At 32.2% G+C, this 72,089-nt stretch overlaps 1 protein-coding gene and 2 long non-coding RNA genes across 3 annotated transcripts; 2 read left to right on the plus strand and 1 right to left on the minus strand.

Annotated features, from left to right (window-relative positions):
• The first annotated feature begins 12,810 nt into the window (after window positions 1–12,810).
• LOC143057761 (uncharacterized) lies at window positions 12,811–21,805 on the plus strand. Its single transcript, XR_012972815.1, has 3 exons — window positions 12,811–13,330; window positions 14,084–14,314; window positions 21,711–21,805. It is a non-coding gene; the product is annotated as an uncharacterized LOC143057761 (long non-coding RNA).
• An 846-nt stretch (window positions 21,806–22,651) lies between these two features.
• On the plus strand, window positions 22,652–37,274 carry LOC143057762 (uncharacterized). Its single transcript, XM_076231151.1, has 8 exons — window positions 22,652–22,762; window positions 23,752–23,859; window positions 24,850–24,934; window positions 29,663–29,710; window positions 30,412–30,546; window positions 31,519–31,668; window positions 32,760–32,826; window positions 34,396–37,274. Exons 3-8 carry the CDS (start codon window positions 24,887–24,889, stop codon window positions 34,917–34,919), a joined length of 972 nt encoding a protein of 323 aa, XP_076087266.1. The 5' UTR covers window positions 22,652–22,762; window positions 23,752–23,859; window positions 24,850–24,886; the 3' UTR covers window positions 34,920–37,274.
• A 12,003-nt stretch (window positions 37,275–49,277) lies between these two features.
• LOC143057812 (uncharacterized) lies at window positions 49,278–53,135 on the minus strand. Its single transcript, XR_012972823.1, has 3 exons — window positions 52,534–53,135; window positions 51,602–51,673; window positions 49,278–50,877 (listed from the first exon to the last, which is right to left on the minus strand). It is a non-coding gene; the product is annotated as an uncharacterized LOC143057812 (long non-coding RNA).
• Window positions 53,136–72,089: the final 18,954 nt, after the last annotated feature.

The following is a 72,089-nucleotide window of genomic DNA, read 5'->3' on the forward strand; positions in this document are numbered from 1 at the left end:
CATCACTCACAATAGTGACATTTTATGTACTTTTTTTTTTACCATTTCTGAGGTATTTGATTCATATACTGTTTGAAATAGATACTTTGAATTTGGCTTTAATTAAAATAGTTAAAGATGTTTGAATATGTTTTTCCTCAATTTTATGGTAAAAATTAATTACCTTAAAAATATAAAAATGTACAAATCTTATTGAAAACTTGTTAAAATACGGTATATGAAAATTTGTTTTATATTCCCATACAAATAAGGTCAGCTTAAAAACAAAGCCCATAAGAGTTATCTTACAATTTCATATGTTATTCCAAATTTATTTAATTAAAGGGCCATACTGTGTATTAAAATATTGATAAATAGATTATTAATATTTATTAAAACAGTATTATAGGGTTATTGCATGAATATTGTGCCGAGTATAATTTTATATTGCGATTGCAAAATATGTTCTACGAGGGACAATATTCTCCAATATTCATGCAATAACCCTTTTATTGTATAGCAATATAATATTTAAAAGTAAAAATTGGTTTAAACCAAGATTTTGTTGTTGATGACATCATGAATTTTGAAGATTTATTGCACTAGATTTTGGTTACTTTCTGTGGGAAATATTATATTGCTATGCAATAATAGCAGTTATTGGAGGAAATGTTAAAATATATATATATATATACACCGTTGTATTAATTAAAGTCATCAATTTAGCAACCAATCATTTGTTACCTACTTAAATATATGTCAGCTTTTGCTTTCATTTGCTGTACGAGGTTGTCTGTTATCATTCATGAATATGTTTTTTTTTAAATTAGCTGAAACTTATGAGCCATTTTTAACCAAACTTGGCTATACTCATTATTGGGTTATCAGATATGAATTTTAACTATTTTAACATGATTTTTAAAGCTTAAGTAATGATCTAGGTTAACTTTAACACAAAGTATGAATAAAATATTACTTATCTTGAATAAAAAATTTTGTTGGTTTATGGCTTTAATGTTAGTATTTATTAAAAAAATTTCTTTTATTCAGTAATTCAAATTATTTTACAACCCCATCAAAATGGGCCTTTCTCACAAACACAAAGTATTTTTTTTATTAGTCATTCAATTGAAATTGCAGTGGCAAATCCAGGGGGAGGGTTCCAGGGTTGGAAACCCCCCTTTTTTTAAGGATGATCAATGCACTTGAATGGGGGCATATAGTTGGACCCTGCCCCCTCTTTTGTCCTGGGTTGGGATTGCTGAATCCGCCCCCGAACTGCATATACAGCATTATTTTTTTAAAATATTCATATTTATTAACAAAAATAAAACTGTTTCTGTTTAAAAAAAATCAATTTTGTCATCACATAGGCTGATTCGGGGGGACCCGAGGGGTCTGAGTCTGGTTGGAACCTGCCCCCTCCCCACCCTTTAATTGTGGATCTGTCATAATAGAATGTATTTGTAGGATCCGTCATTGCAGAGGGGCATTAATTAAAGGTTTATCCTTGTCTGTCTGCACTTCTGTCTGTATATACATCCTAAAGTTCCAATTCCCTTCCTTACTTTGTTGGCCTCAACCAAATGCTATGCAACTTTTACACTATGTATATTACCACAATGTACAGAACAATTACTTGTTTCTGCTCTCTTACTTCAGTTGCCTCAACTGACTGTTAAATGAGACTTAGACAATTATTATTTCCACAAAACTCAGATCAAGTACAAACTGGATAGCTTCTATTTAACGTTCTTTAATTATGTCCCTTTATAACTTTATATTAAGTGCCATTGGGGGCATTATCTGTGTCCCAGGGACACATTCACCATTTATTATATACATCATGAATCTTTTTAAAGGCCCCACTGTATCAGAGGGGACATTAAGTTTATCCTTGTACTTTTGTACGTACATACATGTAGATAGTCCAATCAATATATAGCACAAATTTTACCCTAACCTTGTAGAAATTGCAACAGAAGATATTTCAGTTTCAATCTTTAGCATTATATCATATATATACAGAAAATATAAGTCCAACCTTATTGAACTTGAGGCAGACTAAAAAATCTTTATTTAAAAATTCCAATAGAGATTTGCATTGCAATGGGAGATAACTCAGAAAAATAGGCAGAAATATCAATAAAAATTGATACAAAATTATAACTCAACAGAATGTATTGATTCTTGATATTTTAACAAACAACTCTAAAAGTGTTTTCATATCTTTTATCATGCTACAATCTAGATTTCATAATTCATTTGTTTATTATGACTTTAAAGGTTCTAGAGGTATGAAAAATTGGAGAATGTCTTTTTTTCCTTTCTCTAACTTAAAGTTACCCATACCACATTGTATAATACTCATATGCAATGCTTATTTCCACAAAAAACAGTTCCAATTTGAAATTTTGTGTTGTTAAATTTCTAGTTTTGCCCCAATTTAAATGGAAAAATTGGTAAATTTTCATTTGCATTTTTTATCTTCAGTTTGCCTCCACCAAATGTTAAGAAACTTAAATACAATACTGTTTAACATAAATCACAGATCAAGTACAAATTTAAGTAGTGTCACTTTTATTGTTCTTAAATTATGTCCCTTCCAGAGTAATGGACTTTTAAAACTCATTGGGTGCTAATTATTACACAAATAATGGTATACCTAAACAGGGTATTTTGACATATCAAATATTAGCACCTGAAATCATGCAAAACAATACACGCTTTGATGGTTAAAACAAAATCAGAAAAAGATTTAAGTTTTTATACGACCGCAAAAATTGAAAAGGTTAATGACCATAAAAAGAAGGTTGTTTTGATTTTGGAAGTTTTGGTCTCAACAGTTTAGGAATAAAGGGCCCAAAGGGTCCAAAATTAAACTTTGTTTGATTTCATAAAAAAATAACCATTGGGATTCTTTGATATGGCAAATCTAACCGTGTATTTAGATAATTAATTTTTGGTCCGGTTTTCAAATTGGTCTACATTAAGGTCCAAAGGGTCCAAAATTAATTAAACTTCGTTTGATTTTAACAAAAATTGAATTCTTGGGGGTTCTTTGATATGCTGAATCTAAACATGTACTTAGATTTTTTATTATGGGTCCAGTTTTCAAGTTGGTCCAAATCGGGGTCCCAAATTAAACTTTGTTTGATTTCAACAAAAATTGAATATGTGGGGTTCTTCAATATGCTGAATCTAATCATGTATTTAGATTTTTAATATTTGGGCCTGATTATCAAATTAGTCCACATTGAGGTCTAAAGGGTCTAAATTTGAACATTATTTGATTTCATCAAAAATTTAATTTTGGGGTTCTATGATATGCTGAATCTAACCATGTATTTAGATTTTGGATGTTAGACCATAATAGGTAAATGTGTTATTTAAATTTTTTAAGTTTTTAAGCTTATGTTCTTAGACCACATTCATTCTGTGTCAGAAACCTATGTTGTGTCAACTATTTAATCACAATCCAAATTCAGAGCTGTATCAAGCTGATAAATGTTGTGTCCATACTTGCCCTAACTGTTCAGGGTTTTACCTTTGCAGTCGTATAAAGCTGTGCCCTGCAGAGCATCTGGTTATAATCTGCAGTAAATCAGACAGATCAAATAATCTAAATTTTATATTTATTACGGTCATATATTGGTATCACATTGCCATCAATGTCAGCGTTGTCCGAAGACACTTAGTTTCAGTACAATATAAACTTTACTTTAAGATGTGGATCTCTATAAAATTTTAATACAAGGTTTGAAACTAGGAAAAAAGTTTGATATTGGGGCTTAAGGCTCCAACAGTTGAAGAATTTAGGGCTTAATAATGGTCCAAATAAGCATTTTTCTAGTTTCCAGACAATAACTTGTGTGTAAGTGTATGGATCTGAAATTGTACCACAAGGTTCCATACCTAAAAAGGAAGGTTTTCGTTTGATTTTGGGGATTATGGCCCCAACAGTTGAGGAATAAGGGGCCAACTCAATACTTTTCTAAAACTTTGTATAAATTGCTTATTTCTTGACCAATTTCAATGGGGTTTTTTTTCTGGAACTTTTGCAGGTTCTTTCATATGCTGAATCTTAACATGTATTAAGATTTTTTATTATAGGCCAAGCTTTTAAGTTGGTCCATATAAGGGTCCAAATTAATTTAACTTTGTTTGATTTCAACAAAAATATATGGATTTCAATGATATGCTGAATCAAACCATGTGTGTAGATTTTTGATTTTTGTGATTCGTTATCACATTGGTCCACATTGAGGTCAAAAGTGCCCAAAATTAAACTTTACCCATTAAACTTTATTTGATTTCATCAACAATTGAATTCTTGCATGGGGTTCTTTGATATGCTGAATCTAACAATATGTCTTTGAACTTTAGATATTGGACCATAAAAAGGTTAATGTCCAATTAAAAAAATAGGTTCTTAAAACACATTCATTCTGTGTCAGAATTAATTCTATGCTGTGTCAAATTTTAATCACAAACTAAATTCAGAGCTGTTAGGAATATTAGGAAATTTAACTAAATACTGACTTTATTGAAAAAGGCAGTGTATATTGTATTCACATGTAAAGGTCTTTACTGAATTTAATATTTCAAAGGCTTACATGTTGACTTTTTATTTGGAAGAATATTAGTTGCGTTATTTCTTTAAATTTTAACTAAAAGAAAGAAACTTAACAGATTTTTAGTTCCAATATTAATCTCTGAGGTTGCACTTGGTAAGTTCAGCTGCTTTTGGAGGTATATGATATTCATAGATATGTTAATTTGTTAATGTACTGGTTCCCAGATATGATCCTTTTATTTCTTCTCATAGAGACATATCTTGAGAATGTTATCAGTACACCAAAACTTGGTAGCGCCTAAAGTTTTATTCTTATATAGGAGTTCCAAAAATTTAGGTAGGGGTACTATAGAATTTTAGAATAGGTTTAATGTCTTAGAATGTCTGACAGGGCAGATAAATGTTGAAAATATGTTGCACATCCCTATATTTTCACCTTTGAATAAAATAGTAGTGCATATTAACTTTGGGTTCTGGGATACATATATTTCCTCATAACTTCATGGTAAAAGTGTTACAGATTTTGCCACATATGGTGTTCCTTTGGAAAATTGCGCTGTCTATATTTACAGAATTGCAACCTATAGGTTTAATACGCGTGACAAAATAGTATATACCTCACAGAACATAGTAGGTGACACGTGTGGTTGAAAATATGTAAATGGGTTAAAAAAATATTCCTTTCAATATGAAATTAAATTAATCCTATATTTCATGGCAGTAAAAAAAATCATGAATATATATGTCTTGGGTGTTTCAAATCTCCATTCCTTTTTAGCTCACCTGGCCCGAAGGGCCAAGTGAGCTTTTCTCACCACTTGGCGTCCGTCGTCCGTCGTCCGTCGTCGTCGTCGTCCGTCGTCGTCGTTAACAATTTACATTTTGAACTTCTTATAGAGAACCACTGAATGGAATGGAACCAAACATGGCATGAATGTTCCTTATGAGGTGCTGACCAAGTGTTGTTACTTTGTAGCCGATCCATCATCCAAGATGGCCGCCAGCGGGGGACTTAGTTTAACATAGGACCCTATGGGAAATGCATACAAATGAATTCTTTTAGAGAACCACTGAATGGAATGAAACCAAACATGGCATGAATGTTCCTTATGAGGTACTGACCAAGTGTTGTTACTTTGTTGCCGATCCATCATCCAAGATGGCTGCTAGCCGGGGACTTAGTTTAACATAGGACCCTATGGGAAATGCATACAAATGACTTCTTTTAGAGAACCACTGAATGGAATAAAACCAAACATAGCATGAATGTTCCTTATGGGGTGCTGACCAAGTGTTGTTACTTTGTAGCCGATCCATCATCCAAGATGGCCGCCAGCAGGGGACTTAGTTTAACATAGGACCCTATGGGAAATGCATACAAATGACTTCTTTTAGAGAACCACTGAATTGAATGAAACCAAACATGGCATGAATGTTCCTTATGAGGTGCTGACCAAGTGTTGTTACTTTGTTGCCGATCCATCATCCAAGATGGCCGCCAGCGGGGGACTTAGTTTAACATAGGACCCTATGGGAAATGCATACAAATGACTTCCTCTAGAGAACCACTGAATGGAATGAAACCAAACATGGCATGAATGTTCCTTATGAGGTGCTGACCAAGTGTTGTTACTTTGTAGCCGATCCATCATCCAAGATGGCCGCCAGCCGGGGACTTAGTTTAACATAGGACCCTATGGGAAATGCATACAAATGACTTCTTCTAGAGAACCACTAAATGGAATAAAACCAAACATAGCATGAATGTTCCTTATGGAGTGCTGACCAAGTGTTGTTACTTTGTAGCCGATCCATCATCCAAGATGGCCGCCAGCGGGGGACTTAGTTTAACATAGGACCCTATGGGAAATGCATACAAATGACTTCTTCTAGAGAACCACTAATTGGAATGAAACCAAACATAGCATGAATGTTCCTTATGGAGTGCTGACCAAGTGTTGTTACTTTGTAGCCAATCCATCATCCAAGATGGCCGCCAGCGGGGGACTTAGTTTAACATAGGACCCTATGGGAAATGCATACAAATGACTTCTTTTAGAGAACCACTGAATGGAATGAAATCAAACATGGCATGAATGTTCCTATTATAATGTGGTGCTGACCAAGTGTTGTTACTTTGTAGCCGATCCATTATCCAAGATGGACGCCAGCGGGGGACTTAGTTTAACATAGGACCCTATGGAAAATGCATACAAATGACTTCTTTTAGAGAACCACTGAATGGAATGAAATCAAACATGGCATGAATGTTCCTAATGTGGTGCTGACCAAGTGTTGTTACTTTGTAGCCGATCCATTATCCAAGATGGACGCCAGCGGGGGACTTAGTTTAACATAGGACCCTATGGAAAATGCATACAAATGACTTCTTTTAGAGAACAACTGAATGGAATGAAACCAAACATTGCATGAATGTTCCTTATGCCGTGCTGACCATGTGTTGTTTCTTTGTAGCCCATCCATCATCCAAGATGGCCGCCAGCATGGGACTTAGTTTAACATAGGACCCTATGGGAAATGCATACAAATGACTTCTTTTAGAGAAACACTGAATGGAATGAAATCAAACATGGCATGAATGTTCCTAATGTGGTGCTGACCAAGTGTTGTTACTTTGTAGCCAATCCATCATCCAAGATGGCGGCCAGCAGGGACTTAGTTTAACATAGGACCCTATTGGAAATGCATACAAATGACTTCTTTTAGAGAACCACTGAATGGAATAAAACTAAACATTGCATGAATGTTCCTTATGAGGTGCTGACCAAGTGTTGTTACTTTGTTGCAGATCCATCATCCAAGATGGCCGCCAGCAGGGGACTTAGTTTAACATAGGACCCTATGGGAAATGCATACAAATGACTTCTTTTAGAGAACCACTGAATGGAATAAAACCAAACATGGCATGAATGTTCCTTATGAGGTGCTGACCAAGTGTTGTTACTTTGTAGCCGATCCGCCATCCAAGATGGCCGCCAGTGGGGGACTTTTGAATGAAATTAAACATGTTCCTTTCCTTATCAATGAGGTTGTGTTGTCACTTTTAGCCAAATTTTATATTTTTTCATATGATTTCAAAAACCCAAGTAGAATCAGGTGAGCGATACAGGCTCTTGAGAGCCTCTAGTTATTATCTCACTTATTGGCCCAACGTCTGTTGTCTTTAACTTGTACAATCTTCTCCTGAAACTAATGGCCCAAATTTAACCAAACTTGGCCATAATCATCATTGTGGTATCTAAAATTGAGAATGGAAATGGGGAATGTGTCAAAGAGACAACAACCCGACCATAGAAAAAACAACAGCAGAAGATCACCAACAGGTCTTCAATGTAGCGAGAAATTCCCACACCCACAGGCATCCTTCAGCTGGCCCCTAAACAAATATATACTAGTTCAGTGATAATGAACGCCATACAAATTTCCAAATTGTACACAAGAAACTTAAATTAAAATAATACAAGACTAACAAAGGCCAGAGGCTCCTGCCTTGGGACAGGCGCAAAAATGCGGCAGGGTTAAACATGTTTGTGAGATCTCAACCCTCCCCTATACCTCTAGCCAATGTAGAACAGTAATTAAACGCATAACAATACGCACATTAAAAAATCTAGTATAATAAAATATGTGTTCATTGCCCTGGCCAACCATCCAAGATGGCTGCAATAGCTAAAAATAGAACATAGTTGGTAAAATATATAGATTTTGGTTTTTATCTCTGAAACCAAATCATTTATGGCAAATCTAGTAAAAAAAAAGTAAATTTGTTTATCAGGTCAAGATCTATCTGCCCTGAACATCTCAAATGAAACGGACAACCGGTTGTTGGGTTGTTGCCCCTGATTTTTAATTTTGAGGAAATTTTGCAGTTTTTATACGACTGCAAAAATTTTAATTTTTCGTAGTATATTGCTATCACGTTGGCGTCGTCATCGTCGTCCGAATACTTTTAGTTTTCGCACTCTTACTTTAGTAAAAGTGAATAGAAATCGATGAAATTTTGACACAAGGTTTAGGACCACAAAAGGAAGGTTGGGATTGATTTTTGGAGTTTTGGTCCCAACATTTTAGGAATTAGGGGCCAAAAAGGGCCCAAATAAGCATTTTCTTGGTTTTCGCACTATAACTTTAGTTTAATTGAATAGAAATCTATGAAATTTTGACACAAGGTTTATGACCACAAAAGGAAGGTTGGGATTGATTTTTGGAGTTTTGTTTCCAACAGTTTAGGAATTAGGGGCCAAAAAAAAGGGCCCAAATAAGCATTATTCTTGGTTTTCGCACAATAACTTTAGTATAAGTAAATAGAAATCAGTGAAATTTAAACACAAGGTTTATGACTACAAAAGGAAGGTTGGGATTGATTTTGGGAGTTGAGGTCCCAATAGTTTAGGAATTAGGGGACAAAAAGGGCCCAAATAAGCATTATTCTTGGTTTTCGCACCATAACTTAAGTATTAGTAAATAGAAATCTATGAAATTTAAACACAAGGTTTATGACCATAAAAGGAAGGTTGGGTTTGATTTTGGGAGTTTTGGTCCCAACAGTTTAGGAAAAAGAGGCCCAAAAGAGTCCAAAATTGAAATTTGTTTGATTTCATCAAAAATTGAATAATTGGGGTTCTTTGATATGCTAAATCTAACTGTGTATGTATATTCTTAATTTTTGGTCCCGTTTTCAAATTGGTCTACATTAAGGTCCAAAGGGTCCAAAATTAAACTTACCGGTAGTTTGATTTTAACAAAAATTGAATCCATGGCGTTCTTTAATGTGTTGAATCTAAAAATGTACTTAGATTTTTTATTATTGGCCCAGTTTTCAAGTTGGTCCAAATCGGGGTCCAAAATTAAACTTTGTTTGATTTCATCAAAAATTAAATAATTGGGGTTCTTTGATATGCCAAATCTAACTGTGTATGTAGATTCTTAATTTTTGGTCCTGTTTTCAAATTGGTCTACATTAAAGTCCAAAGGGTCCAAAATTAAACTAAATTTGATTTTAACAAAAATTGAATTCTTGGGCTTTTTTGATATGTTGAATCTAAACATGTACTTAGATTTTTGTTTATGGGCCCAGTTTTCAAGTTGGTTCAAATCAGGATCCAAAATTATTATATTAAGTATTGTGCAATAGCAAGAAATTTTCAATTGCACAGTATTCAGCAATAGCAAGAAATCTTCAATTGCACAGTATTGTGCAATAGCAAGAAATTTTAAATTGCTCAGTATTGCGCAATAGCAAGAAATCTTCAATTGCACAGTATTGTGCAATAGCAAATATTTTCAATTGCACAGTATTGCGCAATAGCCAGAAATATCTAATTGCACAATATTGTGCAATAGCAAGAAATTTTCAATTGATTGGAGTTATCTTTCTTTGTCCAGAATAGTAGTTGAGTCAACTTAAATCATTGTTTTATACCATATACAATGTATATTCACTTTTACTACCAACTGATAAATGAAAACAATCTTTACCATTCAGTGATAACAAGCACCTTTTGTTACATTTTAATATTTTATGATGTATTTAAATGAGTAGTTATTGTTGCAAACTCCATTAGAAATTTGAATTGAGATCAGTTTTGGAAAAAGGGAAAAGGGGATGTGTAAAAAAAATGAGGGGGGGGGGGGGGTTAAATTTTTCTCATTTCAAATTACATAAAAAAAAAGAAAATTTCTTCAAACATTTTTTGAGAGGATTAATATTCAACAGCAAAGTGAATTGCTCAAAGGCAAAAAAAATATTTTAAGTTCATTAGACCACATTCATTCTGTGTCAGAAACCTATGCTGTGTCAACTATTTAATCACAATTCAAATTTAGAACTGTATCCAGCTTGAATGTTGTGTCCATACTTGCCCCAACCTTTCAGGGTTCAACCTTTCAGGGTTCAACCTCTGCGGTCGTATAAAGCTGCGCCCTGTGTAGCATCTGGTTGGTGATTATCTTGAATATTATTATAGATAGAGATAACCTGTAAACAGCAATAATGTTCAGAAAAGTAAGATCTACAAATAAATTAACATGACCAAAAGGAATGTTGCCCGGTAAGGGGGCTCGCGGGTATAAATAATTTTTTTTAATTTAATATAGGATTTCACTATATTTTTCTATAAATGAACTTTATCTTATACTTAATACAAAAATGAAATAAAAAAATGGGGTCACCGTTCATTTACGCTCACAATCTTTCTTCGACAGAAGCATACATTTTTGTAAATGTCCTTTTTTTCTGTTGAACTAATAGGAGAAATAGCGGTAATATATGGAAATAAAAAAGAACTGAATTAAAGAAATCGCTTAAAGGAGTAGGTCCGGTAAGGACCGATTTTGGCCTCAAATTTCAAGTTCATCTGACGAAAGATTTTGACCACTTTTTAAACACTTAAGTGTCTATTTCATTTGAATCAATTAGTTTTTGTGAAAGATTTTAACTGATTAAGTCATTGAAAACGATCCGATTCAAGCTCAAATATGAAATATCTACCAAATATGCCGAAAAATGTCACTTTTCAGATGGTTTTTGTCAAAAATGAAAGTGGCCGCATCCGTGTTCATCCTAAACCTTTACATATGTTATGTATTATCATAAAATACAACTTACATTTCAATATTAAGGATGAACACGAATGCGGCCACTTTCGTTTTACACGAAAACCGTCTAAAATTTAACAAAAATGATAGAATTGTGAAGATTTCAGTAATTAAGCATGACTTAATGGTGATAGTACCCTATATATGTGCATTGTATTGTCAAAAACAGCCTATATTTATATATCAGGACCATTTTACTGTCCAATAAATAACTAAAAGTTTACATTTTAACAATTTTGTAAAACTGCTATATTTTGGGGCCAAAAAGTGGTCTTACTGGACCTACTCCTTTTACAATTACTTGTTTTCAATAAGCTGTACACAGTTTATGTACAGCTTATTGAAAACAACCATAAAAAATCTAGGGCACCGATGAGTTATAAAAGATATTTCAATTTTAATGCCAAAAAAATGGCATTTTTGCACCAAAGGGAGATAATTTGGAGCTTTTTCAATGATATCTACATTTTAACAGTCACTTGGGGTCAACACGAATTGATTTTTTGGAATGATTTTTGTATCATATGATAAAGTACCAACTACTAAAGGTATAATTAATAAAATTTGTAATGAAATATTAAAGTTTAATTTTTTTCTGAAAATCTTATACCCGCGACAAAAATCTTCTACTCAGAAACTACTGAGATATAAATTTGACCAAACTTGTCTACAATCATCATAAGGATATATAGTTAAAAAAAGTGTCCAATAACCCAGCCCACAAACCAAGATGGTCGATATCCGACATGGATAAAAATAGTACCTAGGATTAAATCCATTTTTTGGCTGATATCTGAAACCAAAGCATTTTGAGCAAATCTGATAAGGATAAAATTGTTTATTATATTAGGTCAAGATCTGTCTGTCCTGACAATTCAGACAAATCAGGTGACCTGATGTTGGGTTGCTGCCCCTTAATTGGTAATTTTAAGAAAAATTTTGCAGCATTTGGTTATCTTGATAATTATTAAAGATGGAGATAAACTGTAAAAACAATGCAGAGGCGGATTTAGAGGGGGCCCAGGGGGCCCGGGCCCCCCCCCCCCCCTTTTTGAAAAAAAAAATTGGTTGCTTATATAGGAAATCACTGAAGCCTGACTGGAGCGGTCCCCCTCTTAGCGCAGTCAGTGGGCCCTCACTTATGAAAATTTCAAGATCCGCCAGTGCAATGTACAGCAAAGTAAGACCTACATCATCAAAATGGTCAATTAACCCCTCAATGAGTCCCTTTAGAGTCAATTTTTAAAAAAATCATAAATTTTCTAAATTTTGGTAAATACTTACAAAATATTTTCCACTGAAACTACTGGGCCAAGTTCATTATAAATAGAGATAATTGTAAGCAGCAAGATTGTTCAATTAAGTAAGATCTACAAACACACCACCAACACTTAAACACAATTTGCCATGAATCCATCTGTGTCCTTTGTTTAATATGCACATAGACCAAACTTAGCGACACATGCAGACTCTTTAAAGCCTCTAGTTTGTTTTAATCTCCAACTCGACATACTTTTCATTCAACATCTTTCTTTTTTGATTCAGGGAAGTGTCATCTTAATCATATATATATATATATATATATATATAACTCGTCTTAACATCAACCCAACAATGTTAGATCTGTTTTCGCAAATTTTTGGTTTTTCCCTCGCCGGGATTCGAACCCATGCTACTGTGATATCGTGACACCAAATCGCCTGCACTGCAGCCGTCCCACTAGACCACACATAGTTATTATATAGCATTTATACCATAGCACATGCAGGATTGTAACAAATATTTTAATTAGTTCTCAGGCGATATAGTCATTTTGTGCTGAGGCAGTATATCAACTGTATTCAATCTATACTAAGTACTTGTAATAGTAAATTAAATGATGTCTTTCTTTTTTTTAGTTCAATACTCAGATGATGACTTCCAAGATACAATACCACAAATAGTAATTCAAGACAGAATGCAGGCAGCTCTTGCTAGTGTGCACACACTTAGAGATTACACAAGACCACACAAAAGACAAAAGACAAAACAGAAACCAGGACCTAAAGCCAAGATTGTAAGGATGAAGTTCTACATGCTACCAGATGGTTGTGCATGACCTACCTAAACTCTCAAGAAAAGACCCAGTGATCGAAAGACACCAGAGTATTGGTTATGGTATGTATACTGACATTTGTTACCATTTGATAAGAAGAAAAAAAATATGTCAGAAATTGTTTCATACTGAATTACTTAAATCTGTAACAAAATAATATATTTTATAAATGAAGGAACTAAAAAAGCAAATTAGATTAAGAACTAAACTGCACATCATAACCAAAGATAATCTTCAATTTTCACCTTAATTGAAGATTTAATTTGATTATTTTACCCGATTCGGAAGGGAGTGGTAAAATACAAATATAAATGCCCATCAAGTATTAAATGAAAACAAATCTACAGCTGCCATGATGAATTATTTTGTTTCCAATAGGACAAATTCAGTAATTTTGTTATAGATCTGTGAAAGCCCAATACATACAATACTGTTTTGGCTGTTCCATTTTACCCAATTTTGATATTATAAGTAATATTATATAATTCAATGATTATTATTTTTTAATCCATTTTCACTCATGTATTTTCTTTAAATGTAATTTAATTTGTTCTGAAGCGCACAAGAAGCTTTAAAATGCCCCTTATTTACATTTGTTAATTATCTTGTATCTGAATCTTGGCCTACATAAACTGGGGGTTTTGATGTCGAAAATTGAGAATATCTGGCAGTATAAATAAGTTAGTTGTAACATGAACAACCATTTTTGTGCATTACTGCATTTTTGCTAAAGGTAGATATGTTGTGATTATACTGCTTGACAATAATAGCTTGTCATATTAGAATTGCTTGTAACTTAAGATTATGTTTTATAGGGTACCCCTTAACCCATTTATAGGGTTCAAAGGAAAGAGCATGCCAATTCAATTTAAGATTTAAGCCAAGGGGACTTCAAAGAGAAGATCTGCAGCCTGTACACAAGACTAGCCAACAAAGACTTTGAAATCTTCACAGTTAGTCAGCAAAGAGAGTTAGTACCAGCTCCCTTCAATCCACCATTTTATAAAGAACAGAAGTACCAAGGAACCGTCATTATTAAGATTTTGGTGGTTTTTTTTCAATATTAATTATTGTCCTCAATATCCATATTATAAAGGCAGGATTTTTCAGAAGAATGAGATAAATTAATCTGGTTTAAGTGCCCTTGATTGACATTTTTTTCTAGAATCTGTCTACTTTTGTTTAATATCTTCAAAATCATTCCTTTAATTTTTTTCTGTTAGTTGGATTTAACCTGACTTATAATTAGCATAAAAATGAACTTCTGTGGTTTTAATTCTAAATTCAAAATTCATAAATTATTTGCTATTTTAAAGGTATGGTGTAAATACATGATTTATAATACAGAAATATAATAACAATCAAACTTATAAAATTATAAACTTTTACACAGCTGTAATGAAAATTAGAATTCAACATCTTATTTCAACATTATTCAACCATTGTTAAATAATGTTGTCAATAAAATCAGTTTTACTGTATAAATTAAAAAAAAAATGCAGTAAATTTTTATATACCGGTGCTAATTTTTTAGCTATATAGGCTCAGGTTTCAACTTGAATAGGTTTTATTTTTTATCAATGGTGTAATAAGAAACTGAAAACAGTTGACCAGGCTTAAAGTCATTTAAAGAAACCTCAAATTAAAAAAAATAATGCACATGTTTTTTTATAACTCAATGGATAGTTTTCATTATAAAACTTATGTATATATACTTTTTTCTGAAGAAAATTCTTTAACTTGTTCATATATAGAAGAAGTTTACTTTATTTTAATTGCTTCCTTCCAGTGTGACCCATCTTGTAAAAATTTGGTGATCACAATTGCATGGATCTCCTTAAAATAAATTATTATCTCATTGCACATGTTTTACACATGTTCAATATCCTTGCTTTTTTGTTGATTGTTAAACTTTGGCTTCAAAACACGAACTTTATTTACATGCCATATTTTCACAACAACACTGACAGATTGAGAAAAAAAGTTGACAATTATACGATATTTATGCGAATTTAAAAAAAAAATCATGCACAGAAGACTAAAGTTATTATGTTTGTATGCACTGGTTCAAGAAATGGAATAACATTATTTTTCACTGGTCACTCGTTTAATATGACTTTAACTAAGGAGGGCACCACTATTTTGAATTGTTTGAATCAACAAATGTTCGATTTCTACGCTTCACAAGTAAAACTGCTTTTCTGACCGTCAAATGGTCCGAGAACACAATTATTTCGTAGTGCATTCCTTTTAGAACATAAATGAAAATAACAAAAATCCCACCTGCGCTTTAAAGAAATTTTTACAGTGTGTTGTACTACTTTTGGGACAAATTATATCAAAATTATAGAAAACTTCATCGGCTCTAACTCAAAATATGGACAATTCTATGTTTAGGGCGTCTTGAAATCTTTTGACAGCTTCCGAAGTGCTAATTTTTAACCTTTTTCAGCTGGACCAAATCAATACTTTCCTTTAAAATTCTGGACCCAAATTTTTTTACAGTGTAATTTCACCCCCCTACTTGCAATTTGAGGCATTAAACATGGAGAAATAAATTTGGAAGGGGTATAAAAATTAATGGCAAGTAACCCACTGTCAACACTAGGGACTATATTTGTGAACAACGAAAATCAAGGGACGACAATTGTGGTCTCGGACCTAATAGGATAGAAAGAGTTGAATAATCTTAATAAAACTTGGTATGACCAAAGTTTAATAAATTATAACACTGCTTACAAAGTTTCATAACAATAGGATATATATTATAGACAGTATGTTAAATTCTATACTCTACTTTGCGTGTTAAATTTTGACGTTAAAATTGAAAAATTTCAACTATCAACATTTGGGGCTTTAAAAATTAAAATGTTGAAAAAAAATCTTTTTAAATGCCTTAATATATCAATTATCATGTACTAAAAGCAACAGAGTACTCATTTGATTTATCAGACTTAGTATAATTATTCAAAAGTCAAATTTATATGAGCCTGTGCCTTAAAATTGAGATTTTTCAATGAAGGGGGGCCTTACATGAAGATGTGATATTTTCCAGCAATTTTAAATTTGTGAAGCTTTTTGGTTATAAATAATCCTTACATATGTATTAAATGTACTTTAAATGGAAAGAAAAGTTACAAATAACATATCATATTAGTTTAAAAGGGTCTTAGGCCAAGTAAGACTGGAAATAATTTAGGCCGTGCCACATATTTACATTAAAAAATGCATATTGAGGCTATTCCCTCATGGAAAATTGGTGGCTGAATATTGTCTGAATTATTTCTGAATTATATCTGAATAATCGTCTGAATAGGTCTGAATGTTGTATTTGTCTCTATTTCTGAATATTGACTGGATTTCGGACTATTCAGCCAGTATTCAGAAACAGAAATATTCAGAAACTAAGAAATATTCAGAAAATTTATGGTTTAAATGATGCTGTATTTAAGAAATATTCAGCCATTTTTTAAGACATATTCAGCAATATTCAGAAATCTTCAGCCAATATTCTTCCAATCTTCAGCCATACTAAGAAATATTCAGACATATTAAGAAATATTCAGACATATATCAAGAAATGTTCAGACATATTAAGAAATATTCATATATATTCAGAAATATTCAACCATATTAAGAACTATTCAGACAAATTCATCCAATCTTCAGCCTTATTAAGACATATTCAGCCATAATAAGATAGCATGAAATGGAATCAAAACCCCCATTGTAACTGATTTGATCTTCCAATAGAATTAAGCCCAAGGTTTATCACTACTTCTAAGAAACACAAAATATAGTGAGTGCTTTGATCATAGATTGATCTGATCATTTTCAAATATTTAAATAAATAACATTCTTAACATCCTATCCAAGAAAAAAATGGCCTGCATGGTTGCATGCATAAGAATAAAAATAGTAACTATGGTCCGCTTAAACCTCACTCACAAACTGATTAACTAATATAAAAATTATGTGTCAGATATAAACTTCTCTTCCTTTCTGTAATTTAAAACTTGCTGTCTCTGCACTTCCAACTTGAATTGCTGAGTAAAGGTATTAAAATGGAGTCTGCATAAAATCTGTTTCATATCATTGCTGGCAGCTCATATTTAATCCCCTAAAAGTACAAAAATATCCACAAAGAATCAATTGTTCTTGAGGTTATGAAGCAATAAATTCAATAGAAACCTTATTCTATTATGCATATGTACTGTATCTTACATGGGAAGCCTAAACTCAAATTAAGACCCCCCCCCCCTTTTTATCCCTTGAAGATAAAACTTGTGACTTATAGTTTTCACTAAGTTTGTTCACCCAATTTAATTTCTACATTGTAATGTAGAAAGTGGTAGTGCATTTTTTTAAGTTATTGACTGCAGATTAACCTACAGTTACTACATTTGTATTTCAGTATTTGTACTAGGTATATAAATTTGTACATGATTTTATGAATGTGAGAACAATATATATTCATAATACTAATTGTCTGCCAAAACTTTCTGATGTTTTCTCAGATTTAAATCCTAAATGTTTTATAATAGTGCCTCAACAAATTGCATTTTATAATTATTACAATTATCATATATGTTAAATCAAAATACTTATCTGAAAACTTTTGCGTTTGGATTCTCCATTTTGTTTATCCAGCGTAATCTTTGATGACGTATGTCAGTGCGTTTCAGTCAAGGTGTCAATCTCGCCCCATATCATATCGGCCCGAAATTGATTCGTCCCCGTAACGGTGTTTCAGTGAAACTTTTCAAAACAGGCCGCCGGTCAGGTCACAAATTACGGCCGATTTGCAGGGTTTGCTGGTTAGTTGAAATTGAAATCACGAAGAGTAACTTCCCCTTAATATGGGTGTTTGTGAAATATTTAAAAATGTATTTGATCTTATTCAATATACGTTTTCCTTCGTGAATTTTAGTTTTGTGAATAATTTCTATCGTAAAATACTGCTACAACTTGTATTTCATCTTATTTATTTTTTTTATTTTGCAGGAATAAAAACTAAATAATACCATAGTTTAACGATTTTTCCCTAATAATTAGGTGAAATGTTCTACTCCACAATTAGTAAACAGTGAAATATTGCAAATTGCCGTTAGTCACTTTTGAAAAACATTGGGATAATGAAAAGAAATTGACAAGCTGAACAGTACTCAATCAGTATTCAATATGAACTGTTTGACTGAACTGTGTTTAGATTACATAACAATTTTATTACTGATCAGTGATATTAGATGACAAGGCCCGTTTTATGAGGTTGAATTATTAAGATTTTAATTATTCAAATACAAAAATGCCGCTAGTATCCGATTGAAAGGAATCATATATTCAGTTTCTTATAAGGTTAAATGACCATTTAATGTCCGGGTCTTCTTGATTTAGTCGGTATGGTGGGAGAACTGTATTTAGAGAAGTTATAATGTATAAGAAACATGAATGCCTGCAGGTGTTCAAGGATTTGTATAGTGAGACTCACTATACAAATCCTTGAGGTGTTGCATTAAAAACATTTTTCCACTGAATAGTTATTTTATTGTCGGCTCGGATTGTCGGCTTTCACCTTGCTGCAGAAGGTGTCAAAGCTAAAATTAAATAGCCTTTCAATACGTCATAATTATTTGGACTAGGTACAAATGAATTGTACTGATAATAACTGTTAGAATAGGGCTCTTCACGGTTAGTTCGGCCATATTGGATAGGGGGCAGATTTTTTGGAAGGAGGTGGAAATGGTATGAAAGTGTGGGAAATCCTATGTGTGTTTCCAAGCAACAGCTCTGTTTTAATGATGTTTTCCCGTATTTTTCACACCATTTTTACCTCTATTATGAAAATCTGCCCCCTATCCAATATGGCCGAACTAACCGTGAAGAGCCCTATTTAATATAAGTACCTTTTCTACCAAAATTAATGCCCATGCACCAGTATATCCAGTATCTTAATGATAATAAAGCAATACTGCTTTAATTTTCAAAAACGCAACGTTTTAAAAGTGCACAAGTGTTTGTTCACAGTTTTTCATCACTAAATGATCAAACTACTCATGAGTTTTTTATTATGTACACTTGGTTTTCCAAAGTATTTCATAGTTATATACCATTGGGTTTAAACTGATGACTGTTACTGCATTCACGGTCATTCCAAAATGTTAGATGAAAAAAATGGGGGGATAGGACCTTTATCAGGACTCCGGGATCAGGTGCTTTTAAGCTCAGGATTTCGGGATTGACTCTTTCGGGATCAGGGAATTCTTTTTTTCAGATTTCGGGAGGTCGGGACTTCGGGATTTCGGGATTAGGACCCCTCCTATCCCAACTCAATAATAATAGTATCTGTATTTCCCGGGGAAAACACTAAGATTCTTTCACTCTTATGTTGATGAGCCAGATGAACTTCTGAATGATTTAGAAAAATTCAGACAATATTCAGATCTATATGAGATTATAATTTACTTATTTCCAGTTTTCTGACTTTTGTCTGACGTAACTTCTGAATGATTTAAAAAAAAATTCAGACAATATTCAGATCTATATATTAGAATTTACTTATTTCCAATTTTCTGAATTTTGTCTGACATAATATCTGAATGATTAAGAATAATTCAGACAATATTCAGATATTTAGGGGTGTATTTAATTAGTTTTTGGTTTCTGAATTGATCTTACTGGTGTTTCTTAATAATTCAGACAAATAAGACAGTATTCAGAAGTTCTGAATATGTCTGAAACTTTTTCTGACTAAATAAGAAGTATTCAGACAAAATTCAGAACTATAAGACAATATTCAGACACCATCAATAAACAGGTCAGACAGGATTCAGACACGTGATTTGTTCTAAGACACATTTCAGCCAAAATTCAGAAAATTTCAGCCACATTCAGCTAATATTCAGAAATTATGGTTCATGAGGGTAAGAAATAAAAATGTGTGTCTTTTTTATCATTTCTATACTCATGTGACATGATACAACAAATCTGAGCACAAAAAGACTCTTGCATTTAACTTTTCTTACAGACAGTATGGTTTGATACAAAGATTTTTGCCTTTTTAGGGAAAAACTTGCATGCAATTTATTCTCAACAGGCTTATATTTAAACCACTTGCTATCTTACAGAAGAACAGAAAGATATTATGTGAAATGGAACAGGTACAATAGACATTGTAAAGTGCTTTTGATACAAATTTAGTGAGGTCTTTATTATGGACTTCAAATTTTATGTACCAAGCTCCCCACTTTTGACTTCATCCAAACAGGGCGTTAGACAAGGGTCATTTATACAACACATTTTGCACATATTGTCTGAGACAATCTTCTTTTCTGTAGATTCAGAGTTCATAAATAAGTAAAAGAACTAGATAAAAGCATAGAAACACAAATATTGACACATGAAAACCTGTCAGATAGAAAATCAGGATGCCATTTATGCATCAATATTGAAAAAACTATAAAATGCCTATTTTGACCATAAAATACCAAAATTGGTCATTTTTGCAGAAATTCTATAAAATAAAAGTATAAATCCTTTAGTTTCATGCTATTTGACAAATTGACACCATCAAATCATTTAGGGAAGTTGCCAAAGTACAGATTCTATATTTACAGATTTCACCTCTTAGGTCCGAGAACACAATTATTTCGTAGTGCATTTCTTTTAGAACATAAATGAAAATAACAAAAATCCCACCTGCGCTTTCTCAAAGAAATTTTTACAGTGTGTTGTACTACTTTTGGGACAAATTATATCAAAATTATAGAAAACTTCATCTGCTCTAACTCAAAATATGGACAATTCTATGTTTAGGGCATCTTGAAATCTTTTGACAGCTTCCGAAGTGCTAATTTTTAACCTTTTTCAGCTGGACCAAATCACTACTTTCCTTTAAAATTCTGGACCCAAATTTTTATACAGTGTAATTTCACCCCCCTACTTGCAATTTGAGGCATTAAACATGGAGAAATAAATTTGGAAGGGGTATAAAAATTAATGGCAAGTAACCCACTGTCAACACTAGGGACTATATTTGTGAACAACGAAAATCAAGGGATGACAATTGTGGTCTCGGACCAAATCTACAATTGACAGTGGCAACTCTCCAACTACAGTTCTGTTATTCCTTAAATGTTAAATTATGATATTCTGAATAAATGACCTTTTTCATAAATCTTGTCAGATATTCTGCAAATGAACTCGCATCCTTGATATCTATTTTCATTTTTATTTAGACAAGAAGAAAACTTTAGCTGACAAAAATAGTCTTTTGCCAATATTAACCTGCTGTTTCCATTTAACCACTTTATCAAACACTTAATTAGTTTATAAGTTCATGTAATAACCACATTGATTGTCATGTTTGGTATGATCCTGTCATTTTTCTTAATATATACCTCTTATTATAAATAACAAAATATTGAAAACCTTTAATTCTTACAGGATACAGTTGTTCAACCTCAAGTCCCTATTGATACAGAAACAGACATGACAGCAGACAGCATGAATTCTCTACCAGACATACCTCCTAATTCAAGTATGTAATTAAGCTGACTTCTGTTTCAAATATTGTTACATGAATGTGGTAAAGGGTTATTTTCCCTCACTTTTTTTGGCCCTTTTATTTCACATGTTTGTGTTTTGCCGTTTATTTCTCATGTTCTCCTTTATAGAAATAGGAAGATGTGGTATGAGTGCCAAAGAGACAACTCTCTATCCAAATAACAATTTAAAAAAGTTAACCATTATTGGTCATGGTACAGCCTTCAACACAGAGTTTGAACAACAAGCTATAAAGGGCCCCAAAAATTACTAGTGTAAACCCATTCAACCGGAAAACCAAAGGTCTAACCTATATATAAAGCTAGAAACATGTATAAATTACATAAACAAAAGACAAGTTTTACTTGTTCAGGTACTCTTAATTTCCTGTGCTTGTCCCGCATTTTTCATGTTTAGGGCCCCCTTTTACCACCCTCTAACATTAGTCATCAGAGTCTAAAAATATGCAAGACTACTTCACACATTATTTAAAATATTAGATTTGTCATGTGTGAAAAAGTAAAATTATTTTAAATCATTTTTTTTTATTTAAAATCGCAAAAAAAGGTGATCCTTGTCAGTTTTGATTATGATGCTTGAGCAAGCATTTATACAAACCTTTAAACTACTAGCCTTGGGAAAATAGCTCTACAACTTTTCTTTAACGTCTTGTTAAGATCAAGATTTGCTGTAATCTAAATTCATCTGGATAAATGATTTCAAAATTATTTGTAATGTGCAATAAAAATGGTCTTCACAAGGCAGCAAAGAAAAGTTTGAAAAATTAATGATTACCTTATTGTATATTATGGATGTTTTATATGATTTGAAATTTTATTTTACAGAGAAACATCCCAAACCCAAGTACGCCACCTGCCTCCACACAAACATCTGCAACAACACCAGCAGCCACAGTGACAACTGCTAACCAGATACAATCTGGAATCAATTTGGTAATTAGCAAATTTAACTGTATATATAATGTATGAAAACAGAGGTTAACAGTCCCCTTTGAGCAGAAAGTGCAATATTTAAAGACTATATATGTCAAACATTTTATTGGACATTTGATTTTTCTTTTTCCTGAAATGGAAAATTTTCAACTTCACATTGTTAATGCGTTTGGGATGTGACAGAAAAAAAGACATTTTTAGTAGTTTGAATATGTGAAAACAAGTTGATCTTATAATTAACACAAATGGTTTTATTGGCCTGACAAGGCCCTGTGCACAACACCTCTGTTTTTATTTTTGAACTTTTTTATATATATGTCATGTAAAAGACTGGCTTGAAAAATAAAATGGGTCTTATTTCAATTTAGCACATTACATCATATTACAAATGTCAACTTTCAAGTTCGATGCATTTCCTTCAAAAACTCTGGTTTTAGTGAACATCATTTGTGTGTTTAGGGGCATTGTCACTTCTGTTCCAATGTTGTAAGAAAAATAATTGAAAAAAAAATTGCTATATTGCACAAATTTATTGTCAAAATAAATTCTCATAATTGACAATCAGCACTGCTGTCATTAAGGGGTTGTGATTAAGTACTTAATTACAAAACAAGCTTTATTTCGATTTTATCCTGCACAATGACGATTACTAAGTTGCTTGATGAATGGTAATAGTGCAGGGATACTGGCGACCCCCTCTTTCTGGTATATGATGTCATATAGGCGTGCATAATTGACAAGTTTTTCCCAGTGACGGATGAACATGAAAGTTGTCTATCCATTTAGTATCACTTAACTCAACATGTTTGAATGTATTGGTTTTCTGGAGTTGTTAATATCAGAAATAAATGAAAAATGTAATTTAACAATTATCTATTTTCCAAGAAAAATTTTATAACAGTGCTTATTTGATATGACATAGGAAATATATTGATTTTGTATTATTCAAGTGTTATGGACATGGTTTTTATCAAAACTGTTTTCTGCAGAACACAGTACAGAATAGATCAAGAGCTCCACAAAGTTTGACTTCTACTCCCTCAAATTCAGCTCTATCAGTGTTACCAGATGAATGGATTTCATTAGGCACACCATTGGTAATTATTTTTGTTTACAATATGTTTAGATGCAATTCCCTCCCACCCTCTCCCACAGGAACTGGTTGTTAAGGTTTACCCATGTCCTTCTGTCTGTACACCTGTTCATCCAAAAATTGTTTCTGTTCCTTTACTTTAGTTAGCCTCAACCAAATATTCAGAATTTTATGCAAAATTCTTATTTCCAGAAAACATAGATTAGGTTCAACTTTTGGTAATGTCTTTTCTTGTTCATGAGTTATGCCCATTTGTTAAGACAAAATTGATGAATTCATCGTTTCCTATTTCTAAATGTTAGTTGCATTATTCAAATGATATGAAGAATGCTAATTACCACAAAACACAGACCAAATTTAAATTTGATTGGTTTCTCTATAACTGTTATTGAGTTATGACCCTAATATGCAAATAATAAAGGCCTCATATGTGCCTTTATTTGGACACATTCTCAATTTGCTTTAAAACAGCAATTTGAAATTTTTTCTGCTGTTTCAGATAATTATAAGCTTTGATAAGTTTTATTTTTATATATTACTTTGAATAATACAGAGTCCATGATATGCTTTTATTATATAAAGTAGGCATATATATTCTGAATATCAAATCTATGTTGAAAGGTCACCGTACGGCCTTCAACAATGGGCGAAGCCCATACCGCATAGTCAGCTATAAAAGGCCCCCATAAGACAATGTAAAACAATTCAAACGAGAAAACTAACGGCCTTATTTATGTAAAAAAATGAGCTTTGCTTTACTGTGTAAAGTGATTTCATTACCTTTGCTTATCAACTTTCTTTTGTAACTTATTGTTGGGGTGAAAAAGGGGTTTGCATCATACCCAAAATAGTACTATACACTGCTAAATAGGGTAATATGATTTATTTGACATTAAAGATTTGTGTTGATTTGAATTTGGCATATTCCTTTAAGTTCAATAAAACTTAATTAAAAGTATTACATTCCTTATACATATGAGAAACTCATTTTCAGATCTCAGCAAATCCCCGGTCAAGACTTATCACGGAGCATGCAGGATATAGATTTTGCCGCTTCCCTTGCTATTGACAGAGAAAAGGTAAGTTATCTTTATTGCAAATGTATGTAAAAAATCTGATTTTTAAAACCATATCTGCCATCACATCAGTAATTTATCATTAAGGATAGTTAAAAGGATATGGGTATCTTTTAAGAGTAGTTTGTGACTTTGATGCTTTTAAAGAATTTTAGGAGCTTTAGTAGTTCATGTAGTTGCCATGTTTGGTACCGGTAAATCTTTTTTGTGGAGTGACTGTTGTTAAACGAATGTCAGTTACTCACACTTAAATTACAAACTCCTGGTCTATTGGTCTGTTAGGTCACCAGTTATCTTGGCTTAGATTTTGCTTAGCACAACATTGTATGCAGTATTGTTAAGTTATGTTATGCATATTATTGAATGATAACAAATTTATATGATATCTCTAAAATTGAACTCAGAAATATGTATAAAAACCATGAAATAGGAACATGATACAAAATGAACTTTATTGACCTTTTTTACTAATTTTTCACAATTTTAAAGTTCTAATTGATTTTTATACGACCGCAAAATTTGAAAAAATTTTCGTCGTATATTGCTATCACGTTGGCGTCTTTGTCGTCCGGCGTCCGAATACTTTTAGTTTTCGCACTCTAACTTTAGTAAAAGTGAATGGAAATCTATGAAATTTTAACACAAGGTTTATGACCACAAAAGGAAGGTTGGTATTGATTTTGGGAGTTTTGGTCCCAACATTTTAGGAATTAGGGGCCAAAAAGGGCCCAAATAAGCATTTTCTTGGTTTTCGCACTATAACTTTAGTTTAAGTAAATAGAAATCTATGAAATTTTGACACAAGGTTTATGACCACAAAAGAACGGTTGGGATTGATTTTGGGAGTTTAGGTTTCAACAGTTTAGGAATTAGGGGCCAAAAAAGGGCCCAAATAAGCATTATTCTTGGTTTTCGCACAATAACTTTAGTTTAAGTAAATAGAAATCAATGAAATTTAAACACAATGTTAATGACTACAAAAGGAAGGTTGGTATTGATTTTGGGAGTTAAGGTCCCAACAGTTTAGGAATTAGGGGCCAAAAAGGGACCCAAATAAGCATTTTTCTTGGTTTTCGCACCATAACGTTAGTATAAGTAAATAGAAATCTATGAAATTTAAACACAAGGTTTATGACCATAAAAGGAAGGTTGGTATTGATTTTGGGAGTTTTGGTCCCAACAGAATAAGGGGCCCAAAGGGTCAAATTAAACTTTGTTTGATTTCATCAAAATTGAATAATTGGGGTTCTTTGATATGCCGAATCTAACTGTCATGACTGTGTATGTAGATTCTTAACTTTTGGTCCCGTTTTCAAATTGGTCTACATTAAGGTCCAAAGGGTCCAAAATTAAACTTAGTTTGATTTTGACAAAAAATGAATCAGTTAGGTTCTTAGATATGCTGAATCTAAAAATGTACTTAGATTCTTGATTATTGGCCCAGTTTTCAAGTTGGTCCAAATCGGGGTCCAAAATTAAACTTTGTTTGATTTCATCAAAAATTGAATAAATGGGGTTCTTTGATATACCAAATCTAACTGTGTATGTAGATTCTTCATTTTTATACGACCGCAAAATTTGAAAAATTTTTCGTCGTATATTGCTATCACGTTGGCGTCGGCGTCGGCGTCGTCGTCGTCGTCGTCCGGCGTCCGAATACTTTTAGTTTTCGCACTCTAACTTTAGTAAAAGTGAATGGAAATCTATGAAATTTTAACACAAGGTTTATGACCACAAAAGGAAGGTTGGTATTGATTTTGGGAGTTTTGGTCCCAACATTTTAGGAATTAGGGGCCAAAAAGGGCCCAAATAAGCATTTTCTTGGTTTTCGCACTATAACTTTAGTTTAAGTTAATAGAAATCTATGAAATTTTGACACAAGGTTTATGACCACAAAAGAAAGGTTGGGATTGATTTTGGGAGTTTTGGTTCCAACAGTTTAGGAATTAGGGGCCAAAAAAGGGCCCAAATAAGCATTATTCTAGGTTTTCGCACAATAACTTTAGTTTAAGTAAATAGAAATCAATGAAATTTAAACACAATGTTTATGACCACAAAAGGAAGGTTGGTATTGATTTTGGGAGTTTTGGTCCTAACAGTTTAGGAATAAGGGGCCCAAAGGGTCCAAAATTGAACTTTGTGTGATTTCATCAAAAATTGAATAATTGGGGTTCTTTGATATGCCGAATCTAACTATGTATGTAGATTCTTAACTTTTGGTCCCGTTTTCAAATTGGTCTACATTAAGGTCCAAAGGGTTTAAAATTAAACTTAGTTTGATTTTAACAAAAATTGAATCCTTGGGGTTCTTTGATATGCTGAATTTTAAAATGTACTTAGATTTTTAATTATTGGCCTAGTTTTCAAGTTGGTCCAAATGGGGGTCTAAAATTAAACTTTGTTTGATTTCATCAAAAATTGAATAAATGGGTTCTTTGATATGCAAAATCTAACTGTGTATGTAGATTCTTAATTTTTGGTCCAGTTTTCAAATTGGTCTACATTAAGGTCCAAAGGGTCCAAAATTAAACTAAGTTTGATTTTAACAAAAATTAAATTCTTGGGCTTATTTGATATGCTTTATCTAAATATGTACTTTGATTTTTGATTATGGGCCCAGTTTTCAAGTTGGTCCAAATCAGGATTCCATATGAAATATTGTGCAATAGCAAGAAATTTTCAATTGCACAGTATTGCACAATAGCAAGAAATATCTAATTGCACAATATTGTGCAATAGCAATTAATTTTCAATTGGAGTTATCTTTCTTTGTATAGAATAGTAGTTGATAATATATGTTGGAAATTTGCCAGACATGACTATGATGTCATTTTCTATTTTTATTTGCCAATAACTTTTATGTAAATGACTTCATTGGAAATTTGCCAATATAAAATGTTGCTGATGAAGCTTTTTTTCCTTATCTTATCTAAAATGTTTTTAGATAATGTATGTTGGACATTTGCCAGACATGACTATGATGTCATTTTCTATTTTTATTTGCCAATAACTTTATGTAAATAACTTCATTGGAAATTTGCCAATATAAAATGTTGCTGATGAAGTTTTTTTTATTGTTTTATACAATAAACAATGTATATTCACTTTTACTACCAACCAATCTTTACCATTCAGTGATAACAAGCACTTTATTTTACATTTTAATATTTTATGATGTATTTAAAAGAGTAGTTATTGTTGCAAACTCCATTAGAAATTTGAATTGATATCAGTTTCGGAAAAAGGGAAACGGGGATGTGAAAAAAAAAGGGGGGGGGTTAAATTTTTCTCATTTCAGATTTCATAAATAAAAAGAAAATTTCTTCAAACATTTTTTTGAGAGGATTAATATTCAACAGCATAGTGAATTGCTCAAAGGCAAAAAAAAACTTTTAAGTTCATTAGACCACATTCGTTCTGTGTCAGAAACCTATGCTGTGTCATGATCAACTATTTAATTTTAGATTTAAAAAGTTTGAAGAAGAAATCTTTAATTGATTTGTAAAATCTTGACATTTGTTTTGTGTAAAAAAAAACCATGTAATGTCAAAAATTTGATCACAATCCAAATTCAGAGCTGTATCACGCTTGAATGTTTTGTCCATACTTGCCCCAACTGTTCAGGGTTCGACCTCTGCGGTCGTATAAAGCTGCGCCCTGCGGAGCACCTGGTTGGTCCTGTTTTCAAATTGGTCTACACTAAAGTCCAAAGGGTCCAAAATTAAACTTAGTCTGATTTCAACAAAAATTGAAATCTTGGGGTTCTTTGATATGCTGAATCCAAAAATGTACTTAGATTTTTTATTATGGGCCCAGTTTTCAAGTTGGTCCAAATCAGGATCTAAAATTATTATATTAAGTATTGTGCAATAGCAAGTCTTTTCAATTGCACAGTATTGCGCAATGGCAAGAAATATCTAATTGCACAATATTGTGAAATAGCAATTTTTTTTTTAATTAGAGTTATCTTTCTTTGTCCAGAATAGTAAGCAAGAAATATCTAATTGCAAAATATTGTGCAATAGCAAGATTTTTTTTTAATTGGAGTTATCTTTCTTTGTCCAGAATCAACTTAAATCTTTGTTATATACAATATACAATGTATATTCACTTTTTACTACCAACTGATAAATTAAAATAATCTTTACCATTCAGTGATAACAAGCAGTTTTTTTACATCTTAATATTTTATGATGTATTTAAATGAGTAGTTATTGTTGCAAACTGCATTAGAAATTTTAATTGAGATTAGTTTTGGAATAAGGGAAAGGGGGATGTGATTAAAAAAATTGGGATCAATTTTTCTCATTTAAAATTTCATAAATAAAAAAGAAAATTTCTTCAAACATTTTTTTGAGAGGATTAATATTCAACAGCATAGTGAATTGCTCTAAGAGAAAACAAAAATTTTAAGTTCATTAGAACACATTCATTCTGTGTCAGAAACCTATGCTGTGTCAACTATTTAATCACAATCCAAATTTAGAGCTGAATCCAGCTTGAATGTTGTGTCCATACTTGCCCCAACCGTTCAGGGTTCAACCTCTGCGGTCGTATAAAGCTACGCCCTGCGGAGCATCTGGTTAGCTCTTATACTTTAAAATTACCATTCATTGGAAGATGATGACAACCCTATGTATTTATTGCATGTCCAGAATATTTTCATAATTTTTTTGTATTTTCTCTATAGGACTCCAGACAACAAGCAAGAGTACGCAGAATTTTACAAAGGACAGAAAGACAGCGTCTGAGGGATACAAGGAAGGAAGACTGGAGATGGTATGTTCCTCCATTTCTTAAATACCAAATGTTTAATAACTGGTTATGTAGTCAAAATATTTCAATGTAATTGTTTCTTTTCCTTTCTGAAAAGCTTTACAAGTATTGGCAGGAGGTTATTTGCTAAAATGTACCGTTAGATAACCATATACTAGTATGTTTTGGGACAAGAATGTCACTTTGATCATGGAAATCTTGTCATTCCCTTTTCGAAAATCTTTGTAAGCTATGGAAATAAAATTATTATCTTTAGCATATCTTTTAAGACGTTCTTAATAATGTCAAAGAAATAATACATTTACATATACATTAGTAGGTTCACAAATATATATCTGGCAGAAAAGTAGTTTCATTTATCAAACATTTACATGACTGCCCAAATTGTTGTAAATCTGCCTTTTCGTGTAGTGAAGCTGAATGCATATCTGACATTAATATCAAATTTCTTAGACCCAACACTTTATCAATTCTATGCTTACATTAAGATTTTAATTAAGATGATTTGGTAAAATTTATAGAAAAATGGTAGTTTTAGTCCAATTCTAGATGTCATTGTCAGTGTTTTATAAAAAATAATGTTCTATTTCACGTTCTGTCACTCACTTAGACAACAGCATCAAAGCTTGTTGAACTGAATTTGGATCCAAAATAATATTTCATTTTCATGAAAGTGATTTAAATGTAAATAATATTATTTGTAGATTCATCTTGAGGTTATAGAGGAAATTTCACAGTTGAGACAACAGTCAACAGTTGATGACCTTGTTACTATTGTGTTAGTTCTCCCAGATCAGAAAGAAATCAGAAAAACAGTTTCAAAGCAGACAAAATCGGAGGTACTATTTCCAAATATATTATTGTAGCCTTTTATAAATATTTATTAAATTTTTGCCTATGTGTGGCCATGTCTAAAAAAAGTAAATAGGTTGGGTGGTCTTGATTGCTAGTGAGAGAATTACAAAAACAAAATGTTGAAATTTAGGCAAACATAGGTAATAAACATAACACTACTGTGTAGTAATTTCCATAAAAAAATGATCATCATTGAGGAAAAAATCGAGTGCAGATGTCTGGTTTTAGTAAAGGTGTACTTAGAATGCAAAATTATTTTATACTATTAAATACATCTTCTATGACAATAATGAAAACAAAATCTAAATAAATATTCTTTATATTTAATCCCCAAAATATATACAATAAGAATCATGATAAGCGTTTGGATTTGTTACATGATTACATATATATAAATGGTAAAAAATGTCAAGGAAGATTATTGAACTAACTTATCTTAATGCTAGCACAGGATGAATCCTTTTACAAACGACCGACAGTTGCAGTGGCATCTTTAGACATGCTATTTCCTCTTTGCTAATTATCGATTTTTATACACCTGCCATATCAAAGAGTATTTAAGTGTTACCCTTGTCTTTTTACAGCTTTAGAGTTATGCCCCCCTTTTACAAATGGAATAATTTGTGAATTTTTCGTTTCTGTTCTCTTACATAAGTTTGCCCCTACTCAATGTTATGAAACTTATAAACAATGCTTATTACTATCAATTACTAATTTGTTAAAGTCCCTTTTACAGTTCTTGAGTTGTGTTCCTATATTATGCAAGCCTGGGCATCTTCTGCCTCCCATGAACACACTCCCCATTTATTTTCTAGATGTTAAGAATTCAGCTCCCCTAAACACATATAAAAAGTGTTTTCTTCATTCAGTTGGTCTTTAACTAGAATTTTTGGCATAAAATTAATTTTTTAATATTTAGGATTCCAAATTATACTCAGGTATTTTTTTTTTTTCAGACTCTACATCTTTATGTTGAAGCAACAACAGAGATGGTGTCAGCAAAATTGATTTATTGTGGTCAGGTGCTAGGAAGACAACAACAACCACTTGCTAGTTTTGGCATCACTGGTAGTTGTCGTATGAATGTAGAAGAAGCAGTTTTAGAGGTATTTGATATGTTACTTATGAAGACTTAAGTCGGGCAACTGTGATCTGACAATATTTACATTCACTCTTTCCTGGAACTTCCCCAAAATTTTCATGTTAAAAAATTGTGTCTCTAAAAGAAAAATGAGGGAAACTATTATAAGTTATATGATTCGCTATTGACCCCCTACGGATCCATAAAGTGTTAGTAAATTGCGTAGGGATGAAGCCAGAGGCTGAATCCTCATTGTTTTTTATTCACCCTCTATGATCCGTAGGGGGTCAGTAGTTAACCTTATAAAGAATTTATTGCACACTGGACTCGTTCTACAAAACTACACCGCAACATTAATAGATGATGTCACCATTAACAGTAGACGTGATGTCATAAACCTGCTATGAATCCAGAAGGGGTCATCAAGTGACTGCTTTAAACCAATCAAAACTTGACAATTTACCAGCGGTGCGATAATTTACAATAGTTAACCAAGAAATTGACATATAAAAATAGGGAGATGTGGTATGATTGCCTTTAAACCAGCTATCCACCAAATTTCAATTGAAGTGAATGTAAGCAATTCTATGCAACTGTATGGCCTTCAACAATGAGAAAAACCCTACCATACTGTATGAATTGGCTCTAAAAGTCCTTGAATTTTACCACATTTGGGCAGAAGTATTTTTATACAACAGACCAAAAACAGAAAAAAACATATTTTAGTAACTATACTTTCAGAAACCTTAATTTTGATTGTTTGGACAACAACTCTTCAGGTTATACAAAACTGAGTTTTATCATTGCAATGTTGAGAAATTAACGCTTATTTTTGAATGCATGGCCTAAGAGACTAACTATCATCAAATTTTATTCACTGTACATACACAAATGTATTTGTCAAACCTGTCTTGTAGGAATGATTTCATATTTTGATAAAGCAATCTATATTATATACATTTTAAATTTGTAAGTTTATAATGAAGTCACTTCCTGTTGGTGGATGTTAAAGTGCAAAAAAGAAGCATTAGACCAAAATAAATCAATAGACCACTATATCATGAAACTGAAATAATATTTTTTCCTGGTTGTAACTTTTTAATTGCTTTCTTTCAGGAATCAGATGAAAGTGACTTAGATGAGGTACTAGAAGCTGAGCCAGTGAAAACTTTGCACATTTCTGGTGAGATTTTATTTATATTTTTAAGAAATTCTTCTACTAGTGTGTTTTTTTTCCAATTTCAAAAAATCTTGCCTTTTGTAGAAAAGGACAAAGCTACTCCAATTCAAAGTGTTTATTTAAGTTTAAACATATGTGTTAAGGGTGGATTGGGAAACAAGTTATTGCATCTTTTAATTATATTAATCTCTTTCCACTTTGTGGGTGTGAGTGCTGCCTTGTAGCGGCATTACCCTGCTCTTCTTTTGAATCTACAAAGTTTTCATTTATGTACATGAGATATTGTTCTCTCTCTTTAACATTGGCCTGTTAATTATTGTCCCCTATCATTGTTTCATAAACCATAAAAGAATCAAACAGGAAGTTTTGTGTTCCTTGGCAGATCCAATGCGGGGCTTGGGCCCCCCTTTCTTGGGAAAAATTTGGTTGATTATATAGGGAATCATTGAAGCATGACTGGAGCCCCTTCCCCCCCTTAGAAAAAGTTTTGGATCCGCCACTGTTAGCTTAGTTTAAATAATTTATTTATAGTGGATTGGGGAAACAAGTTTTGCAACTTATATTAATCACTTTCCACTTTGAGGGTGCATTAGTTCTGCCTTGTAGTGGCATTAGCCTACTCGTATTCGAAATCTACAAGGGTGTCTTTAACGTGCAAGAGATATGGCTCTCTCTAACACGGGTCAGCCATTATTGTCACTTTCCAATGGACTATCATCGTTTCCTTTAGACCATACTGTAAATGGTGTGGAGGGAGAGCCTATGCGTTAACTACTACACCACTGCTCTCAGATAAATTCTTTAACACATATAAAAAACTGTTATTTACATAATAGATCTGGAAAAACTGGTCATTATTGTGATATATGGACTGCCCACAGGACAATGGTATTGACTAAGATAGTGATAATAACTGAGCCGATGGCGAAGTCATTATCACTGCCACTGTCACAGTCAATACCACCGTCCTATGGGCAGTCTGTGTATCACGATAATGACCAGTTCTTCAAAAACTATTATGTTTATTTCATTGAGGAACCATGTTTTTAAAAATTCTCATAAATTCAAAATGTCCGAAAGCAAACTTGAGTAGTTGTGTGATTTCTATGGCAAAGATTGAAGACTAGTGGTAGTAATACTGCCATTCATTTTAATGCATTTTATCATGTAAAAATTTGTTTTTTTGGTCTGTTTTGTTCTGTTAATTACCAATAGAATTTATTACTGAAGAATAATGAATGTTGTCCCTTTTTATCCAATAAGAGAATCTTATTCTTAATCGATATGAAATAAAAATTGATATATGGTTCAAACTTAATGAGAATAAAAGAATTCTACTTACAACTGTGTTGTCATTCTGAAAAAAGAACTTATTTTGTGTGAAATTTACATTAACATTTACTTTCAAAGATAAGAAAGTACGGTAGATGTGATATGATTGTCAATGAGAAATTTTAATCTGTAAAAAGAAATGGAGCAAAGCGAAAGATCTTTTGTTGTGTCTGGATGATTTATAAGTTTAAAAAATTAATAAAACCATTCCATCTTAAATAATATTTTTTTACCTTTCAGATATTGCTGTCTTAGAGGAGAGAAGAAAAAGAGTGCAGTCTGCTCTACTTCCTTCAAAGAAAATTACCGTAAAGAGAGAAAACATAGTTGAAGATCTAATGGACCAATATAGATTACATCCAGACACAGTCCATCACCGCCTGGAGGTTGTTTTTGAAGGAGAGGAGGCTGCCTTAAATGTGCAAGGTGTTACAAGGGAGATGTTCTCGTGCTTCTTTTATGCCATGATTGTCAAATTCTTTTTTGGACACTGCCACAAAATTCCAACAATGGATCATCGTCATTTATTTAATGGGACTTATGAGGTAATTGGGAAGATCATCAGCCATGCCTTTATCTTATGCAACTATATTCCTACAACTTTATCCCCTGTTGTCTATATCTTGGCAGGTACAGGTTGTGTTTCTGATGCACTTTTATTAACATCCTTCATGCAACATGTGAATGAAGCAGAAAAAAACTTGATAAAACATTTGATGTCAGCTAATAACTTTGTTTATATGCAAGAGAAACTTTTAACCTAGTGTCATCTCATAGTGTGCGGGAGCTGCCAACAACAGCCAACTTTAAAATGGTCATAACAGACATTGCAAGAACAACACTGATTGCTGCTCCCCTTTATCCAATTTCTTGCATAAAAAAAGGTATGGACTGCTATCCATTACTCTGGCAGGGTGCATCAGAAACAGTAGTTGTGAATTTATTAGAGCAATACCATCCAACTGCAGATAAGATCATTAACAAAATACATTACAACCATTCGGAAGAACCAACACTAAACCTACTCGAGGAACGTGCCAAAAATTATTTTGAACATTATATATTATAAATGCAATTGAATAGATCGCAGATTAATGCACTTTTGAGATTCTGGACCTCAGCTGATACCCTATGTATTCCCCAGTTGGAGGTTTCCTTTAATTCAACAGAAGGACTGCAAAGAAGACCAATAGCAAACACCTGTGCAGCAACCTTACAAATAAGTAGACTGTACTTTTCAAATGAAGACTTATCTCAAGAATTTGATATTTATCTGAGTGATTCATCCTCTAAGGTTTTTGATTCAGTGTAAAATGGAAAATTAAATTAATGTTTGATTTCATTGTAAAAATTTGTATGTTCATGCATTATTGTATTGTGAAAAAGATATTAGTTATAAACAGTACTGTAAGGTTGGGGAATGTATATAGAAAGAAATCAGAATTAAATTGTGCAGGGTATTTTTATTAAATACATAATTTATTAGTTTTCATAGTTTGACAAATATTTTATACTGATTTTTACAAATATGGCAGTAATCCACTTTTCAATTATTATCAGTCAAATTTAAGTTTTTACCAAGTATAAGGGGAAAGCATCAACTAATACATAAATTGGTACCAAGGTTTGAAATGATGATAATTATCCAGTAAATTTATTTTTTAATATGTAAAGCACTTGAAGTAAAAAAAAGTTTAAATTTTTTACATTTGTTGTACAGGCATGACATATGTCTCACGGCAGAGAATGGGTGTATTTTTTATCTTTAATATCAATCGTCCCCTGGAAAACTCATCTATTATTGCTTTTTTATACCAAATATTTTTAACATATTTAATGGTTATATTCTGCTGGACAAACAATGTTTGTAAATATTTAAATGGTTGTGATGATCTATGTTTTATGTAGGTTTTTTCTATGTACTTGCAAACAGTGGTGTCCGACGTATGATTGCATATTTCAAGTTATTTTTTATTGATTTTATGAGCGCTATTGTTCAATTTTAATTTTTATGTGAATGACAATCATAGGACAACTCAAGATGATTTCAATTATATGTTTCTCAATTTCGTAATTGTGTGTAATTTGGGCTTTCCAGAAATGAAAAGTAACTATTGGATTAATGTGTCACCTGACTTGCTAGCATTCATTTATGGCAGATAGCCCGACGTTCACTATCCATAAAATTATAAACAAAGCAGTAAAATAAGCTTAAGGTCAGCATAAGGATAAATAATGGAATATTAGTAGCAGTCTTTCTGTACAGTGAGAGCTATCTCCCAACACATTGGACACCACAAATGAGAATTTAAACTGTATATTTCTTATGCACTATGATATTTTGTACTGTATGCAAGTATTAGAATTGTCAGTATTTATTATATCAAATATATTCAAACAGTTCAGCAAATAAAACTTTTAACATTGAAATGAAATTCTATTTTTATTAATCTTGAATACATAAAACAAATAAGAGGTGTTTACACTGGTAACTGAACAAGAGAACGCTCGTTCAAAATTAAAAAGTATTGAAAGCCATTAGTAACAATTGTAGTACAGTAAGTTGAGCAACAAAAAAATACCAGGAAAGCCATTTAGTACACATACACTAACCAAACAGAGTAACTATATATTAAACACCATGACTGACATAGTTTTACACATATATGGCATGCCCAGGGAAGCAGATAATGCATTTTATGAGTGTTCTCGTGTAAACTGCCCAGTATATATAGGACATGAAACTTTCGGGATAGCTTACAGTATTATACATTTTAATTATACCAGATAGAGTGCACACGCTGAAATGTCTCGCCTTCTTTACTTATCATTGGAATTGTGTTGATAGTCCTAAATATTAAGCTTTTATACTACGACTAACGTAAATTAAGAAATTTTTGTTAGGTTTTTATTATTGCAGAAAATGAGAAAATGACACAAGAACATGAAGAATTTAAACACGCATTTTGAAATATTTTATATGAATTAACCAGGATTTTTCTCCAAATCGTAAAAAAAACCATCGCATTGAAGTCTAAAATAACAAAATCGCAATTAGAAAAGCACGCAATAATTTCAGAATTGACAGAATCGCATAAATTCAACTTGATCCAAGAAAATGAGGTCAAGCAGGAAATAAATGTACCTTTTACAATCATTCAATACACTAAACATAGATGACCTATTGCTTATATTTATTAAGAATAAGACTTGACCAATAAAACAATTATTTACCAATCAACCCATGACAATGATGTCAAGGTCTGATGAACCATGCCTGGCAGAGATGTAACCTTAACATTCCTCCATACAACAAATGTAGTTGACCGCTTCTAGCTTAAAATAAGAATGAGACCAAAAGCACAAAAAACTTAGCACTGAGGAATGAGGTCAAGGTAAAAAAAAACCTGCATGACTGACATGTACACCCTAACAATTTCCATACACCAAATAAAGTTGACCTTTTGCATATATAGTATTTGATAAAAAATCTTTCCATACACCAAATATAGTAGACATTGCAAACAGGTGTAACACCACTAACTCGAGCCCTACTAAAAAGCACATACCAAGGAAGTAGTACACATTTAACACAAAATAGTGACTACACATGAATGTAGCTATCTAAATATGTAGAGTATATATATGTATTTTTGGTATCAAATGATTAAACTTAAATCTTCTATAGTTGTATTGCTTCATTCTTTCATATGTACTAAACAATACTTGTAATTTAATACTGATAAATAATAAAATATTATTATTCAACAAATGGTGTACAACTTGAATAGTTTTGCTACGTATTAATGGTTTTGATGTTCTTAAAGATACTACTCAAGATTAGGAGTGTGACTGTCAAAGGCGAAAACTATAGTTCAATGGTTTCACTTTTTTGAAGTATTTAACTGCACACTTATTCTTATTATTGTCATTATACTTTGGACCAATTTTGTTTATGGTAAAAAAAATATAACTTGGGATGTGTTTTAAACGAAACTGAAACAATATCAAGACATACATTTCATACAGCTTGGAAGGTATAGTATCTGTGAACCCGCAACACAGATGGCGACTTAACTTCCCATACATGTAATCAAGTATCCAATGCTATTACTGATATGTTATGTTTATAAAATAACTACTGAAAACCCTACCACAATAATTAAAATAAAAGCATTGCATCCAAGTTTCCTGTGGTAAGAAGTGAAATATTTTTTTTTTATTAGAGTACAAATGTACTCAGTAGTCCAGTTTTAGTTGGTTTCCTTGAAGGTTTTCAAAAGGATCCAAGAATATGTCACCGTTTGGGTAAATACAATGCGACAGTAACTCAACAATAGAGTAAAACCAAAAGAAAGCTATGAAAATATCAAAGTACTGTCTTTCCCAATAAACGATTATGGTATCTAATGCAATATGGTTCTTCTTTTTGCCTTGCAAGTCTTTGCATGAAAAATAACACATTTATGTCATACAAATGCTGGTCAGATTACCTCCACATAGCTTTGAAATAACTATCAAATGTTGATTATTGTCTAATGATAATGTACCTTCATTTTAAAGGTATACTGTGCACAAAACATAACAGGCCACGATATTCTTGATCCGAGGTTACACAAGAGTCAAGATGACAGACAGTGTTATTACTATGTACTAGTAGTACAAATTAGTAGGTACTTATTTCAAGATGTAGGTGTTAAAAGGTCACTGTAAGCTAGTTCCACTTTGCTTTGTTTCAAACACTGACAGGAGTACCATGGCTGTTTTTGAAAAGTTTAAAAGAGGCTTGGATGTAAAATGATGTATGCCAATGTAGAATGTCTAAGTGACCCATTTTGTATATTGCTTGTAATTGGTATAATAAAGCATATATGCTTACAGACTTGATTTGACTGTTTGAAATTAACCATGAAATGTTAGATACATACACCCTACACACTATTACTGCCTTCTAAGACTGATAAGAACCACATATGATGAGAATGAAGTACAAACTTAACAGCAAATATACAGAAGAAACATTAGACCAAGAAATTTATAAAAGACTGGAAAGCAAATTTTCTCAGAATGAAAGAAACATTAATCAGGTGTTAAGTGTGTTGATCACTGCATCTATAACTGTAAGATAATGCTGCTAAAATTGATGAAAAGCTGCAACCCTATCTAATCACTGAGAATTGCTACACTGTTAATTTATAAGCAGCACATAATCAGTAACAAGAAAGGCTGTTAACTTGTTAATTTTTGACAGCAGTACTTTAAGAAGTTAAAATGTTTACTCCAGATTTTTTAAGAAAATAAGAACTACACAAGAGAAAAAAGAAAACTGCACTTCCATTAGACCAGTACATCAAGCCCTTATAAAGAAATTAACATTCTGTCCCCAACTACTTTACATACAACTCTCAATATTACCCTCATCTACTCAATTTTCCTTTTTCTCCCTATAGAACATATATATCCATACATACTAACTCTCATTATTTACCCTCACCCTTCCTCCATTTCTCTCATATCCATACCAACCTTAACCACCTATGTTAGCCTATTCTGTGTGTTAAATATCCCCATGAAAATGTGTTAGTTGATGAAAAGATTTTAATCATGAAGTACCAGACATGGAAGAATGAAAAAATCAATACTGAAAAGAAGATCTAAACTTTTCAACATATACATTATTTTTTTTTTAATATTGAGCCAATTTGGAGTTGTAGTTTTTATTTCAATATTAAATGGTTATCATTATTTTGAACATTAAGGTAACAGCTGTTGTGCCTGCCAGAAATTGGTTCCTTCTTTTGTCCTTTTTATGATCCATAAATAAGTTAAAATGGTCTCAAATGTTATATTGTTATTATTTATTTTTGTTAAGATATTTCGTTATTCACACCCCTGTTAAATTCCATCTGGTTCCATTGTAAGTTATCCGTTTGTTTACATATGGTGTTAAAGTACATTTCTGGAATGTCACCGGAAATTGATTGTTTACATGTCGTTTATGCATGTTGAAGGGACTCCAAAATTAGTAGTTTACGCTCGTTATGTAATAATTATGACTTGATGTTGTAGAAATCATAGAATTGTGTACTTCTATATTGTTTAAATACTTATTTATATATGTATTAGCTCTCATACTGTAGTTTTAGTCTACTTTCACTTTTAACTTGCAGTTCAGAATGTCCATTTTTGTCGGGACACGAACCACTTCCATTGGGAATTTCACTTACATTATATTATGTCACGACTTTTATCCTGCATTACTAACTTTGTAATACATTTATTTATCCATCTAGTTAGGTGTGGATCTTTTGTGAAGTCTGAATTATTTGTAATATTGTGCATAAGTGCCCGGAGGATACATAGAACCACCATCTTTGCGCAAATCAGCACGTTTGCCCGGAGATCGCAAACCGAATTATTTGATTGGTTAATATTATTCTATATATAAAGCGACGTCAGCGTACTCGTGACGTCATTCTTCTCAGTTCACTTTCTTCAGACACGTTAATTTTAGTCGCATAAAGTTTAACTTGTTTATTTCTTTAATATGTCGCAGCAGAATATTTCTTTAGATGTAGCGATGGTACGTTTGCGTGGATAGTTTATAATTATGCCTTTTTAGGTATGATCTTTATTTGAGTGTTTCTTTTAAAAGAAACCATTCTTTTACTTTGTTGGCACCGGGAGTCAAACTGTAAATTGCACCGGGTGCATTAGTATTTATTTAATAGTTCCGTGAATTATTGATCCGTTAGAGAAAAGTTATGAATATAAATTACATTTTATATTTAGATGATTTTACCAATCAACTGATTCTTTTACTGCATTTAATCCGTTTATAGCGGTATTCAAATTTAGCGGTGCTTCCAAGTTTGGATTTGGCACATCTATTTTCGGTGTCTCTGCACCGTATAAGGCAAAATGTATATACATTGCTGAGGCAATGCACCTTGATAAGAGATGACCATTTATTACTAAATTGTAAACCTTGGTGCAACAGCACCTCGTTTTTATACTGTCACTTGAACCTCGGGTGCACAGGAACTTTGTAACTGAACCTTGGTCAATCGCACCTCATTTATATACCTTAATTGAACCTTGGTGCAACCGCACCTCCTTTATATACCGTAACCTAAACCTTAGGTGCAATTGAACCTCAGGTGTTTATGCACCTCATCGGAAATATAGCAAGTAACCTATGAGATTACCTATGAGATTGATAAATCTCATACCTTTATAAGTTTTATGTATCCTCTTGGGACTTGTTCTGTTTAAATAATGTCATACAAGTTTATAGTGTAATTATTTACTATTGTCAAACTGCATAAATTCATGTTGTGCCTTACTACTGAAATAAACAGGGTGTGAACTTTTATCAGTTTTATGTCTCTGTGAAGCCTAAACAGTTGGAGTTATAGCAACAGATTGAACCCCTTTTAGAAGTATATATTCAATATATATACACCCGTTGGTATGTCGTCGTCCCATAAGTGGTCAATCCCTGACTGGAGATACACGCCTGTGGTGGCGACGCAACACAGCCAAAGTTACAATAAGCCAAAATGTGTGATGTAAATTTATGTAACAATAATTACTAAGGCTACGGTTACATTACGTTATTGTTAGATGAAAAACAGCAATGTACGCTAGATTGATTAAACTTAAATCTTCTATAGTTGTATTGCTTCATTCTTTCATATGTACTAAACAATACTTGTAATTTAATACTGATAAATAATAAAATATTATTATTCGACAAATGGTGTATAACTTGAATAGTTTTGCTACGTATTAATGGTTTTGATGTTCTTAAAGATACTACTCAAGATTAGGAGTGTGACTGTCAAAGGCGAAAACTATAGTTCAATGGTTTCACTTTTTTGAAGTATTTAACTGCACACCTACTCTTAGTACTGTCATTATACTTTGGACCAATTTTGTTTATGGTGAAAAAAATATAACTTGGGATGCGTTTTAAACGAAACTGAAACAATATCAAGACATATATTTCATACAGCTTGGAAGGTATAGTATCTGTGAACCCGCAACACAGATGGCGACTTAACTTCCCATACATGCAATCAAGTATCCAATGCTATTACTGATATGTTATGTTTATAAAATAACTACTGAAAAACCTACCACAATAATTAAAATAAAAACATTGCATCCAAGTTTCCTGTGGTAAGAAGTGAAATATTTTTTTTTTATTAAAGTACAAATGTACTCAGTAGTCCAGTTTTAGTTGGTTTCCTTGAAGGTTTTCAAAAGGATCCAAGAATATGTCACCGTTTGGGTAAATACAATGCGACAGTAACTCAACAATAGAGTAAAACCAAAAGAAAGCTATGAAAATGTCAAAGTACTGTCTTTCCCAATAAACGATTATGGTATCTAATGCAATATGGTTCTTCTTTTTGCCTTGCAAGTCTTTGCATGAAAAATGACACATTTATGTCATACAAATGCTGGTCAGATTACCTCCACATAGCTTTGAAATAACTATCAAATGTTGATTATTGTCTAATGATAATGTACCTTCATTTTAAAGGTATACTGTGCACAAAACATAACAGGTCACGATATTCTTGATCCGAGGTTACACAAGAGTCAGATGACAGACAGTGTTATTACTATGTACTAGTAGTACAAATTAGTAGGTACTTATTTCATGATGTAGGTGTTAAAAGGTCACTGTAAGCTAGTTCCACTTTGCTTTGTTTCAAACACTGACAGGAGTACCGAGGCTGTTTTTGAAAAGTTTAAAAGAGGCTTGGATGTAAAATGATGTATGCCAATGTAGAATGTCTTAGTGACCCATTTTGTATTTTTCTTGTAATTGGTATAATAAAGCATATGTTTACAGACTTGATTTGACTGTTGGAAATTAACCATGAAATGTTAGATACATACACCCTACACACTATTACTGCCTTCTAAGACTGATAAAAACCACATATGATGAGAATGAACTACAAACTTAACAGCAAATATACAGAAGAAACATTAGACCAAGAAATTTATAAAAGACTGGAAAGCAAATTTTCTCAGAATGAAAGAAACATTAATCAGGTGTTAAGTGTGTTGATCACTGCATCTATAACTGTAAGATAATGCTGCTAAAATTGATGAAAAGCTGCAACCCTATCTAATCACTGAGAAGTGCTACACTGTTAATTTATAAGCAGCACATAATCAGTAACAAGAAAGGCTGTTAACTTGTTAATTTTTGACAGCAGTACTTTAAGAAGTTAAAATGTTTACTCCAGTTTTTTTTAAGAAAATAAGAACTACACAAGAGAAAAAAGAAAACTGCACTTCCATTAGACCAGTACATCAAGCCCTTATAAAGAAATTAACATTCTGTCCCCAACTACTTTACATACAACTCTCAATATTACCCTCAACTACTCAATTTTCCTTTTTCTCCCTATAGAACATATATCCATACATACCACTCTCATTATTTACCCTCACCCTTCCTCCATTTCTCTCATATCCATACCAACCTTTACCACCTATGTTAGCCTACTCTGTGTGTTAAATATCCCCATGAAAATGTGTTAGTTGATGAAAAGATTTTAATCATGAAGTACCAGGCATGGAAGAATGAAAAAAATCAATACTGAAAAGAAGATCTAAACTTTTCAACATATACTTTATTTTTTTTAATATTGAGCCAATTTGAAGTTGTAGTTTTTATTTCAATGTTAAATGGTTATCATTATTTTGAAAATTAAGGTAACAGCCAAAGTTACAATAAGCCAAAATGTGTGATGTAAATTTTAATTAAAGAAATTATCCTTGGATAACCATTTTGAAGCCAAAATATATCTATTTAATCAAAAGGTGTAAAAAATATTTTAAAATAAATGAAAGAAAATAGTCTAAATTAAAAATTGCCAAAAGTTTAAAAAATGCCAAATGGCACAAAAGTACCTGTCTGCTAATGTACTAGCCAGCTGGCCTGAGGGTTATCTGGACTTTAAGGTGCTAGTTCACCGAAACAGATGGCCGCAGTGACCACCAGTCTCTTCCTTTTGGAGTACCAATTTTAGAGTCTCTGATTTGACTAAGGCATGACTTATACAGCCAATATAAAAAAAACCTGACCCAGTTAACAAATTAAAAAGCCCATCCCCAATTAAAATTTAGATAAAAAGTTAAATACACCCCAAATTTACCTTTTAAAAACATCCCCAAAATATAAAAACTTCCGCAATTAAATTTGGATAAAAAGATAAAAACATCTCCAATTAAAATATGGATAAAAATTAAAAACATTCCTGATTAAAATTTGGATAAAAATTAAAAACATCCTCAAAAGATAAAAACTTCCGCAATTAAATTTGGATAAAAGTTAAAAACATCCCCAATTAAAATATGGATAAAAATTTAAAACATTCCAAATTAAAATTTGGATAAAAATTAAAAACATCCCCAATTGAAATATGGATAAAAATTTAAAACATCCCGATTAAAATTTGGATAAAATTAAAAACATCCCCAATTAAAATATGGATAAAAATTTAAAACATTCCCCATTAAAATTTGGATAAAAAGTTAAAAACATCCCCAATTAAAATATGGATAAAAATTTAAAACATTCCCCATTAAAATTTGGATAAAAAGTTAAAAACATCCCCAATTAAAATATGGATAAAAATTTAAAACATTCCAGATTAAAATTTGGATAAAAAGTTAAAAACATCCCCAATTAAAATATGGATAAAAATTTAAAACATCCCCAATTAAAATTTGGATAAAAATTAAAAACATCCCCCAGTAAAATCGAACTGAGTGATCGAGCTCACTCAGTTCATGCATGGTACAAAGGAAAGGATTAGACCACGACTCGGTCGCGGTCTGACCCTTGGTCTGACCAAGTCAACAGACTTGGTCATGTTGACTTGGTCACGGTCCAACTGAGTGATCTATCTCACTCAGTTCATATCAGTATTAGCAGATACTTGATATGTATGGTGGGGACGTTACTATACCTAAATGGAAGGTATAGTATCTGTGAACCCGCAACACAGATGGCGACTTAACTTCCCATACATGTAATCAAGTATCCAATGCTATTACTGATATGTTATGTTTATAAAATAACTACTGAAAAACCTACCACAATAATTAAAATAAAAAAATTGCATCCAAGTTTCCTGTGGTAAGAAGTGAAATATTTTTTTTTATTAAAGTACAAATGTACTCAGTAGTCCAGTTTTAGTTGGTTTCCTGGAAGGTTTTCAAAAGGATCCAAGAATATGTCACCGTTTGGGTTAATACAATGCGACAGTAACTCAACAATAGAGTAAAACCAAAAGAAAGCTATGAAAATGTCAAAGTACAGTCTTTCCCAATAAACGATTATGGTATCTAATGCAATGTGGTTCTTCTTTTTGCCTTGCAAGTCTTTGCATGAAAAATGACACATTTATGTCATACCAATGCTAGTCAGATTACCTCCACATAGCTTTGAAATAACTATCAAATGTTGATAATGTACCTTCATTTTAAAGGTATACTGTGCACAAAACATAACAGGTCAGGATATTCTTGATCCGAGGTTACACAAGAGTCAAGATGACAGACAGTGTTATTACTATGTACTAGTAGTACAAATTAGTAGGTACTTATTTCAAGATGTAGGTGTTAAAAGGTCACTGTAAGCTAGTTCCACTTTGCTTTGTTTCAAACACTGACAGGAGTACCATGGCTGTTTTTGAAAAGTTTAAAAGAGGCTTGGATGTAAAATGATGTATGCCAATGTAGAATGTCTTAGTGACCCATTTTGTATATTGCTTGTAATTGGTATAATAAAGCATATATGCTTACAGACTTGATTTGACTGTTTGAAATTAACCATGAAATGTAAGATACATACACCCTACACACTATTACTGCCTTCTAAGACTGATAAAAACCACATATGATGAGAATGAACTACAAACTTAACAGCAAATATACAGAAGAAACATTAGACCAAGAAATTTATAAAAGACTGGAAAGCAAATTTTCTCAGAATGAAAGAAACATTAATCAGGTGTTAAGTGTGTTGATCACTGCATCTATAACTGTAAGATAATGCTGCTAAAATTGATGAAAAGCTGCAACCCTATCTAATCACTGAGAAGTGCTACACTGTTAATTTATAAGCAGCACATAATCAGTAACAAGAAAGGCTGTTAACTTGTTAATTTTGGACAGCAGTACTTTAAGAAGTTAAAATGTTTACTCCAGTTTTTTTAAGAAAATAAGAACTACACAAGAGAAAAAAGAAAACTGCACTTCCATTAGACCAGTACATCAAGCCCTTATAAAGAAATTAACATTCTGTCCCCAACTACTTTACATACAACTCTCAATATTACCCTCAACTACTCAATTTTCCTTTTTCTCCCTATAGAACATATATCCATACATACCACTCTCATTATTTACCCTCACCCTTCCTCCATTTCTCTCATATCCATACCAACCTTTACCACCTATGTTAGCCTACTCTGTGTGTTAAATATCCCCATGAAAATGTGTTAGTTGATGAAAAGATTTTAATCATGAAGTACCAGGCATGGAAGAATGAAAAAAATCAATACTGAAAAGAAGATCTAAACTTTTCAACATATACTTTATTTTTTTTAATATTGAGCCAATTTGAAGTTGTAGTTTTTATTTCAATATTAAATGGTTATCATTATTTTGAAAATTAAGGTAACAGCCAAAGTTACAATAAGCCAAAATGTGTGATGTAAATTTTAATTAAAGAAATTATCCTTGGATAACCATTTTGAAGCCAAAATATATCTATTTAATCAAAAGGTGTAAAAAATATTTTAAAATAAATGAAAGAAAATAGTCTAAATTAAAAATTGCCAAAAGTTTAAAAAATGCCAAATGGCACAAAAGTACCTGTCTGCTAATGTACTAGCCAGCTGGCCTGAGGGTTATCTGGACTTTAAGGTGCTAGTTCACCGAAACAAATGGCCGCAGTGACCACCAGTCTCTTCCTTTTGGAGTACCAATTTTAGAGTCTCTGATTTGACTAAGGCATGACTTATACAGCCAATATAAAAAAAACCTGACCCAGTTAACAAATTAAAAAGCCCATCCCCAATTAAAATTTAGATAAAAAGTTAAATACACCCCAAATTTACCTTTTAAAAACATCCCCAAAATATAAAAATTTCCGCAATTAAATTTGGATAAAAAGATAAAAACATCTCCAATTAAAATATGGAGAAAAATTAAAAACATTCCTGATTAAAATTTGGATAAAAATTAAAAACATCCTCAAAAGATAAAAACTTCCGCAATTAAATTTGGATAAAAGTTAAAAACATCCCCAATTAAAATATGGATAAAAATTTAAAACATTCCAAATTAAAATTTGGATAAAAATTAAAAACATCCCCAATTAAAATATGGATAAAAATTTAAAACATCCCGATTAAAATTTGGATAAAATTAAAAACATCCCCAATTAAAATATGGATAAAAATTTAAAACATTCCCCATTAAAATTTGGATAAAAAGTTAAAAACATCCCCAATTAAAATATGGATAAAAATTTAAAACATTCCCCATTAAAATTTGGATAAAAAGTTAAAAACATCCCCAATTAAAATATGGATAAAAATTTAAAACATTCCCGATTAAAATTTGGATAAAAAGTTAAAAACATCCCCAATTAAAATATGGATAAAAATTTAAAACATCCCCAATTAAAATTTGGATAAAAATTTAAAACATCCCCCAGTAAAATCGAACTGAGTGATCGAGCTCACTCAGTTCATGCATGGTACAAAGGAAAGGATTAGACCACGACTCGGTCGCGGTCTGACCCTTGGTCTGACCAAGTCAACAGACTTGGTCATGTTGACTTGGTCACGGTCCAACTGAGTGATCTATCTCACTCAGTTCATATCAGTATTAGCAGATACTTGATATGTATGGTGGGGACGTTACTATACCTAAATGGAAGGTATAGTATCTGTGAACCCGCAACACAGATGGCGACTTAACTTCCCATACATGTAATCAAGTATCCAATGCTATTACTGATATGTTATGTTTATAAAATAACTACTGAAAAACCTACCACAATAATTAAAATAAAAACATTGCATCCAAGTTTCCTGTGGTAAGAAGTGAAATATTTTTTTTTATTAAAGTACAAATTTACTCAGTAGTCCAGTTTTAGTTGGTTTCCTGGAAGGTTTTCAAAAGGATCCAAGAATATGTCACCGTTTGGGTTAATACAATGCGACAGTAACTCAACAATAGAGTAAAACCAAAAGAAAGCTATGAAAATGTCAAAGTACAGTCTTTCCCAATAAACGATTATGGTATCTAATGCAATATGGTTCTTCTTTTTGCCTTGCAAGTCTTTGCATGAAAAATGACACATTTATGTCATACCAATGCTAGTCAGATTACCTCCACATAGCTTTGAAATAACTATCAAATGTTGATAATGTACCTTCATTTTAAAGGTATACTGTGCACAAAACATAACAGGTCACAATATTCTTGATCCGAGGTTACACAAGAGTCAGATGACAGACAGTGTTATTACTATGTACTAGTAGTACAAATTAGAAGGTACTTATTTCATGATGTAGGTGTTAAAAGATCACTGCAAGCAAGTTTTAAAAGGGGCCAATATAACGAAACATGATACAATTTCAAATGCAGAAACCATTATGGCCTGATCTATGTTAAAAAAAAAAACAAGCGAAAAAAAACAATTTGAAATGATTACCATTGAATTTAAAGTGAACCTCAAAACCGACAGGAATCACTATACCCCAAAACATAATTCAGCAGATGGAGAGTTGTCTCATTAACACTCATACCACATCTTCTTATATCTATAGAATCACTATACACTAAAATATTATTCTGAAGGAATCAATATACCCAGATATATTATTACAAGCTAACCAGTCTCTTTAGTATGTATTGCTACTAAATGTTGTGTACCAAGCAGATACATAGCAAATACCAGCTTTTAGTCTTGTGTGGTCTGACCCAGCCAGGGATGAAAACTCAAAATAACTGAAACAAGCTTATTTTTAAAAAGCTGTTCTAAATATCATTTTAAAGAAACAAAAAAAAAGTTCAAATTAATGTTATTTATTAAAATGAGAAATGATTAATGTAGCAATCACCTTGTATAATACTGTTACCTAAGATATAAGAATATGGTAATATTGAAAAAAACATACACCCAGCTTTAGAAAACCCTCATACATATTGTATGGAAAAATCATAGGTGTTTAATTGTTACAGAAATTTCAACTTTACAATCTATTCCACTTGAAAAAAGTAAAACAAATAATAATATATTACATTTTTTTGTGACTACTAAACATACAAGTAAAACAATATTAGCATTCTATAAAATATACCATTCTTTTAAATGCATTATGAAATACTATTTGACATTTCTTTTAAACTTTTGCAAAAGAATTCACTGGCTAAAATCACGAGGAGCAACATTCAATTTCATGGGCAGGGTGTTAGATATTGTTTTAAAGCTGAGAAAAAATTTACAAAGTCACAAGATTTACCATTAAATTCATAAACAAGTTAAAAAAATCTTTTCTACAAAAAATAAGAGTTGTCTCCTATTTGCATAAGCCTTATCATGAAATACTGTTACTAAAAGTACCTACAAATATGGGAGATAACTCATTAAACTTAAAAATGAAGTCATGATTGTGAGGAAGGGGCGTTTAATATCAGATAAAATTGAGAATGGAAACACTTTGGAGATGATGATGACGTAAATATAATTTGAAATCAACATGTCAGACCAAACCACTTACCGCGTAATGCATTATCTAGACTTATGTTTACAAGCTGGTTTTATTCACAGAGCTCTAAATAATACTGTCGACTTACTTTATTTACATCTGATATAGCATATCTAACATAAAATATATAACAATTATAAGTAAACCAATACATTCTTATTTATTGCAGGCCTTCCATGCAGTGAACAAACTAGCTCATATGAAGAGATAAGCATTGTAAGCAGTGTATTCCCACCCCTTAACCCTAAATCTCAGCCTGCTAGTTTCCATTTCTCACAACTTATGCTCAGTTTGTTAAATTCAAAAACAAGTTAAAATCTTTTTATAAAAAAATTAAGAGTTGTCTCCTATTTGCATCAGCCTTATCACGAAATACTGTTACCAAAAGTACCTTCAAATATGGGAGATAACTCATTAAACTCTAGAAGTAGTTATCTGGAATTATCTGTAGTGATTTTGACGAAGAGTTGTCTCATTGTCAACATTTCACATCTTCTTATATTTATTTACTCATAATAGGACAGTAGGAAGTTAGAACAGGAGTAAAACAATATCCCCCCTCCCCCCCAACTAAAAGGGCATAAAAATAAATTTTAACCAATGGCAGCTGGTTGTTCTCACAAGTCACATCAAAGTCTTACATTAAACACCTAGTACATGTATTAATTAAGACTATTTAGGGGGAACTGTAGGCCTGTGATATTCGAAAGTAATCAACATATCTGGTTTAAAAGAATAAATCTTTACAACTGGCTATCCCCCTCTTTCTATCTCTCTCCTTAAACATAATTGTATTACTACATATTTTTTTGGTCAATAATTAAGTGTTTCCAAGTTCCTCAGATCAACAGAATCGATTCTTCTGCTTCAGTTGATTTCTAAATTAACAAGCACGCATTGTCTACAAATAGAAAATAAAATTTCATTCAAAACATGTAAACTAAAATTCACAAAAAATTATGTATAATGTTGATGTCAGAAGATATTTACATTTTATCCATATATGGAGTAATCAGGAGACAGAGGCTGAAGAAATTCTTCATATAAAGCAGTTCAGAATTGTATCAAATCTTATGGCATCTAAAGTATGAAATGCCACCATTGTACTTACATTTTGCTTCAGATTTGTTTAAAATAAACATGTCAATTTTTTCAGGCACCATGGATTAAAAATTTTCATTCAACCAAAGATTTGATGGATAAGGACAATATGCCTTCAAACTAGTTCAACCCTGCCACACTCTGTATGTGCCTGTTATTCAGTGGTTAATGTTTGTTGCTGTGTAACATATTTGTTTTGTTCATTATTTTGGACATGAATTAGGCAGTTTGTTTTCTCGACTGAATTTTTTTACAATTTTCATTTTTTGGCCAATTTAGAGCTAATGTAACATGTATGTGGTATGGGTTTTACTCATTTTTGAAGGCAGAATTGTGACCTATAGCTGTTAATTTATATGTCATTTGGTTTTTTGGAGAGTTTTCCAAATTGCAATCATACCACATCTTCATATTTCTATATCTGTAATTAGGTATTGTATTATTATAGAAGCAATAAACTAGAACCGTTCATTATCTTTAATGTTACCTTGAAACAAGGATTTTGTTACTGTCAACATACATACCTTAAAGTTGATATTATTTTACATCCAGGTCCTACTTTCCTTAGATTTTACTTCAATAAATATCCAGGATAACTGAAAAAAAAATGAATCCTTAACTGTGATGGTAGTAAAAACACTTATTGAAGGCCGTATGTTGACCAATAGTTGTTAACTTGTATATCTTTTAGTCTCTGGTGGAGTCAGTTGTCTCATTGACAATTACCACATCTTCTTTCGATATTTATACATATGAAATTTAGTCAATTTTATCAACATCTAATCATAGCAGTTAATACAGATAAATAAGATATACTATTGTTAAAGTGACATATAGGTCCAATGGGCCAGGTGTAAATATCAAATTGCTATGAATATACATGTAATTGTTTAGATGTATGTGATGATACACAAATATTATTGCAATATATAATATATAATTAAATCTATAGATTATAATTATCTAATCAATACATCTTTCTATAATAGGAAGCAATTTTTTTTTAAATACAAATATAAGAAGAGCAGTTTGAACACCGGAAAGAGAGAGAGGAAGATATATAGAAAGAGAAAGAGTGAGAGAGAATAGTGTGGTGAGTTTTCAATACATTGAATTTTATTTTAGTATAGTAAATACAGCATTTTCATTTATAACATGTATAATATCAAATGTAAAGTATTTACATAATGTATGTAATACGTATTTTGGTCATAACTGTTAATTGTGACCTGTGGAACAGGAACTGTACCCTTGCTTTTCTTTCAAGAGCACCAATGTTTTTAAAATTCTCTATTTTATTGGGTTAGTTACTCAATCTGGTTTTCTGGTTAGTGTCAGATTTCTCCCTTAGAAATTTATCCCTTTTCTACACTAAAATGCAAACTTGTACATCAAAATCATAGCTGCTTAAATGAAATGACTAGACATCTACTACATGTACCTTATGCATATTTACCTTGTTTTTCGAATGTTAAAGCTTCATGCAGACCCGGTTGTGATGTTCCTCATCTGGGAGATTAATCAGTATATAATCATTCTTCCTTTTTACAAGGACATATCTCTCAATCCCAAACCTGGAGGATCAGAGAATCTTTACTCAAGCTTTATTTCCTAAAGATCAATTGCAGACCAAGGCTGAAGAGTCAAATCTACCAAAAATTTCATATCAGAGTTTTCTTCTCCTAGACATCCTTTGAAGGCTGATGACCATCATCCAGCGGGCTATTTAACCCATAACTGGGGCAAGGTTGATGAGTGTAGGGATATCCGCATGTCGATCAGCCTACACTTTATCTCTAGGGACCTTGCTACTCCGAGATCCTCTACAGTAAAGCCTAGGACACTAGATCCTAGTTACCATGTGCTGTCACGGGGAGGCACTGTAGAAGTCTTGTTAGTGTAGAGGCTATGTACTGGAAGGAAAGACTTACGCACTCAGCTTTCTTTTCACCTATGAATATAAGCTATCCAGCGGCAGTGTAAGAGTCTATGACTCCCAACCACACTAGACGCATACACAAACCTGTGGTAACACCACCAGCACACAAAAAAAAAAGGGTCATTATTTCAAATTTAGAAAAAAGAAGGTTTATTTATTTAAATTAAGAAAAAGAAATTGTTATTTATTCAAATTTAAAAAAAAGAAATTGTTATTTATTCAAATTTAAAAAAAGAAATGGTTATTTATTCAAATCTAATAAAAAGTAAGGTTTATTTATTTATATATTTTAAAAAAGGAAGGATTATTTATTTAAATTTTTAAAAAGGAAGGTTTATTTATTTAAATTTAGAAAAAGGGATGGTTATTTATCTAAAAACTAGAAAAGGAATTGTTATTTATTTAAAATCCAGAAAAGAAAGTGTTATCTATTTTAATTCAGAAAAGAAAGTGTTATTTCTTTAAAATCTAGAAAAGAAAGTGTTATGTATTTAAATTCAAAAACGAAAGTGTTCATTATTTAAGTACAGGGTTATTTGTACTTTACAAACTTTAAAGCAACTAAACAGTATCAGAACAGTGTGAAATTACAACACCAACACATTACTTACTTCCCCTCCTTACCCAGCAAGTCTCTATTACACTAGGCCATGGAGTAGCCCTCCCCAACCTCCAAGCCCTCAAATAGACTGGACTCTCATGGGTTAACCCTCCCCTACCCCAAGCCCTTAAAAACAAGTCCCTGAATTTCCATGGGGTAATCCTCCCTGACCCAAAAACCATTAAAAACAAGTCCCTGACTCCCATGGGGTAACCCTCCCCGACCCAAAGCCCTTAAAAACAAGTCCCTGGATTTCCATGGGGTAACCCTCCCTGACCCAATAACCCTTAAAATAAGTCCCTGGATTCCCATGGGGTAACACTCCCAGATCCCCAATCCCTTAAAAACAAGTCCCTGGACTTCCATGGGGTAACCCTTCCCGACCCCCATCCCTTAAAAACAAGTCCCTGCATGGACTCCCATGGGGTAACCCTCCCTGACCCCCGATCACTTAAAAACAAGTCCTTGGACTCCCATGGGTTAACCCTCCCTAATCCCCATCCCTTAAAAACAAGATCCTGGACTCCCATGGGGTAATCCTCCCCGACCCCTAATCCCATGAAAACAAGTGCCTGGACTCCCATGTGGTAACCCTCCCTGACCCCCAAGCCCTTAAAAGCAAGTCCCTGGACCCCCATGGGATAACCCTCCCCGACCCCCATGCCCTTAAAAATAAGTCCCTGGACTTGTTTTGGGTTAACTATCCCCTACCCTGTTGCCCTTAAATACAAGTGTCTGGAGTCTCAGTCTCCCTTTCATCCGACCCCTAGGCTTCTCCTCCAAGACCTCTGAGCTCTTAAATTCCAGTTCCTGGATGTTGCCTTATTCCACCCAAGCTGCTACAAAGCTCAGTCCCAGGTCAACTATATATAAAGCTGTTGCTATGTGGGTCGAGGGGATAATTAAAGAAAACGAAGAAGAAAACATCAGCAAGCCAGTATAACCTTTACCTTTTATTCTATCCATATTGTGATTGGGTATGGTGATTGGGTATAGTGATGGGGTATAGTGATGGAGTATAGTGATTGGGTTTGGTGATTGGGTATAGTGATGGGGTATAGTGATGGGGTATAGTGATTGGGTTTGGTGATTGGGTATAGTGATGGGGTATAGTGATGGGGTATAGTGATTGGGTTTGGTGATTGGGTATAGTGATGGGGTATGGTGATGGGGTATGGTGATTGGGTTTCATGTCTAGTTTATAGGTAATGTTCTACTGACTTGCTAGTGTTCAATTTTTAAACAATTTAAAAAAAAAGTAAGTAATGTATTCATGTTGCAATCAGACGCTATAATATTGTTAAATTCAAGTTATTGGAAGTCCAAATCTCAGTGAAACATTAAAATTTTCAAACTAATTTAGTTATTGTGAGCTATAAACTTTGATATTTAAATTTAGGAAATGGAATGGTTATTTATTCAAATTTGGAAAAAATTAACAGTTATTTATTTTAATTCAGAAAAAGATAATTACTTTAAAAAAGCATTTTTACTCAACAATTACATGGATATATTTTAATTCTTTTTTAATAAATTTTAGTGATTTGTTTGAAATTTAATTAAGAAAAAAAAATATTGCTAAATTTTGTTTGAAATCTAAAATCTTTTGTTTTTATCGTTAAAATTAAATAAATTTTGATGTTTTTATTCAAAATCTTTAAAAGGAAAATTCCCGTAAAAATAATGTATCGGCCATTACTTCCATCACGACATAATTCAATTCGGCTTTCCCATGAAAAAAATGTATCCATTACTTCCATCACGACATAATTCAATTCCGCCTTCCCATGAAAATAATGTATCCATTACTTCCATCACGACATAATTCAATTCCGCCTTCCCATGAAAATAATGTATCCATTACTTCCATCACGACATAATTCAATTCCGCCTTCCCATGAAAATAATGTATCCATTACTTCCATCACAACATAATTTAATTCCGCCTTCCCATGAAAATAATGTATCGGCCATTACTTCCATCACGACATAATTCAATTTGGCCTTCCCATGAAAAAAATGTATCCATTACTTCCATCACGACATAATTCAATTCCGCCTTCCCATGAAAATAATGTATCCATTACTTCCATCACGACATAATTCAATTCAGCCTTCCCATGAAAATAATGTATCCATTACTTCCACCACGACATAATTCAATTCGGCCTTCCCATGAAAATAATGTATCCATTACTTCCATCACGACGTAATTCAATTCTACCTTCCCATGAAAATAATGTATCCATTACTTCCATCACGACATAATTCAATTCCGCCTTCCCATGAAAATAATGTATCCATTACTTCCATCACAACATAATTTAATTCCGCCTTCCCATGAAAATAATGTATCGGCCATTACTTCCATCACGACATAATTCAATTTGGCCTTCCCATGAAAAAAATGTATCCATTACTTCCATCACGACATAATTCAATTCCGCCTTCCCATGAAAATAATGTATCCATTACTTCCATCACGACATAATTCAATTCAGCCTTCCCATGAAAATAATGTATCCATTACTTCCACCACGACATAATTCAATTCGGCCTTCCCATGAAAATAATGTATCCATTACTTCCATCACGACGTAATTCAATTCTACCTTCCCATGAAAATAATGTATCCATTACTTCCATCACGACGTAATTCAATTCGGCCTTCCCATGAAAATAATGTATCCATTACTTCATCACGATTTCATCAAAATCAGGAAGATGTTCTGTGTTTCTCAACCACTATCCAGTCTATCAGAAACATTCTGAAATTAAACTGAAGAAAGGATTAAAATACCTGAAAAAAAACTATTAATTATTATGCATAGATATTACAGTGTATTCTTTTTTTTATTTTTTTTTTTTTTTTTCTTTTTTTTTTTTCTTTTTTTTTTTTTTTTTTTTTTATAAAAGTAGAATGTTTGTCACCACTAAATTATCAGAGACCATCTTTCCAACACATTACTTCAAATTAAAATTAAATATATTGCAGGTTACTTTTGATATTAATTATAATAAACACGAAATAATTTTTTTTTATCACAAATCTGCAATGTTTTTTTGTTTGAATCAGTCCCAATAAAATATCTCAATGAAATGTTACTTTTAACTTTCAGGGAAAAAACTACAGACCAAAATATTAAAAAAGTATAGACTTTTGCATAAAATACCAAGTAATGTGAGGAAACCAATTGTATGCAGGAAAAGCTCAGTTGTAGTGACATTTATTCTCAGTATTACTAGTGACAGATAAGTACTGAAACTTGTACTTACAAGAGATCTAAACACCTCTACAACTATAACCTTCACTGGACAATTGTGAGTTCTAAAATAAAACGAGTATGGACGTCATGCAGTCAGATAAAGCAGAGGTATCTACTGCGTCAACTGTAGAAAATTTTATTTTTTTACCAGTGTATGTCATTTTGTTTTACTATATACTGCAACTCCAAGAACTTTTTTTGTTGGTGACTGTCTTTGTGTGATTTTTTTTGTGTGTGAATTTTTTGCGTGTGAATTCGTTGTGTGTGAATTTTTAGTGAGTGAATTTTTTTGTATGTGAATTTTTAGTGTGTGAATTTTTAAGTCAGTTGTGTTGTATGTTTACCCAATTTTGGCTCCTCCGTCGTAATTATTGTAATGTTAACCAATTATGTCAATAAAAAGAAACAAGTAAGGCAAATACCACCGGTTTTCAATTTGTTCAGGTTGTCATAATGGAGTGGACCATTCGACTTAACCAGGTTTTATAGATTCCCCCTTTTTGAATTTACCATGAAGTCTATGCAAATAGATATGGCACTATGGAATGATTTTTAAGGTCATATTCAAAGAGGAGACCCTCAAGGTTGATTAAGGATGTCAAGGTCAGAGTCATGCCCTTCAGAACGATGTTCATAATACAGCATCTATACTAAAATAAAAACTAAAATTTGAATGTTGTAAAATTTTTATAAACAACTCTGAAGAAAAAAGTTATAAAAATTAAAAAAAATAAAATTATGAAAGCCAAAGACAAAACAAAAATTGAATAAATTCATTAATATTGACTTTAAAATCTATTGGAACAGTTATATATTTAATCTGACTCTAAATTTAATTGACATTAACCAATTTTTCTTTAAATAGTAAATTTCTAGTAGCTCAGAAATACCAAACTGTTCTGAAAATTACTAGAATTATAAACATTCCTAAATAACGTCCCTCCACAGAACAGTACACAATACCCTTAAAATATCTGTCTCTCTGCTCTCTATTATTATCTCGTTCATTCATTCATTCATTTACACATCTTCCAGACGACCTATTTAGGAAGTATCATGTTAGTTATCCCACCCAGGTTAGTTCTTGATACTTTGTGAATAAAATGGTTTTATATTGATGTACCACACATGGAGGGATGATTAAACAAGAAGTTTCATTTACCAGGTTTCCAGGAAAGGTGTTATTTTATTTTACATTTTACAAAAAAGTTTAGAAAAAATCCAAATTAAAACAAGTCATGTTTATCAAAAAGAAAAAGATATTGTAAGATGGCAACCATAAGCATCTGACCTTTCTAAATCTTATTTCTAAGACCTTGGGAATTTGAAACTTTTCTGATCTCAGTGATTTACTGATTCGTTTCAGTTGTACTTTCGTCTCTACATCTTCTATATAGTTGGTTTTATCCCACAAAACAGATCTTGTCTTGCTGATAATTTTTAATTCTTTTCAAAATTTTCTCTCTCTATAATATAGTTTTTATTCTATCTCTCTATAATATAGTTTTTAAATTTTTCTCTCTATAATATAGTTTTTAAATTTTTCTCTCTCTATAATATAGTTTTTAATTTTTTCTCTCTCTATAATATATATTATAGTTTTTAAATTTTTCTCTCTCTATAATCTAGTTTTTTCTATCTATTTATAATTCATAGTTTTTTCTATCTATTTATAATTCATAGTTTTTTCTATCTATAAATAGTATATGTCCAAAATATGGTAATAAAAAAGGTCATTAAAAGGGAAACAACTCCAAAAAATGTTGACTGACAAGGTTGATGATCGGTACCAAATTTCTTTTGTGTTTTGTTTTCAAAATCTGATCCATATCAAATTTAAAGGTGTGTGTTACTGATAAAGTCAGGTGTGTTCAGTTCAATAATGATGTCATGTGATATTTACAAATTTTACCTTGGGTATAGTAAAATTCTGAATTCCCACCAAAATACTGTACAAAATTAATACCCTATTTCTATGATTACTGTACATATGAAGGTCTCTGATATCCTAATGATGATAACATACTACAACAACATTGTACATTTACCTTTGGTAACATACAATGTCTGACTTAAATAAAAATTGTATTAAACAATCATGCTTTTATTTACATATATATATATATATATATATACAAAGAAAGAACGGGTAGAGTACTTGGGGTTTGGGATAAGACTGAACAGGAAGTGGGGAACTCGGGGAGTAAGACTAAGGGCAGGTTTACTCATATCTTTTTATAGTTTTCATTTTTGCCAGAGAATTCCTAACCTGTTATGACCTATTAAAAGACCAAACTGTCAATAAAGTGTTCAAGATACAATCATCAATAAAACATCAACCAACCGATCAATCAATACCATCAATCATTCATTTATTACTTGTCAGGTAATCTGGGGGCAACTGGCTAAAAGGGACAAAACTAACAGAAATACAAATTGAACCTACTCCTCTCAACGACACACAATACTAAGCTGAAACATCCGACACCTCAAACTGTACCCTCTAAAGGTCCTCCAAAAACTATTCAGACAATGACTCTTCATGAAATGCCTCCTGAACCAAACTCTCCTCATAGCTGCTCTGCCTTCCTCGTCCCAAATCACAACTCTATCATGCTCATCAGTAAAGACCTCGTCATCCTCCAGAGACAGCTCCTCCACATCACTTACACCTTCTTCTAAATCCACAGGACTACAGCAAGGTAAAACCCTGGAGATTACATACTGCATCTGCAGATTTCGACCCTCACTTTCCAAGTTTGCGCCCAACATCTGCAGAGTCTCATCATCACTCTCCAACCTTTGTTTTACCTCACTATAATCCTCGGATAGGGCCTCCACCTCCTCTGATACCTCAATAACCCTCCTTTCCAGATCCTCCCACCACTCATCAGCCTGCTGCTGCTCCTCATCCCAGGTTGAGAAAAGGTCAGCATCATCTGTATCGAAAACCAACTCATGTTCCTCTACCTCCTCAAACACCGCTGTATCATTTTCAACAGTGTCATCCAAAGTAGAAATGACTTCTACCTCAAATGGCATTGCTGAAAACAAGGCAACACGGGGTGCTTCCACCAAACACTGCTCCGGGTCAGCAGCCCTTGGTAGCTCAGGAGACTCTACCACAGGGGAAGGAACATCACGACACAAACCTTGAACCTGGGGTGACCTCTCTGGCTCATCACATGGTCTAACCGAAGGACCATACGGACACAGACCTACAAAGTCTACAAACTCTCTCACTATACATAGTATACCAATCATTTTCTTGCTTTTTGCGTTGTTTTGTCTGAAAATACAGAAAAGTAAAAGGATCTTAGTGATGTTTGTTAATTAATAGCTTCGCTGAGTGCAGCCTGATATGACTGCAGTAGTTGAACCCTGAACAGTTTGCAAGTTTGGACACAACATTCAAGCTAATTATACTGTTTGAATCTAGATTGCGATCAAATTTTTGACATAATATATAGGTTTCTCACAAAAAATAAATGTGGTGAAATATCTTTAAAAAAAAATGAAATGGGTAAAAATATTTGTATTTACTTTCATTTGAAGAATTCTTGCTATTGTGCAATACTGTGCAATTGAAGATTGCTTGCTTTGGTGCAATACTATGAAATTGAAGTTTTCCTGCAATTGCACAATACTTTATATAATAGTTTACACATCTCCTGTCATATCAGTATTCTTTGCTTTAATATACAAACAAGAAATATAAATCAATTTCGGAAACTAGATGTGTCAAAGTGACAAGAATGGCCCTGTCTCAAAAAGTTGAAAGATCTGCAATTTCAATAACACATGTGGACACAAACATGATGGTAATCTCACATATAAAAAATTTGGAAGGGTTCCGCAGAACCCAGTGGCTCGCCTACTTTTGCTGTAAATTGCAGGCTCAACAAAAATGAGGGAAAAAAATCAATAAAAATATTCTGCTTGATACTATCTTTTGATAGTAGGAAGCTTCTGTCCAAGTTTTGTAAAAATCTAGGATAGTTTATGAATCTAATAAATGTTTTAAAAACTTTAACCGTAGACTGGATGTAATGTTAACTGGAAGAAAAACTAAGTCCATTCATAAGTGAAATACAGATACACAGGTACAAAATATTAACAAAATTTCCTTCTAGATACTAGCTTATGATTGTAAACAAGCTTCTGTCCAAGTTTGGTGCAAATTAAAAATAGTATAAGAAAGTTGTAAAAAAAAAAAAAAATTTAACCACAGAGTGAATGTGTTGTTTCCTGGCAGAAAATTATGCCCATTTTAAGTAAAATACGGAAAAATGGATTTATTGTTTTACAAAATTTACTTCTGGATACTATCTTATGATCATAAACAAGCTTCTGTCCAAGTCTGGTAGAAATCAAGTATAGTTTAAGAAAGTTATTAAAATTTTAAAAACTTTAACCACAGAGGGAATGTAATGTTTTCCCGCAGAAAAACTATGTCTATATATAAAAGTAAAATACAGAAAAAATGGAATATCATTTTCACAAAATTTACTTCTGGATACTATCTTATGATCATAAACAAGCTTCTGTCCAAGTTTGGTAGAAATCCAGTATGGTTTAAGAAAGTTATTAAAATTTCAAAAACTTTAACCATGTGCAGAGTAAATATTTGTGGGCGCCGCCGACAATGACGATGGAATGTAGGATCGCTTATTCTCGCTTTTTTCGACTAAAGTCGAAGGCTCGACAAAAATCAGCTCAGAATCTGGAGGCATATAGAAGAAAAGGGTGTATAACTGTGATTTTCAACAATTTTCAAAGTTGTAAACCCTTAATTTTGGCAAAATTTAGCAGAGCGGAATGAAACTTTAACTTGATCTGTAACTCATCATGAATAACTCACATACCAAAAATCAGTCCAATATCTGAAAGCATTTTGAAAAAAAGTCTGTATAACTATGATTTTAAACAATTTATCAAAGTCCATAGCCTGTAATTTTGGCAAAAATTAGCAGAGAGGAACAAAACTTAAACTTGATCTGTAACTCGTCTTGGTTAACTCACATGCCAAAAATCATCACAATATCTGAAAGCATTTAGAAAAAAGGTCTGTATAACTGTGATTTTCATCAATTTGTCAAAGTCCAAAGCCCGTAATTTCGGCAAAATTTAGGCGAGCGGAACAAAACTTAAAATTGATCTGTAACTCATCATGATTTAACTCACATACTGAAGGCGTTGAGAAAAAACCTCAGTATAATGGTTTGTTGCGGAATGACGGAATTACAGACTTTCAGACAAGAGTAAAACTATATAGCATTGACAACTTCTTTGCAGGACCATAAAAACGCATACAACATGATACCACAAAAAAAAATTGCGGCCAAAAAAAAATAGCATTCAATTCATGTCATTTGGAATTGTATTTTTTTAAATGGCAAAATAAAACTCTCTAAACTGACTTATTAGTTAGGTCACTTTTTTTCAATTTGATTCATATATCACAGTTAAAGATCTTCATATTGCTTCCTTTCTTCCATACTTTTTTAGATGACATCCATTTCATGCACTTAACCAAGCACTTCACACTCATAGGCAACTAACTGATCAAAGGTTGCATGTATATGGACCTAAATGAGGTGGAATTTATTATTATTAATCAATATTCCCTTTTTATAAATGTTTGAAACTAACAAAATTCATAGATACAACAAATAACATGAAATTGCATGGATAATTTTTTTTTTAAATACTTGATTAGCATAGGATTTTTTCAATAAAAAATCAAAAAAATTCATCAGATTTAAAGTATGAATGCATTGTGAAAATGAAGATTTCATCAATGAAATTTCAGTCATAGATTCTAAATATCCTTTTTATATTAGATACAAATTTTACTAAGTCTGATATTTTTTTTAATAAGTGAGACATTTCAACTGAGACACTACACAGTTGTCAAAAGGCATCATTATGGAGTAAAGGGGGTGGCGTCAAAAGGCGGCATTATGGAGGAAAAGGGGTGGCGTCAAAAGGCTTCATTAGGGACTTAATTATCATTTTTTTACCTGGGAGTGGGGGCTGGTCATTTTGAAATCAAACATAAAATTTTCTTGATCCCCCCATAATATTTCACTATTTCTATGTGACACCCTACGGTGAAAATATTTTAAAAATATGATCCCCCTTTTATTAAACATGCCAAAATATGCCAAAATTTTAACATGCAAAACACTTATCAAAATGTTACTTCATGGAAATATTGCAAATCTTTTGGATTATGTCCAAAAACCGAATTTGCCTTGAAATAGGGCTCTTCTGTGACTAAAAGTAGGTAGAGCGAGTCAAATCTTTGTGAAGCTTTTTCTTACTTTTTTTTCTAGTTTTCTATATTGGGCTATTACAGAAAACTTCTATGTAACTCTGTAAAAAAAGGAAACAGTAATAACACATAATTTACTCAGAGGAATCTATTATATGTTTTACGTTAGGCTTTGGTGAAACCTCCATTGAGTCGATAAACTTGTATATGGATAGTTCATGCTTTCAGCATGAACAATTCAATTACTCATTTATTGTCACATTTCATTCTTAAATTTGTGATAGTAACCCAAAATTTTTGATTTATTAACCTAAAAGTACAAATTTTGAGAAATAAGAGGTATAAATGGACCCAAAAGTATCTTATAACAAAAACAAAAGGGTACATTATTGGTGTTCATCATCTCAGTATTATCTTTTGTATCAATATTCAACTGTTTGTATGCAGATTGATCAGTATATTGTATGAATATTTAATCATTTATTGGAGAATTGATTGCTGTACACTATATTCTTTCATGATGCAGCGTGATTAGAATTTTTTACAAAATTTTGCACAAATTCCTGTCCAGATTTCGTTTTTTAATTTATACTTAATTTTTCTCAAACTATTAAGCTGGTTATAACAAAACTTGGCAGTAATGCTTGTCAATGTAGTGATCAAATTGAGTGAAACATACAGCGACTGGATTATTTGGATTATGAACCTTGAAGCACTTAATTATATATGCATTTTATAAGGGACAAAATGACAAAAAAATGGCAGCTTCCTACATCACCAAATTCCTGTGTTGTTTTACTTTATTGTATATGAATAGTGGTAAACATATATTTCCATTTGACTGTTTTGATGTTCTTCGACATTTTGTCTCTTGAAGAATGTTAAATACTTATTTCCATGTCAAAAAATATTGATCCCCCCTTTTGAATTTATAAACAAAATTGAACCCCCTTTTTTATGACCAGTCCCCCCCTCCCAAATAAGAAATGATAAGTCCCTTATGGAGGAAAGGGTTAATAATCCTGACAAATTTTGTCTCATTTATGTCATCCAATTTACTCCCCTGCATTAAATCTAGACTGCTGAAAATTATTCTATATAATGGTTATACATTGTATCTTAAGCCACTAATTGATTATTGTTGTTCAGTGCGGGGTAGTTGCAGCAGTGAGGGTTTAAATAGGATATTAAAATTACAAAAGAGAACTGCTAGATTAATGCTAGAAACATACCCTTTTGTTCCTTCCAACCCATTATTCAAAAGCTTGTACTGGATGACAGTTGAACAGAGAATAAAATATCACAAGTTTGTGATGACATTTACAAAAATGTAAGTGAATCAAAAATGATGCCCCATCGTATCTTACTAAATAGTTTCCTGGTTTCAAACAGAAATCCATACGCCTTGAGAATTTCTCCCTAAACCAACAAGAGTGCACACGCTGAAATGTCTGGACTTCTTTACTATAATTATTAATATTATGTTGATAGTCTTAAGTATAAAGCTTTATTAAAAACTGTCACATAAACTTAGCATTAACCAAGATAACTAAACAAAGACCAATGAACCATGAAAATGAGGTCAAGGTCAGATGAACCATGCCTGGCAGACATGTACAGCTAACAATGCTTCCATACAACAAATATAGTTGACCTATTACTTATAGTTTAAGAAAAATAGACCAAAACACAAAAACTTAACACTGAGCAATGAACCGTGAAAATGAGGTTGAGGTCAAATAAAACCTGCGGGACTGACATAAAGATCATAAAATTTTTCCATACACCAAATATAGTTGACCTATGGCATATAGTATTAGATAAAAAGACCAAAACTCAAAAACTTAACTTTGACCACTCAACCATGAAAATGAGGTCAAGGTCAGATGACATCTGCCCGCTAGACATGTACATCTTACAATCATTCCATACAACAAATATAGTAGATCTATTGCATAAAGTATGAGAAAAACAGACCAAAACACAAAAACTTAACTATAACCACTGAACCATGAAAATGAGGTCAAGGTCAGATGACACCTGCGAGTTGGACATGTACACCTTACAGTCCTTCCATACACCGAATATACTAGCCCTATTGCTTATAGTATCTGAGATATGGACTTGACCACCAAAACTTAACCTTGTTCACTGAGCCATGAAATGAGGTCTAGGTCAAGTGAAAACTGTCTGACGGGCATGAGGACCTTGCAAGGTATGCACATACTAAATATAGTTATCCTATTACTTATAATAAGAGAGAATTCAATATTACAAAAAATCTGAACTTTCTTTTCAAGTGGTCACTGAACCATGAAAATGAGGTCAAGGACAATGACGGAAACTTTGTAACATGAGGCATCTATATACAAAGTATGTAGCATCCAGGTCTTCCACCTTCTAAAATATAAAGCTTTTAAGAAGTGAGCCAACACCGCCGCGGCCGTCGCCGCCGTATCACTATCCCTATGTCGAGCTTTCTGCAACAAAAGTTGCAGGCTCGACAATAAAAACTCTTGCAAAATGACGTTAATGGTAATTTTTAGTGCATGACGATAAAATGTACATTTCTTTTAGACAATAAAATAAACAGCTGCGCCATGAGCGCATGATACGCCCGACGTCTTGTGTGGAAGTTTTATGCAATAATCATAAATAGTTTCTGAGGAAGTTTTAGCAATAACCATTTATTGTTTTTGAGACACGGCGGGACATGTGAAACCCCCTCACCCTGTTTTTTTTTTACAAATATCACTAAAATAAAATTTTGAATCAAACCAAAAAGTAAACAGATCTTTAAATTAGTATAACAAAGAAGTGTGTACAGTTTCAAGCAATAATCATAAATCCTTTTTGAGATACGGCGCGACATGTAAAAAAAACCCTCCCCCTTTTTTACAAAATACTCAATAACTCAAAAATGAAATTTTGAATCATCACCAAAATGTATACAGATATTAAGATTAATATAACTAAGAAGTGTGTAAAGTTTTAAGCAATAATCAAGAAACGTTTTTGAGATACGGTGCGACATGTGAAAAGAAACACACCCCTGCTTTAGTTACAAAGTGCCGTAACTCAAAAAGTTTAAATCTTATTTTCACCAAAAAGTATACAGATCATTTGACCATCATAAGAAGCAACTATATTAAGTTTCATGAAATTTGGATAAGTCGTTTCTCAAGTTACGGTGCGACATGTTTACGCTGGACAGACGGACAGACGGACGGACAGATGGACGGACACCGGACATTTGTATACCATAATACGTCCCGTCAAAAATTTTGACGGGCGTATAAAAACCAGCTGAATTTGACGATTCAACCTATTATTTTTTCCAAAAATAACAGTAACGATATTTATTTGAGACATCTGACAAATCACGATAAGGATATTTTGACGAATCACGGTAGCCGAAAATTACCGTTTGACCCCTGACGGTAAAGGGCATTACCACCTCATGTATATGTTTGCATTTAGTTTGAATTTTTAGAAAAGTTATATAGCTTATAGCTAACTGTGTAAGTATTGTTCTTGTGGTTGTTCACAGTGGTTGGAAAAGTGCTAAAAATTTGTAAAAGAATCATATATTATTGTTCAATATTTTTACAATTAAAATATTCTGACTCAACTTTACACAAGTTTTCCCCTAAGAAATGCAAAAAGGGTCAAAATCATCATTTAAAGGAAATAAAAATTGAGAAAGAACAAGTGAAACTGCGAGCTACTGCTCACTGATGATACCCCCGCCGCAAGTGGATAATTTTAATAGTGTAAAAATATGCAAGTGTTACGTAAACAGGAAGTTGTTGAGTGATGAATCTGAAAACGCATTACACGGTATAGCCGACTTGTATTAATCCTGAAACCAAATTTCAGAAATCCTTGTATGGTAATTAATTCCTGAGAAAAATGTGACGAAAATTTTCAACTTGGCTATCATATGTAAAATCATACAAGTGTTCGGTAAACAGGAAGTTGTCAAGTGATGAATCTGAAAACGCATCACACAGTGTTGATAAACCCTGAAACCAAATTTCAGAAATCCTTGTATTGTAGTTCCTGAGAAAAATGTGACAAAAATTTTCAACTTGGTTATCATGTGTAAAATAATACAAGTGTTCGGTAAACAGGAAGTTGTCGAGTGATGAATCTGAAAACGCATCACACAGTATAGCTGACTTATATCAAGTCTGAAACCAAATATTAGAAATCCTGGTAGTGCAGTTCCTGAGAAAAATGTGACGAAAAATTTTCAACTTGGCTATCAGGTGTAAAAATGATACAAGTGTTCGGTAAACAGGAAGTTGTCTAGTGATGAATCTGAAAACGCATCACACAGTATAGCTGACTTATATCAAGCCTGAAACCAAATTTCAGAAATCCTGGTAGTGCAGTTCCTGAGAAAAATGTGACAAAAAATATTGATGGGACGGACGGACTGACCGAAGGACAGACAGAGGTAAAACAGTATACCCCCTTTTTTTTCAAAGCGGGGGTATAATGAAACACATACATCTGACTGTATAAAGACAAATCTAAATATATACACACATTTCACCAAAATCAATCTGGAGTACATTAATCTTTGGTTTGACCCTTTTGAATTAAATTTAAGCAAACACTCAAAAAAGTTTAATGTCTTAAAGTCATATGAATTCTTGAACCAATGTATACAAACATCATAAACTTAGTCTTCTGTGCACGATTTTATCATTTTTTCGTATTATCGTCAATTTTTTTTTCAATCAGTTAGTGTTGTTGTGAAAAATGGCACGTACATGTAATTAAAGTTTGTATTTTGGAGTCCAAGTTTAAAAATTGTCACCTGTTTGTCAACAATCAACAAAAAAGCATGGATATTGAGCATGTATTTAACATGTACAATCAGATAATAGTTTATTTTAAGGACATCCATGCGTATTGCGATCACCGGATTTTTACGAGATTGGTCACACTGAGGTCACTTTGCATACAGAAAATATGTCGGGGAATTGCATCCTGCAAGGAAGCAATTGAAATAAAGTAAACTTCTTCTAAATATGAAAAAATTAAAGAATTTTCTTCAGAAAAAAGTATATGTACATAAGTTTTATAATGAAAACTATCCATTGAGTTATTAAAAACATATGCATTATATTTTTTGAGGTTTCTTATGACTTTAAATTGAACTTAAGCAATTGGTTTTTGCTTAAATATTCATAGTTATTGATAGATATTATTGGTTACATAATTTGATCAAGACAATATACAAGGGAGACAATTTTAATATCATTTTAATTTGATGGAGTAATCTCCCATTGTATACAATATTTCTGCATTAACACTTTGAACACTGGATAATTGGATTTCATGCAGAGCTTCGGTTTTAGTTATTTTTAACAAACTTGGACAGAAGCTTGTCTATGATCAAAAGCTAGTATTTAGAAGGAAATTTTGTTTTTCACTCCAATTATTCCTGAATGTATTGGGTTTTTTCCCTCATGGTTTTCAAATTGAGACATTTACTCTGTTTGGGTAAAATTGATTCATTTTCATGTGTATGATGTAGCAATATTATAGTTCTGTAAAAATGTGTTAAAACAGTTTAACATCGATTCATGGAAAGTTATTTTAATCACCCAATGTTAGTGACATTTAACAAAATATTGTCCATTTAAACAGCAAACAGTCCCTTTAAGGTAGATCATGAGTAAATGTTTTTTGAGACAGAATTTTCTTATAATTTGTCAAAATGAAGATTTTCCTATGCTTTTTTCAAAAATATAATAAAAAGTATGGGTCACCGTGCTATTTTTCAAGCAATGAGTCTTTGAAAACTGCCTAAATTTGGTTAGTTTGTTCATTAAAAAAAACAAATAACAGTGCTTTAAAAAATTCTATGAAATAAAATTTTGAAATAAATTGTGAGAAGATAGGTTTTATAATATGTTTTAAGAAAATAAAAAGAAAATATGGTGTCACCGAACATTAAACGTTTTCTTACCACAAGTAAAAATAAAAAATTTCCCTCTTAGCCCAGTATCGATTTTGTACTAAAAGAGTTATCTCCCCTTAAATGGCTCATTTAAAAAAAAAATGATTTTAAAAACCAAAAAGGTTGATATTTGTTGAAATATTTTAAATAATACAATACATTAACAAGTTTTCTTTATATAAATAAACAGTCTAACCATTTAATTGCAAATCTGTTTTCAAATTTGCTGATTTGGGCAAATAACTAGACCGATTTTGTACTGTGATTGTACAATCCAAGATGGCGGTATACCATAAATCTACCATAAGGAAGCTCGAGGGTACAAAAAAATCAGCAAAAATAAAAACATTTGTTTTTTCATTACAAATAGTATTTATTACACTATTACTCTATTAGCTGTTACTTTATGGTGTGGTACAAAAATCAACCCAAAAAATCAATTCGTTTTGGCCCATGATGACTTTTAAAATGATTATATCATTGAAAAAGCTCCAAATTATCTCCCTGAAAAAAAATGCCATTTTTGGCATAAAAATTGAAATAACTTTTTAAACTCATCAGTGACCTATGTTTTTTATTATTTTTTTCAAATGAACTAAACTATTGCAAAATTTAAGCAATTTCTGTAATTTAGTTCTTTTTTTATTTCGATTTTACCTTTTTTTCCCCTATTAGTTAGACAGAAAAAAAGTACCTCAACAAAAATACATGCTTCTTTCAAAGGTGGATTGTGAGCTTAAATAAACGGTGACCCCATATTTTTATTCAACTTTTCCATTAAGTAAAGGATAAATTAAATTGAGAAAGGAAATGGTGAATATGTCAAAGCGACAACCACCCGACCATAGAGCAAACAACAGCCGAAGGCAACCAATGGGTCTTCAATGTAGCGAGAATTCCCGCACCCGTAGGTGTCCTTCAGCTGGCCCCTAAAATATGCATAATAGTACAGTGATAATGGACGTCATACTAAACTCCGAATTATACACAAGAAACTAAAATTTAAAATCATACAAGACTAACAAAGGCCAGAGGCTCCTGACTTGGGACAGGCGCAAAATTGCGGCGGGGTTAAACATGTTTATGAGATCTCAACCCTCCCCCTATACCTCCAGCCAATGCAAAAAAGTAAAACAATAACAATACGCACATTAAAATTCAGTTCAAGAGAAGTCCGAGTCTGATGTCAAAAGATGTAACAAAAGAAAATAAATAAAATGACAATAATACATAAATAACAACAGACTACTAGCAGTTAACTGACATGCCAGCTCCAGACCTCAATTAAACTGATTGAAAGATTATGTCTTCATCATATGAATATCAGGTACAATCCCTCCCGTTAGGGGTTTAGTATCATACTATCATAAAATATATGAGAAGAACATAACCCGTGTCATGCCAACAACTGTTTTTTTAGAAATAAATGTGTTTAGTTCCGATGCAAAGACCCTATCAGTGAATCAATGTTAAAGCCAAAATATGCAATCTTTAATGACCTGACAACAATATCGTAACTATATCCCCTTTTAATAAGTCTATTTAAAGGTTTTGTTAGTTTCTGAGGAGAATACTGACATTTTTGTGCTTTATAAAGAATATTTCCATAAAATTTTGGATGTGAAATACCTGAACGTATAAGATGTCTGCATGTTGAGTTATATTTACGAATTATTTCCTTATACCGGTGATAAAATTTAGTAAATGTTTTGACCAGTTTGTGATATCGAAAACCCTGGTGTAATAATTTTTCAGTAATACATAAATTTCTCTCGCTAAAATCTAATACATTGTTACATACACGAGCGAATCGTACAAGTTGAGATATATAAACACCATAAGATGGTGACAAGGGAACGTCACCATCTAAAAATGGATAATTAACAATAGGAAATGAAAAATCATCTCTTTTATCATAAATTTTTGTATTAAGCTTCCCGTTTATGATATAGATATCAAGATCGAGGAAAGGGCAGTGGTCATTGTTATCATTAGCTTTATTTAAAGTAAGTTCTACAGGATAAATTTCTTTAGTATACATACTGAAGTCGTCATTATTTAGAGCCAATATATCATCCAAATATCTAAAAGTATTGTTAAATTTTTGTATCAAATGTTGTTTTGATGGGTCTTTGCTAATTTTAGTCATAAATTGTAACTCATAACAATACAAAAACAGGTCCGCAATAAGTGGTGCACAGTTAGTCCCCATTGGAATTCCAATTTTATTTATAGAAAAAAATAGCGAAATGCTATATTTAAAAAAAAAATGATTTAGACCTGTGAGCCCCCTTAAATATATGATCACGACGATGGGCAGTTATTTAATGACCAGTATCATTGCACACAGAGTTATTTGAGATTGCTTTCTCCATGATTGATTCAATAATATGGGTGACGATTCTCCATTCCTCAGAATAAGTTAAAAAAAATTTTAGTAAGGGATAAATAATTTAAAGATTCCTACAAGGACTCAGTTCTGCCATTTGTAAAATCTTGACCCATTGCTTTGGTTACATTAACGTTAATGTAAGTGACCTAGAATGCCCCAGTAGGTACTATTGCATTTTGATTGATGCTCTTTTTTAATGCGAAAGTTTCTTCCTTAAAATTACAAATTGAACAATAAATTAGTAAATTACGCAAAATAAATCATTATTTTCGGTAAATAAAGCACTTGACAGCCGGGCTAATAGGGTTGGTAAGGCATAGTTTTTTAATAAATAATTTGGTTTTCCTTCAAATTGGATTTTTCAAACGCTGAGGAAAATTGAATTGGGTTTTCTATCGTTTTAATTGTGTAATTTATGCAAAAACACAGCTTATCAGGAGCTCTGGATATATTTTTATTTATTATTGGCATTTTCTTCTTTACGTACATTATGATCATTTCAAACTTTCTTTTTTACATATCAATACAGTATTACAGTGTAATCAGTGTGTAACAGCTAG

The sequence above is a fragment of the Mytilus galloprovincialis genome, chromosome 13 (genome assembly GCF_965363235.1).
Source record: "Mytilus galloprovincialis chromosome 13, xbMytGall1.hap1.1, whole genome shotgun sequence".
NCBI lineage: Eukaryota > Metazoa > Mollusca > Bivalvia > Mytilida > Mytilidae > Mytilus > Mytilus galloprovincialis.

Excerpts from the sequence above, each read along its gene's own strand:
- LOC143057762 (XM_076231151.1), top strand. The coding sequence starts at position 24,887 with ATGCAGGATATAGATTTTGCCGCTTCCCTTGCTATTGACAGAGAAAAG. Across the intron at positions 30,547-31,518 it reads CAAAGCAGACAAAATCGGAG|ACTCTACATCTTTATGTTGA; the intron begins GTACTATTTCCA and ends TTTTTTTTTCAG. Across the intron at positions 32,827-34,395 it reads GAAAACTTTGCACATTTCTG|ATATTGCTGTCTTAGAGGAG; the intron begins GTGAGATTTTAT and ends TTTACCTTTCAG.